Consider the following 72089-nt stretch of genomic DNA (forward strand, 5'->3'; position numbering starts at 1 on the left):
TCCGGAATGGTGTTCGGAGAATGAATTCCCTCTTTGGTGTCTAAACTGAACTCTCCTCTACACAGCCAAACTCTAACCAACTCCCCACAGTAGCCTAACCCAATCTCCTTCTTAGTGCCTAGCCCTCCTATCCCACAGCCTAACCCTGACCTGCCCTGGCATGCATTCAATTGGCATGCTGGCAGCAGGGATTCCAGTGTTGGCAATGAGATATATGCCGGCATTCTGATGCTGGTTTTATGGCTGCTTTTTGCTTCCGCCACCAGGATTCCAATTGACAGCATCCCTCAGATACATTGACCATTTGCACAAATATCAGCATTGCATGAGACTCTTTAAACACCCAGGACATAGCGCTACAGTATATATATTATCACTTATTTTATTTGATAATTATAGTTCCAATGGTAAACAGCAATTATTCTAATAAAATGTTTTTTTTTTTTTTCTCTCATAAACTCATTCCATATGGATAGAAGTTGGAAGAAAACAACTCTTGGGTTTCATGTATATTCAATTTTCTAAATATGAAATTGATCAACCAACTATTTACACACATCACTTTTAATTTATTCACCAGAACAAAGATAAACAAAGAAACTACAGTATGAAATGTATTAAAATTCAATTAATATAAATTATTTCCAAAACTTCTCTGGCTGCTTTGTTTACTCTCAAAAGCTGAATAATATCGGTTATAAGTATTAAAAGTGTAAATATATTTAGATTGCAATTTGAAAATTTCAAATACACATGATTAAAATTGGAATGCATATATTATCCCACTGGAATCAAGAACTGTGACCAGTTTGTGACACAGGGGAATAGTAAATTTTAGTTTTGATTACTATGTCTCTCCTAGTTTTATCTACCTATCTATCTATCTATCTATCTATCTATCTATCTATCTATCTTTTTACACTATTATGCACACCCCATGATGATTCGTTGAGGGAAGCTTCATCCCTTAACCAAAATGGCCGCCATAGATAGTACTGAGCATGCAAGGTGATATTTTTTAGCATGACATACTGACAGACAGATGTCTCCCCCTCCACACTAGAGAACTCCTGCATTACTGTATCTGTCTTTTAACATTGTTCCAGCACCTACACCACTATCTACACCTTGTATACAAACACAGGTTGATGAACGGCTAGCGGCCAGCACCATTCTGCCTTAACCAATGTAGCTACATAGAGTACAGCTGTACTTACTATCCTCAATAAAACACCCTACTGGTTAAACCACTGGATTGAGTCAATGTAATCCTTTTGTGTGTACCTACCTCTGTTGTGTCACCATATGTACATACATAACTCTATTATTATGGGCCCATAAAGTAGTCAGGCACCTGGACACTTTACAGGGTTTGAGATGCCAAAGCAGCACAGAGGAACCATCTTGGCTAAATGTAAAAACACAGACAACTCCATAAAATGGAGCCTAATTCAGACCCCATCAGGCTGGGCCAAAATCAGCCCTATTTCCGATGATGGGGGGGTGGGGGTCTGCGCATGTGCGTATATGCGCCTATGCAGACCCCTTGTGTGGATGCCTTCGGCGACTATAACAATCGGCGAGGCGTTCGCATGGGCAGGAGAGGGGGCGTCCCTGGGAAAATGCTGGGCATTCCCTTGGGGACGCCGGTGTGGTGCTGTCTGCTCAGGGCGGGCGGCTGACGTCAAGTGACATCAGCGGCTGCCCCGAGTTCGGAGATCAGTGGCTGAAATAAGTTTAGAATGACTAGCACAGAATGACTTTCTTTCCCTTTTGGCGGTACATGAGGGGATGTGTTCTCGTACACAGCACAGGTGCGGGCAGCACAGGTGGCGTGGGGGGGGGGGGGGGCTGACCTGTTTTCTAGGCTGTTCATTTTACATGTTGTCCAAGAGTGAGAAGACTGCAGCAACTGAGAAAAAAACAAACAATATTGTATTACTAGCCAAGGATTCCTGACAAATGCCACATTGTTAATAGCCAAGGATTCCTGACAAGGGTTGACAAATTTATTGTTGCACTGCAGAGCTGCAAACTCCAAATCAGCATATCTTTCACTAACAAATATTAAGAGACTGACCTATGGCAGTATTACCCCCTCTCCCTTTCTTCCTAATTGGTTAATACACCCCTGTAGTACATTTATGGGGTTCAACAAAAAGGCTGAGATGATGGCTAATACAACATTTTTTTTCTCCTGAAAATAGTCCACAAGCAGAGAGATCCTGGTCTTATACATGATATGATACATAAGCTTGCAATTATTTGAGTTGACAGTTATGAATAGTTACTCTTGTGCAAAATGCTGAATAAAATAAAACATGCTCCACAATTCTGACTGTTAAATTGTTGTTTTTTGTAAGGTACTGTGTTATTTCTGGTTAAAAATGTTTAGCAAATTAGTAATATATTAGTGCCAATATCTAAAAGAATGTTTAAGCACAAAAGAAAAGTAAACAATGCCCACAAAACAACAATATTATACAATTATTCAAATTAATGAAAGATAGGGCCCATGGATAAAATTCTATCACTCTCCCACCCACATTTATGTTATATATTAAGAGAATGCACAGTTTAACAAACCAAGCACTTCAGCAATAAAGACTACCATATATGTTGCTGAAGTTCTTGGTTTGATTTTGCCCCTATTTCCATCCTCATTCTCCCCCTCATCATCACACAATATTAGCTCATCCCCACTGGTAAACACCATTGTCCCCCAATATGTCAGTAAAGGAGACATTGGTCCATCCTCTCTCATTATGGAAGTTTAGTTAAAAGAGTTTTTTGTCAACTGTCAGGGGTCCAGTGATAAATAAGGATAGCTGTGTCTTTTCTGAAGCTAAATAAATAGTTGAGCTCATGGGACTAGTGGCGTATTTTTAATGGATGCAGTGGATGTATTTTTTTGGGGATGTATTTTTAAATACTAACCCTCCAGATTCCAGCATTGGAGACAGCAACCCTACAGAAATTGCCAAAAAAAACGACCGTTGTGCTATTTTACGGTGATCTGAACATGTGCAATGGAGTCGGGAGCTCTAGTACTAAGACTCCACACTGCTGCTGCTAGTGCGGAAATTGATGGAAAAATGCTTACCTCTCTGAAACAATCACTGGAAAATGGCCGCTTCATATCTGTATTCATGAGAATGGACCTATGGTTGGCGTCTTGGTCAATGACCATCGAATGATTTGGTCCCCACACCCAAGGCTGGAGAATGGATGTTTATGCAAAACATCCATTCGCAGCCGTGTGGGCAAATTCGGCAACCGAGGGGGGGGGGGGGGGGCAGCTGTAAGAGCGGCTGGCAGTTTTAAAATCACAGGCAGCACTGTGAACTTCACCCTGCTGCGTGTGAACCAGATTAAGGTCCTTTATTACTGCTGCAACCTGAATTAAACAGCCCGGTTACTGTATAAAGTGACGCTACAATATATTGTAAAAATATATATATATATTATTTTACTGTTGAATGATCTCTCCATAATTTGATATATCATGAAAATGAGCAAAGTAAAGATTATTTCCTATTTTTTAAACATAGTTTATTAGAATTACAATGAGGTACAAAAAAATCCGCACTTTACCCCGTTTCTGAGGGCAAATTTAGATTCGCCCCTTTTCAATTTCAAATAATTAGACACAGGTAAATAACACATGGATTGGTGATATTACCGGGATTTTCATCCGTTTCAGTCATTTTTCGCCCTTTTCTCACCTAAAAATAGGGATGGAAAGTCACGGGCAAGAAATTACTAAAAAAATAAAGAAAATACTTGCAATTGAATTCAAAAAATGGAAATTGAATAACCCCTTAATTGTTTAAGATTCACACACAAACACACACACACATATATACAGTATGATAATACACCAAAGTAATAACAGCAAAGCACTATAGTCAGTACTATTTTTCTGGAAAAATAGGTTCAGGAACTCCAGGTCTGGGGGTGGATCAATTAAATAAAAAAACATATATAATAGAGAAAGGGAGAGAGAGATAGATGTATATATTGTATTTAGAAACAAAGGCACTCACAGGTGACTTTAAAATAAAACTTATCTTATGGAAAGTACATTTTCAGTTCCTAATGATGTCATATTTAATTAGAGGTTCAGGAACTGAGTTCCTGCTGGTTCCTGCTGAAAAATAGCACTGACTATAGTCTTGTATAATGTAGTACATGTAACTTACCCGCACTGTCTGGAACCTGTGCAATAGAGGAGGGGGTAACCAGGAGTGAAAAAATACCCCGGCACTGGATTTCCTTGCCAGTGGCAGTTTCAAAGTTGACAGCTGCAGCACAGTCCAAAATTCAAATAGGGGAGCCACATCAACTGCCAGTGAGTCACAGCCAGCAATGTTTGACAGTGTTTGGGGCAGTGTACAGTATCTCCCTTGTTTGAATTTTGGACAGTTTGAATTTACTACTTCAGCAATTGCCACTGACAAGGAAGTCCACAAACAGAGCATTTTGTCCCACCTGGTGGCGCTGAGAGGCGCAGCCTCTCTCCCCAACCTAGCACATACTGCTCAGTGCTGTGTGCTGAGATTGGGAGAGAGGTACAGTAGCTGCAGCGGCATCCTGTCTTTGCCCGCACAAATGGGACATGACCACGCCCCCTCTCAGGGACCACACCCCTCCCAGTGGTTGCATCCCCCTTAGTTTACCCGGCTGAACTGTCGGCACCCCTGGGTATGGGAATGGGCCACCAGGCAGTGGGGCCCACCAAGGTTTTCCACTGTACGCCTGTGGGCCAGTTCGATACTGTCTGATAAATAAATATAGAAATGAATCTTGCTACAAATCTAATACAATTAAAACCGTCCATTTTTGTCTGTAAATTGCCAGTTTGTGGCATCAATGCTTCTGATTGCAGAGCGCAACAGAATTTGCTGTGCTATAAACGAAACTGCTAATAAATATATAAATGAATACAATAACCTTTTTTTAAAACATATATAAACAATTTAAAATGAAAATAGCCTGCTATAAAATCATCCCAACCGATAATCCTAGTGGTTGTATATATATTTAATGTCTGCCCTTGTGCATAATACATACTGTAAGTAGATTTCAGATTGCCCCGCTCTCCAGGGCCATTGGTATAACGTACCAATGGCGTCATACACCCAAGCACACATAATAACTAAACAGACCATCATTTGTATTTCGAATGCCATATACTATAATGACAAAATGACTGCCCAGACGGTCAACAATACTTAGAATGCTCAAGAGCATTACATTGTCCTACACATTAAATTAATTGTTGCATTTTATTAAACAATGGCAAACTATCTGATCTACAAAAAAAAAAAATAGGAAAAAACTTTAGTGGTTTTGTTCCATTAAACACAATAAAGAGATTTGTGTTCATTATATCGTTCAAAAAAACCCAAATTATAATTTACGCTCATTTCAAAGAGAATGATAAATAATGCATACATTCTGCTGGGGAATAAATAATTCTCGACAGCATGTAGATGGCCTCAAGTCATGCTCAATTATTTTATGATCAATCCGGAATATTTTCTGGAGCATGGAAATGGCCTGTTAGGAAACCAGCTTCCACAGAACACTTTATCATCATGATGGTGGAATTCAAAGGACAATCCAATGGACTGTTACATATGGGGCTGACAGCTAGACCAAATGCTATTTGCAAGATGCATTACCCTTCAACAGCGAACTTTACACATTTATGAATTTTACGATCAGTATGCAACAGGGCCCTGGAAGATTGTTATTTGAAAAACATTTTCATAATGAGGTGCAAAAAATGGCTGAACATCTGACATGGGTTTAATAATCTCAAAACTCCGCTACATATTATCTCGTAACCTTCATCGTTGTGACTAAGCCCAACGGGTGATTTTCCGGGTTGTGTTATTTTTCTTTTCATAACACAGTAGAATGAAGGATTTGGAAATGCGATTAAATGAAGTGTTACATTTTTAAATAGTCCTATTGTAATGTCACTAGAGTAGAAACTGATCCTTATCACAATCTGCCCTGTATATCGTCGCAATGTGTTTCACATTTAGTATTTATAAATACTGTGGGTCTGGGACATATCTGTCATTTGTTAAGTAATATAAAGACGGATTGCTTTTTGGGAGGTCTATATATTAATTGACCTATTGTTCGTGGAAGAAGGAATTCATCAGCGGTTCTCATATATATTGCAGATTTTGGGTTGTTTCTTAATTTTGAAGAGTGATTATTTATTTAGTTTTAATTTGAAACGGTTGTGCTGCAGGAATTGTGTTTGGGTTTTATACGCAGGGCCGGATTAAGGTATGTGGGGGCCCTGGACAAAAAAGGTCTGTAAACACCCCCCCCCCCCCCATCGGACTGAGGCATCCTCTCCCCCAGCCCCCCCCCCCCCCCCCCCCTCCCATGGAGGCATCCTCCACCCTCCCTGACAGAGGCATCCTCCCCGGTGGAAGCATAATCCCCCCCCTTAACTAGTTCCCATCCACCCAGGGACCCCACCGCTGAGCTCACATACGCAGCAGGGACCCCCTGCCCATTGGTGGGTGGCATGCAGCAGGGTCTGGCAGTGCAGGGTAGCATTGGCGGGCAGGGGATCCTTGCAGCATATGTGAAGTAAGTAGCGGGTCCCTGTGGCGGATGGGAACTAGTAGTTCCCATCCACCGCAGGGACCCCACCGCTGATCTCACATACACTGCAGGGACCCCCTGCCCGTCTGCGCTTGCTGACCCTGCACTGCTAGACCTCGCTGCATGCCACCCGCCAGCCACTGCAGCAGTGGGGTGGCGAGTGTGGGGGCCCAAAATGTGTGTGGCCCCGAGGCAAACGCCTCTGTCACCCCGTGGCTAATTCATCATCCTCCCACTCCCGTGTCCAAGACTTCTCTCGCGCTGCCCCCCTGCACTGGAACAACCTCCCGCCACCCATCAGGCTTTCTGATTCCCTTACCTCCTTCAAGCGCTCCCTCAAAACCCACTTTTTTTGACTAGCCTATCCCTCCTCCTAACCTCTTTTGATCCTCCTATCCTGCCTCCGTTCCCCTCCGTTCCTACTTATCCTGTTGTTTTTCGTTCGTCCACCCACCTATTTTTAGTATGTTAACTCTTATGAGTAGGGTCCTCCTTCCTCACATACTCACTCTACCTCTTTACCTCACCTGTACTCCTGTCCTGTTCTTCCCTTCCTCTACTTCATCTTCAGTCTCCTCGACAATTTTGACACCTACTTCTGAACTGATGCTGATTTTATTTCTACCAGCTATACCCCTATTTATACTGTATTTTTCAACACACCCTGTACGTTACCTTGTCATTTGTTTTTTGTTTGCTATGTATGGCGCTGCGGACACTTTGTGGCGCCTTATAAATAAACGTACTACTACTACTACTACTGCTATACCTTTTGCAAGGTTAAGAGGGGGGTATATGGAATGCGGTTGTGTGGTCAACAGTAAGAAAGTTTGACAGTCGGTAGGTCGATCACTATTGGTCGACATGCCAAAAAAAGGTTGACATGCATTAGGCCGACATAAGCAAAAGGCCAACATGGAAAAGTCTACATAAATTTTCACAATTTTTATTTTTTTTAAAGGACAGTGCCCGCTACCCTGCATCACTATGGGGTGAATTTACTAAGATGGGAGGTTGCCCATAGCAACCGATCGAGCTTGAGCAGGCGCCCAATGTTTTATGGACGTCCCCATAAAAAATGCTGGGGGTTGCCCTTTAGACGCAGGAGTGGCGATGCCTGCTTGGGTCAGACGGCTGATGTCACATGACCTCAGCACCCGCCACAAATTCGGAGGATGGCAGGTGCTAGAAAACCCAGTCCATGCTGACTTCTCTTAGCGCAGACAGCAGAAATCAGTCGATGGTAAGCGACCATCGATTGATTTCTTCTCCTTAAAGCCGCATGTGAGTGGATGTGTTAGAGAGGGCATTCGCACGGCGGGGGTGAACGGTCATCCTGGCCACTGCCGTCGTGTACCTGTTCGCTCGGCAGCTAATATACGCAGATATGTCTGAATCAGGTCCTATATCGGGAGCTGTGCTAAGCTTATTGGAATATGACAGGAGCTGATTGGTTTGTAGTCTATGGAGTATGGTGGGTATAGGTCGACCCAACTAAGGTTGACATATATTGGGTCGACTACTGAAGGTCAACAGGTCGACACCTTCTTTAGGTCAACAGGGTCATAGGGTCAACACATGCATTAGGCAGACAGTCAAAATGTCGACACAGGGTTTTCAATTATTTTGGGCCCAAATGTTGACACAGTCTATGTGGACACCAAAACTATACACGGCTGTGCTCATAGTGCTGCGCTCGGAACACTATTATATTCTCCCTCATGCCCTAGTGTATAGTAGGGCATGAAATACTGCCTGTCGGCATATGTCGGCTCAAAAAAAAGTGAAAAACCTATGTCGACCTTTTGACTGGGTAGAGTCCCTTACAACAAGCCATTATAGGGGGGTTGGGGGCAAGTTTGTTGTCCAGGGCCCCCACAAAGCTTAATCCGGCCCTGAGTACTTACTCTTTTGGCTATTTCACACGCTCCGGCTCCTGCTGGGCGGCAAAACCCCGCCAAGAAGCCATGCCTCACTCAGGAGTTTAGAATGGTGGCGATGGCCACAGACCGGCAGCCGTCCCTTCCAGTGGTGGGATCCGGCTGCCACCGGGCGGTCGGGCCATGGTCGTCCCATGTGAATGGACATATTTGTGTCCATTATTATCTACTGTGTACGGCACGGCTTTTGGTCATGCGGGGTTTCGCCGCCCGGCAGGAGCCGGAGCGTGTGAAATAGCCCTTTGGAGGTCTGTGAGTGTGTCCTTCCCCCTTGGGTGAACAGTGGACGTTTCTCTGCGGGAGCATCCATACTTTGCTATAGTAAAGGGTGGTGGGTCCTGCACAGCACAGGAAATGTAGTAGGGAGGCGGATTTAGTCCCCTCCTTTATTATGAGATCAAATTGACTGGATCTCATGTTAGTTGTGTCCTTCCTTGCCATCCTCTATAGTTTAAATCATCCAATTAATAAATGCTGTGATCTTTATTCCAAAGCAGCGGTGTCCGTGTTGTTATTTTAGTTGATTAGTTAGTTCAAGTTAGTATATCCTAAACGTTTATCACAATAAAGTAATGGACGCCTTATGTTATGCAATAAAAGTTCCATTACATTTTTATTATATATCCTATTTGTATGGAAGCCTTCAGCTAAATCTTTTGTCGGCTGGTATTCATGAAATATACATTCGATATTGATTAACTTATGAGATTGATGAAATAATTCTTAGTTCTCCGTTTCAAAGGTTTTTGACTTAATGATGGAGGATTGATTTATGAATTTTTAAAACAATCAGCAAATAGTTAAACAGCCTTTATTTCATCATTTGGAACAAATTATTATTTTTATGTCTGCAGATTCTAAAATATATCGATTTTTAAGTTTAATAAAGTAATGATTTTTTTTTTCAAGCTATTTTCTAGCTGCAATGAAATGTGGGTTTGTGTTTCCGCTTTTGGTAGTTATTTTGGGTGTGGACCGGTAATTAGGTCAACAGTATCTAGGTTGACCACAAAGGTGGACATGCACCGACATGGGAAAAAAGGTTGACACAAGCAAAATGATGACACGGAATTAGTCGACATGAACAGGTCGACATGAGGTTTTTTTTGTGTCAACTTGTACATTTCATCATGTGAACCCCCAACTACGTGCACATAGGAGTAGATGTGTGAAGCAGTGATAAGGGAGGAGAAGTGAGCCAGAGGAGAAGTGGCACATGGCAACCAACAAACCAATGGCAACCAATCAGCACTGAAGTAACATCTATAATTTGCATAATATAAAATTATACAGAGCATCTGATTGGTTGCCACGGGCCACTTCTCCTCTGACTCACTTCTCTTCCCTTATCACTGCTTCATACGGGATGCAGTCAAAATCTTGACGGTCAAAATACAGACAGCTATTGACAGATGGTCAAAATCCCAACATGGTCAAAATACTGACATTTAAAATCCCGACATTTGGGTAAAAAAACTGTGAAAAACCCATATCGACCTTGCGACCTCTTGACCGAAAGTCATGTTGACTTTTTCACCTGTCTACATTCTTAATGTCGGTATTTTGACCTTCTCTGGATTTTAAATGTCGGTATTTTGACCTTGTCGGGATTTTGACCATGTCAGGATTTTAAATGTCAGGATTTTGACCTTGTCGGGATTTTGACCATGTCAGGATTTTAAATGTCAGGATTTTGACCATGTCGGGATTTTGACCGTCTGAATTTTGACCTTCGGGATTTTGACCGTCGGGATTTCATACCGAATCCCTTCATACATCTACCCCTTAGTTCTAAGTTTACTATTCCAAGCAGTAGTCCACATGGTTGCAAAGTATGATCAATTTCAAAAAATGTAAAATAATTGTGAAAAACTCACATTGACCTTTTCATGTATCCATCATTACCTTGTCAAGCTTTTGCTTGTGTCAACCTACTGTCCATGTCAACCTACTGTCCATGTCAACCTAATGAATATTGACCAATACTGGTTGACCTACTGACTCTCCTGCCTTGACTCAAAGTCGGAATCCATTATTTTAATGAATAGTTTACTGTTCCAATGCTTACAGTGGTGCATTCCAATGGCCAGGGCCAGGTATATGAGTGACCAGCTGTAAACCCATCTATCCAATGAGCCACATATTGGAAAGCACCAAGTAAATGCAGATACTGTATATAGAAATGCAGACATGTCCGCATATGCCTATCCCCAAATGGCGTCAGTCAGCCCTGTTTGGCATAGTATGGACTTAGACCCGCCGTGCATCCCAATATATAGTTTTTTCACCAAATCAACGAGTTATGCTGACACTTCATGTGACGTGAACGCTCAAATATTCATTATTTATTTCTAAAAATGGCTTAGAAACAAATACAAACCGCATTACAGACATTCTGCGGTGCCCCCCAAAATAATCTAGAATCTTTAGTTTGCCAAAAAACATTCACTTGCTATAGTATTTAAACTGTTAAATAAAAAAGGTAAAAAAACATCTATTTGAAACCTTTTAAGAATACAGAATACTTACAGTACTTATGGCCGATAAAAATCTTAGTATAGCAGGGGGTGCAGCTGCTATAGGGCCCGGACAGATTCAAGGGCCCAATGCACCCACCTGCACACATGGGCTGCATCCAAGGCCCGCAGTGCCGCTTCACTCGCTGCCACCACCAACCAGGCAACATAAATATTGGAGCCCCATACACTAATATTTCGGGGGGGGGGGGGGGGGGCACCCCCACCCCCTCAAGCTCTAGTAGTGTTGTTGAGCTGGGAGGTAGAGTGGGAGTATCAGTAGCAAGAAGTCCCAAATAATGACTGCCCCGGTGCAGAAATCCTCCTCAGAACTGACAGCTGAAGCCAATTATTCTTTTCAATGGTTGTACCCCCTTCATTAAGACTCCTAGCTATTGAGAGCACCCCCTTCAACCCCACCCCATTACCTAGAGTGAGAGTACCACCTTCCTCACTACAAATCTGCCAACACTACAAATCTGCCAACACTACAAATCTACCATCCACCTTGACACATATTAAAAATAAGAACAGTACGTGCAAAAATGTTGGTATAGCCTACTACACATTAGACATTATACCACATGCCGTTATGCCAAGTAGACACTATACCACAAGCCATAATGCATATGAGACATTATGCCACACACCCTAATGCCCATTACATATTATACAGATGGAGTAGGCTCCATCCTTGCTGGCGGATCGCCAGAACGTCCCCGCTGGTGATCCGCCAGCAGCCTCGCCGTCCAACATACTGAGACGTGCATGTGTCTCACGCGCACACGCGTCTCAGTCTCCGTCGCCAGCGCAACGGAAACCCTGTCCGTCTCCGCCTCAGGGAGACGGACAGGGTTAGTGGAGGTATGGGGGGGGTGTGGGCAGGCGGCAGGGACCCCGGGTTACCGCCGACAAGCCGGCGGGACCCGGGGGAGCGGATGAAAGCGCCATCGGAAGGGGACGCGCTCGCCTCTCGTGCGCGCGCGTCCCCTTCTCGCCATCGATATGGTGCTGGCGGGGATGGCGGCTGGCGTCGCCAGCGCCATCCCCTGCCAGGATGGGAGATGCTCCATCTGTACCACACCCAATAATGCCTATTAGACAATACATCACAAGTCCTAATGCCCATTGGATATTATGCCACACACACCGTAATGCCCATTACATATTATACCACACCCCATAATGCCTATTAGACATTACACAACAAATCATAATGCCCATTGGATATTATGCCACACACACCGTAATGCCCATGGGGTATTACATGCTCATTGCCCAGGGGTGATTACATGCTTGCTGCCAGGGTGGGTTCACATGCTCATTGCCATAGTGAGTTTAAATGCTTGTTGCTCAGGGATTAATTGCTCATTGCCCAGGAGAATATATGATATTGGTTTACATTGGAACATGACCAATGGTTTAAATGCTCGTTGCCCAGGGGTATTATATGCTCCTTGCCATGGGGGATTACATGTTCATTGCCCAGAGGGAGTACAACAGCAATTGCTTGCTGGGCAGCTGACTGCAGATAGGAACATCTAGGCAGCTAAGCAGGTGCTTGATATCAGGCCCCTCAAATCGTTGGAGCCCATGACAGCTGTCCCCTATGACCCCCCTCATCCCAACGCCAGGCCTGCCACCTTCACCTGCATGTAGAACAGAGAAAAAATGCAGCTGAAGCTGAATCAGGCCCAATGTTTTAAAAATTGCTTGCCACACTTTCATGTTTCAGTTTATGTTTCATAATACAGTTTTGCCTAATAAATTTATCTTTTCCTATGAATTTATGGCACAAAGTAGAGTTCCCAGTCCTCATTTACAACACTTTATCAGTTTTACAGAGCCAATCAGACAAAATGAGTCAACACTTAGAAAATGTGTTCTTCTGTTCTTAAAGAATAATCATGATTTTTATATTCCTCCTATGCTAAGGGTTTTGTTATCGCTGTATCCCCGGTGTAGTGTTAATTGAGTTTCATTAATTCAAATTTAGAACTTCTTATTATACTACGTTAATGCACTGTATTATAATTGCATCAGTGGCCACATGGTGGTAAGTTGTATTTTAATCATTATACTTTTTGACATAAATAAAGAAAATGAGAACACAGTACAAGTTTTACTATCCGCTAATTGTGTGTTTTTTTGCAGAATGCTTTTGAAAGTTTCAAATTGATTGTGTGAAAGATAAATGCACTGGTATATACACCACAGGACTGGCTCTTTTTAATTAAGTTTTTGTTCTTGTTTGTTTCCAAATGAACATATTTTGATTTGAACACAATATAAAATATGACATTTACTTATTTATTCTCAGATCTCAAGTGCATACATATAATTTTAAGGAATAAGACAGCAATCAAGAAAGTGTAGGAGTGCAGAGTAGCTGTAAACTGTTACTAAGGATAAATGACAAATGAGCACCCCCGCAACCTCCGAGAAATATAATCCCCAGCAGTGGCGGATCCAGTGGGGGGAGGGGGGCTGCAGTACAGTACAACATTCAAATAGGGGAGCCACACCAACTGCCAGTGAGTCAGCTTGGTTTGGCGTGGCAGTGGGTGTGGCTGCCATATTTTAATTTTGAACTGTGTTGCAGCCCCTCCTTTGGAGCAGCGTATGATACCTGCGCAGGACCTTCGCTCGTGCACTCCTCACAGGGCCATTTGGAGTTCCCGCAGACACCCCCCCTTCCCCCCATTGGCAGCTCTGATTGCAGCACAGAATATACTTTAACTCAACTGTGTGTCACTGTGTGCTTCATCCTCCATTTACCATAGAAAAAGAGCAGGGATAGAGGCATCAAAGAGTAAAATGGCAAGGAGATATAGCAAATACCATACACTTAGAACTTTATTGTCAACTGAAGAGTGACTTGTGTACAAATCACCACAGCAATCTAGAGTACTACAGAAGTGTAACTTTACTAGCTGCAGTCAGGCGGAACAATGGCGACCGAAGCACTTCCTGTAAAACAAACACTTCCTGTATAAGGGGATGGCAACTTTCGCCATCCATACCCAGCATACAGTACCTTTCCTTGAACCACCCTTAGACTTCTATGATGCGATTCTCATCTCATTTCATGACAATAGCATATCTGGCAATATCACACAGTGTACAGCTTACCAAGCAGTAGCGCTCTGTGTATTTTGAAAGACCCCCTACTTGGAAAGTGAGTCTTACAGACTGTGGGCAAATCTACTTTAGTCGTACCCTTAATTTAGTCATTTCACTGCTCATTGACATTGATTGCTTTGTAATTATTCAAATAACAGCACGCGCAGGGATATTAGCATTGACTAATTGATTTTAATAAAGTCATTTTTCCTATGTAACCAATGATGTGATTTTGTTTTTATCACTGTGAATAACAAATAAAATATTAAGGCTCTACAGCAAATGGGTCTATTTATCCTTTCTCTGTCACAGCGCGCTGGATCCCTGGTGCTTACCGCACTGGTCTCTGGCAGCGCCAGTCAGGCAGTGGGCAAGAGGTCTCTCTTCGGCTTTGGCGCTAGTTTTATGATGAAGTGTACCGCTCCCCTAGGGGCAAACATGCCGGTCTTTGTATAAGAGACAGGTGTGCCAGATGTGATGTTATATTTGGCCCATGGGCCTGGTTCAGACCTGTTTGCTAGGGTGCATGTAAACACCCGTGCCCCCCCTCCCCCCCACCATACAACCACCGTGGCCCGAATCCGCTGACTAGCATGCCTGCAGTTGCGTGCGCTTACAAATCTGCTCGCAGTCGGCTGCACAGGAGAAAGATCATTTGAAGGTTGATGATTTCTTCCCTCTTCGCTAATAACAGTCAGTCTAAACTGACTTATTTTCTTTTCGGAGATGGGAGAATTCGTTGTGGGTTCTGACATCATGTGACCTCAGTTGCCTGCCCCAAGCAAGCATTGACAGGCGTGCATTCGCTGGGATACGACCAATGTTTCTATGGGCACACCCACCCCCTGCCCGCCCCCTTCCCTTCTATCCTAGAGTGAATGCTCCGGCAAGTGTGTTTGCTCCAGGGGGTTGCACATGCCTACATTCGAATACTCGGTCTGAATCGCCCCCCAAATTTTTAATATCAACTTAAACTAAAAGGGAGTCTCTGAGCACAAGGCATTGCCAGAATACAGACTGAGGGGCAAATGTACTAAGCCTGGTGAAGTGATAAAGTGGCTTGGTTTGAAAAATTCAGTTACAGATGTAGCACCGCTCATCCAGCACCGGGGCACGCCAGAACGCCCCCGCTGGCGAGTGGACGTTACATCCCACACGCACGCGCGTCCCAGTTTCCCATTGGTGAGGGACGGGTACCCTACCCATCTCCATTTCAGGGAGATGGTCAGGGTTAGGGGGTGAGAGGGGAGGTGGGGGAACATGGCGGGGACCGACGGCGGGGGGAGCTCCGTTGTAAGGGGACGCACGCGTGTATCGTGTGCGCGCGTCTCCTTGCCAAGTCTGGCAAGGGCTGGTGCGTGGCGAATCCACCACCAGCCCCTGAAAAGTTGAGTGGCGCTACAACTGTAGGTGCTGATTTGCTGATGCATTGTCGCTAGCCAGCAATCTGCCTTCCTAGTTATTTGCCCATGTGTCCTGTTCCTGGTTACTACCCTTCCTGTTCTCCATCCACCATGGTGTCCAGTGACATGACTATAACTTTTGCTCCCCCTGCCAAAAAAAGTCCCCCCCCCCAAAAAAAAATAATAATAATTGCCCCTTATGCATTATGCCACACACCATAATGCCACTTACACCGCACACTATAATGGCACTTACAATATATGTACACCACACACCATAATGCCGTATACACCATCCCCATTATACACCCCCAACACACAGTATACAACACCCCCATTATATACCCCTCACACAGTGAGATCTTCATTCCCCCCTTTCAGCAGACATATGTGCTGCGCTGGACAGGTTACACATGGGGACCCCTTGATAGGTGGTAAATAGAAGAACCCAAGGGCCATTAGAAGCTAGTCTGAGCCTAAGGTGTTGGGTGAGGTGGAGCAGGGCTGAGGGTGGAGAGTCCTGCTGTGCGTACTAGCGGCACTGACAGGCTGGCCAGCAATCCTATGTGCCTGGGCTGTCAGTGGCACGTCTCTGGCAGCTGTGGAGGGGGAAGAGGCACTTGGAAGTTGTGGAGGCTAACTGTGAAGTTAACAGTTGACAGTTGTGGAGGCTAACTGTCCCCTTGGCAGTGGTGGTGATCTGAAGGAGCGGCAGTGGTGATGGAGACACTCTCCCATCTCTTTGGGAAGTAATTGGGTGGCAGCCCCCATGGAAATAGGTCAGTGCTCAGTGCAGTTTGCAGCAAGGACAGAGGCTTCACTAGTGCAGCAGGCCATGGGAGAGGAGGAGCAATGGAGATGGTCCCAGCAGTGCTGACTGGGCACACAGCACTCAGCGGCAGGACCGTAAACCAGGCGCGGGCTTCAGTGGTGTAGGACTCATAGTCAGGTGGCAATACTCATGGACGCTGCACTTCCTGTGCTCCCACAGACTCTGCCGGTGCTGGGCAGCATTGATTGTGGCACTGCTGGAATGATACATTGATTGACATTGTGTTTTAAAAATGTAATTTAAAGTAGGAGCTGGTTGGTTGGTGCTTTACCTCTCCCCACTTTATCTCTTTTCAAGCTTTGAAAAACATCCCCCTTAGAAAAGATTAACCCATGATACAGTAAATGGCTGGTGACCCTTTGAGTGCCAACATCTGTGAGAGATGTACAAAATACAGTGGGCCAGATTCTCTAAGCTTCAGAAGTGATAGAATGGAGAGCCAGCCAATGAGCTTGTGCCTGACATTTTTCAAACACAGTCTGTGCCATGGCAGGTAGGAGCTAATTGGCTGGCTGTTTATCACTCTCCATTTTATCACTTTTGAAGCTTAGAGAATCTGGCCCAGTATCTGCTAAAAATACCAACGTCGCTCACATTTATTATATATATGACTTTTTTGACTGGGTGACTAAAGTAATAGATCAAGGTGGGGCTGTAGATGTAGCTTATCTAGACTTAAGTAAAGCTTTTGACACTGTCCCACATCGCAGACTGTTAAATAAACTTGAAAGCTTGGGATTGGATTCTAAGATAGTTGAATGGATAAGAGCGTGGTTGCAGGACAGAAAACAGAGAGTTGTAGTAAACGGAGTACAGTCAAAGGAGGGAAAGGTTACAAGTGGAGTACCCCAGGGATCTGTACTTGGGCCGGTGCTTTTTAATATCTTTATTGGTGATATTGCAAATGGAATTGAGGGTAAAATGTGCCTTTTTGCAGATGACACAAAGGTATGCAACAGGGTAGACACACCAGGAGGGGTAAAACAAATGATTGAGGATCTAGGCAGATTAGAGAAATGGTCAAGAGAATGGCAACTACAGTTTAATGCCAAAAAATGCAAAATCATGCACTTGGGTCTCAGAAATCCAAAGACTCAATATAGTATAAATGGCACTATAATGGAAACTACTGAGGAAGAGAGGGATCTAGGTGTCACTATTTCAGGGGACTTAAAAGCAGGTAGGCAATGTAACAAAGCAATGAAGAAGGCAAGTCAGATGCTTGGTTGCAAAGGGAGAGGTATCAGCAGTAGAAAGAAAGAAGTAATAATGCCCCTGTATAGGTCATTGGTACGACCTCACCTAGAGTATTGTGTTCAGTTCTGGAGGCCATATCTCCAGAAGGATATAAATACATTAGAGACTGTACAAAGAAGGGCAACTAAAATGGTGCATGGCCTACATCACAAAACGTTCCAGGAAAGACTAAAAGATCTTAATATGTATACTTTAGAGCAGAGAAGGGAAAGGGGGGACATGATAGAAACTTTCAAATATATCAAGGGTTTTAACAAGGTACAGGTGGGAGACATTCTTCACAGGAAGAGGAGCAGCAGAACACGAGGACATGCACTGACACTAGAGGGAGGAAGGTACAGGTGGGAGACATTCTTCACAGGAAGAGGAGCAGCAGAACACGAGGACATGCACTGACACTAGAGGGAGGAAGATTCAGGGGAAATGTGAGGAAGAATTACTTCACAGAAAGAGTAGTAGATAAGTGGAATAGCCTCCCATCAGAGGTGGTAGACGCAGTAGTACAATGTAAACATGCTTGGGATAAGCATATTGATATCCTTACAAAAAAATAAGGATCAAATATGGTTTGAGGTAACATGTTTAAAAAAAGGGGCAGACTAGATGGGCCAAGTGGTTCTTATCTGCCGTCAAATTCTATGTTTCTATGTTTCTAATACAAAAATGTTGTGTGTAAAAAAAGGTTATATTTCCTATATAAGGTAACATTACAGGTCATTATGATGAATAAAAATGCCCGCCTGCCAATTTTCACATCAATTGCAACAAATTCACTTGCCACTCAAAGGGTTAATCAATATGTTTCCCTTGTTCCCTTTAAACTACAGTATTAAAGAGAGATCTTGTCATACTGTATCACCTTTTTAGATATAGACTTACTACATATAATTATAAAATATAAATAAAAGTAATAATAATAATAATAATAATTTATATTGATTCTTTTACCAATATACAATGGTTTAAACCAGTGGTGCCACACTCATGGCCCGTCAGCTGTTGTGGAACTACACGTCCCAGCATGCACTGCCACAGTTTTAGCAATCCATTATATAAAATCTGTGGCAGGGCATTCTGGGATGTGTAGTTCCACAACAGCTGGAGGGCCATGAGTTTGACACCCCTGGTTTAAACTGTGCTGCATTGGTGGTAAGAAGATGTCTTAACTTGGAATGTCCAATATATAGTATTAGTGATCATGTATGTGCCATTGTCATCCTCTGGGACTCGTACATGTATCCGCTAACCATCTGGAATTGGTGCTTTCCTAAAAGGCTGACTTTAGAATTCCTATTTATTGTATCCATCTGCATGCTGTCTGAAAATTACCATATTGGATTGTTTTTACTGCGGTATTTTTTTAATTAAAATATATATCTGTAATTAAGTTAACCCATCTGATACTAATATAAAGTATGCACGTTCAATGATGGTGTGTGGAAAATAAAAATCATGAGTCTCCGTAGCTGTCTTGGCTCATGTAACTATGGATCTGATTCAGAATGGATGACAAAAGCACAGTCTTTCTCAAATGGGCAAAACCATGCTGGTGAGGCAGATGTAACATGTGCAGAGGGGTGTGTTCAAACTGAAATCTAAATTGCAATGTAGGAATAAAGCAGCCAGTATTTACCCTGCACAGAAACAAATTAACTCACTCAAATCTAACTCTCTCTGCAAGTTTTACATCTGCCCCACCTGCAGTGCGGCATGGTTTTGCCAATTTGAGAAAGATTAAACTCTTAATCAGGCCCTATGCTTTATCCTCAACCAGTAATCACTGCATGATAAGTTCGAATAGGAACAAATGCTAGAGGGATGGCTGCTGGGTACGTATACATTTTGTTTAAACTTAATTTTGATACACTGTTGGACACAGTGCGTTATATAAATTAAACTTACTTACTGACTAATATGTGCAGCATTGTAAGAGGTTCAGGGGGACAGGTACCATCTCCTCGTGTAGATGTTAAGATGCAGCAGCCGAGAGGTCACAAACCAGTCCAACACTCTGATGCAACTGGCCTCTACCAGTTTTCTTAGTGAATCAACCAAGAACAGAAACAAAGGGGGAAATTTACCAATATGAAAAACCTAGTTTTTCGTATTGGTATTTCCCCTACGGTTGCATACGACTGTTTAAGTCGTATGCAAAGTCGTGTTCCGGAGGGGAAATTACAAAGCAGTCAGATACGACTGCTTTGTAACCCTCCGATGGTGTAACCATTCGTATTAGCGGCACATTTATACGGTTTGTTTTTTTGCCAAGACCCTTACCTGGACTACGTCGCGCTGGGACAGGTGAGTATGGTTTCCTTCCACAGCTTCCTCCATGGATTTCGTCGGACCCGGACACCGGACGCCATCGCCGACAGGGACGTCGACTTCAAGAAGGACGTCGACATGAAGAGGAACGCCGACACAGGACCGGAGGACATCAGGACCAGGGCTACCTACGGGAAGAAGATAGGTAAGTATTAGTATGTGTGTAATGTGTGTATTAAAGTTTTATTTTAAAAGTGTGTCAGTGTGTTTTGTGCACTATTTTTTTAACTGTGGAACTACAAGTGCCAGCGGGCCCTTTAATGCCCGGCAGGCTGGGACTTGTGGTTCTCCAAGTCCCAGCTTGCTGGGGAGGCTTGCTGGCACTTGTAGTGCCACAGTAAAAAACAATAGATTCATCTTTTTTTTACACCGCTATCAGCTCGATGCCCACTGCCCAGGGGCATCGAGGACAGCACCAGGCTTCAGCCTGGTCAGGTAAGTCCTGGAGGGGGGGACCCCTTCATTGGGGGGGTCCCCACTCCCCCAGGGCCCCTGGCCAGGCTGACTGGTCGGTAGGGTTAATGTTTTGGCCGCGGGACCTTATATTATAAGTGTCCCCCGGCTGTGACATTACCCTGCTGGCTGGTTTTGCCTGGGGCTGGTTCTTAAAATACGGGGGACCCCTAGTCATTTTGTCTCCCGTATTTTGGGAACCAGCCCCGGACCTGGAGCCTGGGGCTGGTTGTTAAAAATCGGGGAACCCCTATTTGTCGGGTTCCCTGATTTTTAATTACCGGCCCCGGCTCCGTCAGCCTGGTGCTGGTTACAGCTGTGGGGGGGACCCCACGCCATTTTTTTTTTAATATTTATTTTTTTTTCTATTTTTTTACACCGCAGCCTGCACGGATCTGACTGATCCGTGCAGGCTTAAAGCAAATAGAACAGGAAAATGGTGTTCTATTTTCCTGTCGTATTTGCATGCCTGTTTTACACCACTAAGCAGCCGTATTATCAGTACGGCTGCTTAGTAAATCAGAAACCACCATTCTTTTGAATGGTGATTTCTGTCGTATTCTATCGATGGTGTAGGACATTCGTATTTGTAACTACAAATACGAATGTTCCATCTTTAGGACTACGAATTGTTGTATTTTTGGGATTGTAAATCCCGAAAATACAAATTCGTAAAAAAAAGGTGTATTTCTCCCTACGAATACACCTTTTTTCTACGAATCCATTTTGGTAAATGTCCCCCAAAACGTCAAAATAAATCCTTGCCACTAGCTCTAACTAAACACAGAATAATCTCCAAACTCATTAGAAATCAATTGCAGAAGTATACCAGTCAGCGTTAGTCATTTCTAGAGGTAGCAGGTTGTCTCCCACATAGAGGATGTCTTCTTTCCACAGAGACCTCTAACTCCCGGTCTGGCAGGCTTGTCACAGAACCTCCACAGCTGGAGGTAGCGCCTTCTGTGAGGCAAACAGAGCAAAGGCCCAAACTGGTCCTAATGGATGGTGAACCCTCTCTCTTTTCAACCATCCAACCCCAGGACCCTATATTGGTTCGTATAAAGAGCCCAATGGCTCGCAACGGAACCAGAAGATCTACTGGGTTTTTGAAACACATATATCAGAAATCTGGGGAAATACACCTGCCTTCCATCACACCAGTGACCCATTCACAGTATGTTCATTTTTGTTTCCCAGTTATCTTTTTATTTTCAGGCGATTATGGCTTTGGCTGTCGCTTTTGGCTTCTAATGCCATTTTCATTTTTGTAGACACATAAATCCATTACATTGGTGATAACAGAGGTGGAGCTACCATTGGTGCAGCGGGTGCAGTGCACCAGGGCCCCTGAGTACTAAGGACCCACTGGTTTTCCCTGGGTGGGTTGGGGGGAAGGTGATGCGGTCACCATGGTCACTCCACTGAGGGAGTGGTGGCTTGGGTTGCCGTGTGCGATGCAGCCGCTGCTGCATCGCTCCAGGGCGGGGTTGGGGTGGTCGGCGGGGGTGATGCGGTGGCAGCCGCCGAGGTTGTTGGGGGGGGGGTGATAGCAGCCACTCACCTCCATCCAGGGGGGCCCCTGCTCCCGACTACCGCCATCCAGTGGCTGGCACCCTAGGCAAATGTCTAATGCTGCCTAGTGGTGGCGCTGGCCCTGCACCCACTGTGTGTTGCATATTGTGAACTTGGGCTGGGGTGGAGGACAGGGGCACAAATATATTTTTGCATTTGAGTCAACCACTCAAAAGTTATGCCACTGCTTGATAGAACACACTTTTGGGCTATTAAAAATAGGTCCAGATTTCTTGACATGTATGGGGGTGTATTTAAAAAAAAAGCTATGTAAAGGGTCTGATATTGTTGCTATTGTATGATCTGGCATTATGTCAGACTCACGGATTATGCAGTAGAACTCAGCAGGAAGCAGTTTGTTACCAACAAGTGACAGCACAGAAAGTAGGAGGCAGAGGTCAGACAGATTCTGATAAACAACCGTTCCACTTGTATACTCCACACCAAGAGGGATGCTGGAGAAACCTTAAGTGCCTAAAGCAGTGGTTCCCAAACAGTGCCCTGAGACACTTCCAGGGGTGCCTCATGGTGGTGGTCCAAGAGTAATTTAAATTCAAATTGATCAGTACAGTAAGTAAAACTATTGTTTGGGGCTTCAGACTATAAAATACATGTACAAACAAAAGCCAATCCTATCCCTTACCACATAATTTATCCTAAGGATGGCATTTAAACACAACTTACTTAAATTAATATATTTTTTCCAAATTTCTCAATATGAAACTTTTGCACTAGGGGTGGCGTGAATTAAATTCTCATACTCTGGGGTGCCATGATTCAAAAAAGTTTGGGAACCACTGGCCTAAAGTATTTGTTTATAAAAAATGTAAATAAGGTTTCTTATGTACAGGTGTGCGAATACTTACTGTTCTGAATAATTATAGTATATGAGTTTAAAATAATTTACACTCTTTATATGCAGTAGGTGTTGCTCCAATGCAGTTATGTTTCACAGCCTTAGCATAATCCATAGCAATGCAAATGTAGAAAGAGGTGCATACCGCCCCCTGCCTGCATAACACCTCCTGCCTACATTTGTGATTGTAGTTCTAGAGGAACATCAAGACCATCATTTGTGATGTCATAGAGGGCCTTGCGGGCCAATGAAACTGCATTTTCAGTGCAGTCTTTGGCCTCAACATGTCTGGGAAACGGGGGCAACACACCCCTGTTCTCCTGAACGGGATGCAGTTAAGATCCCGGCGGTCGGGATCCCGGCGTTCAGAATCCCGACGCCGGAATCCCGACCGCCGAAATGCCGACACTTTCTCCCTCCTGGGGTGTCCACGACACCCCTGGAGGGAGAATAAAATAGCGTGCCGAGCGTAGCGAGGCACCGGGCCCGCTGCGTGGCGAGCGCAGCGAGCCCGCAAGGGGGGGGCGATCCACGTCCCCCCCTTGTCGGCATTTCGGCTGTCGGGATTCCGGCGTCGGGATTCTGAACGCCGGGATCCCGACCGCCGGGATTCAATACTGAATCCTCCTGAACAATACCCAACCCCCACTGTGAAGGCATAATTGTAATTTTCTTTATAGTAGAGCAATCGCATGACCCATGTTGGACATGTGTAGAATGGGTCCTGAATGTGCACAGATTCCAAAATATCAGGAAACTGCACAGGGGATCACGTAAAAAATCAAAAAAATAGAAGTAAATAGCAATGAAGCTTAATACTGTATCATTTTTTCTTCTAATAAAAAATGTGCAATGCAATGCAAAAAAAAAAAAAAAACACATGTTTTGTGTTGTTGAAGGGGTCTTCCGGGGCTTCTCGATGCATAATCACCCTGAGAGAAGAGACCATGATGGGGCGGAGTTGACCGGGCAGAGCCGGTTTGTGCTCTGCTGCTTGAAGATGCTTAATGTGGCTCAGGTATGTGTGCAATATATTGGGCTCCTAATAACCACAGATTAGTATTAAAACCCCTAAAAGTATAGTTTTGGGATAGTGACATCCTATGGTTTGCATCATGCATATTTGATTTTTTTTTTTTACTGCTTTGTGTATTAAAATACATGATAGCGCACAAATAGTTTGTCATTTTTAGAAAATTACACGGCTACCCAAAAAGTTATATGGTTGATTAATAATAATAATAATAATAATAATAATAATAATAATAATACAACTTAGTCTTGATTTTGGAAATAAAAAAAATAAAAAAAAAACAAGTAAGCCCTGTGCTGGTTTCTTAAATACAGACGGACCCCAACACAAAGAGCCTGGGGCTGGTTATGCACGTGTGGGTTGGGGGGGACCTCATGCTCTTTTTTTCTTTCAACTTTTACGGAAAAACCACACACTCCCGTTACTAAAAAAATTCACGCTTCCATTACAACAAAATCACTAAAAATCACTTTTCTAAAAAATTGCACCCTATTACCTGTGCGATTTTCTTTACATGTGACGTGTGTTATGGTGGAATTTTTTTTTGTTGTCTAAAAATATTGCACCCTATTGCAGTTCCTCTCCCCCAAAGCATCTTCAAAGAAAATATAAATTGCTAAGAAATTATTCAAATACATAAGAAGGTACTTATACATGTTGGCCCGCATTCTGGTTGAATCGCACTTGCACTTTCGCACAGGGGAGCGAGGCTTGTGCACATGCGAATACAAATCTATGAGCATGTGCAGCCTCTATGTGCCAACAGGCACAGCAAATTGAGTATGCGTCGGCCCATTCGTGCACAGCAATGCAGACGGGGGACGTGGGGCAGTGGACATGGGTTGCGCCCATTCATGGGCATTCCCAAGAAAACACTGGGCATTCCCATGGTAAATAGTACACAAACTTTATTTCATACACAAGTAAAATATATTTGTGTGTATTTCATTTGGTGTGTATATACAACATAGATGCAATATACCTCGAAATTCCTCATAGAAATAAATATATTCCGAAATACGGAATAATCCATTATCCAAACTTCTTCTGGTCCCGAGCATTTTGGATACGGGATACTCAACCTGTACTGCAATTAAGAATTGACCAGGGATACCCTCTCTCAAATCTCTCTGATCATGGTTTTGCCAAAGTATAGTTACGCCTTTTCTATTGCTTTATTCCCAAATCTGAATCAGCCACATAAAGGCCCTTATTCTGATTGACGCGGACTTTACCGCATACTTTCGGATCGCGTCTTTACGGCGTCTGCGCATGCGTGGAGAACGCAACGCGCATGTGCCACGCCTTGACTCGGTACCAGTTCGGCCAAATCCCGTCCAAAACTGTTCACCGCTATCAGTCGGGAAATAGGGGCGTATTATGGGCGTCATGCGGAATGACACATGGGCGTAGTTTCAAAGTGGGCAAAACGGGGCGGAAACATGGGCGGACACGGGGGAGTACACTTATGTTGGGGGGCGTACATTCGGAAACCACTCCGAATGCACGCGATCAAAAAGGGCAGAAATGTGCGGTGTCCACAAGTGTACTATTGCTTTGCGGACACCACTCGTTCATGCGGTAGGCGAACGTACGCCTAATGACTACAACCATTAACACCTGAACCCAATAGAATCTACGCCTTTACTCATTACTCACTAATAGGCCGCTTGTCAGTGCTTTAATTGAAACCATTGCTGCTTCAAGGAAACCTTAGTAATCCCCCACATATGCTGTACTTGTCCCACACTTAAAAACTGCTAACAATGGACATGACTGAATCTTAATACTATCAATACACATGTGTATTCGACATGTACTCATGAAACCACACATTTTGGGTAAAGTAAACACATTTATTTATATTCATGTCACAGTCAATGCCACTGTGATGCAATGACCATAAAATAATACATCCAAACAATAAACAAGATGGCAGGAATGCAGCAAAATAAATAATAATACAAAACAAATATAATTGCACACAGATGGACTCCAGCACCTCCTATGTGCCACTGCACATGCAGCCAGTGGGAAATGAGGAGGCTGCTGGCCCTTCTACAGCAGGGCAAGCTGCACCTGACCATTCAACAGCAGGGCACCCTACACCTGGCCCTTCTGCAGCAGGCCAACCTGCAGCTGGCTCATATGCACCATCAGCAGAATCATTTGGAACACAACCGGGGACTTCACAAGATAGTACCATGGCCATCACTTCAAGTACAGCTGACAGTAATGGCAGGCAAAAGAGGGCAACAGGGGAACCACAAAGGACATATGAAGCAAGGGCTCATCTGGTTACCCTCAGCACGTGATTGGACACAAGAAGCTGACACACACAGCACAATGGAAGATTTGGGAACACATAACGGTGGAGATTAATGCAGCCACAAGTTCATTTCCGACCACGTTTGGCCTTGGTAGGCTCCTTGGCCTGTGCAGCAGCTCTTCGGGGACGGCCAGATGCTGGGGCAGGTGGAGCAGATGATGTGGAGGGGTTGGCTGGTCTACCCCTCCTGCCAGCAGGGAGTGTTGCGGGTGGTAATGCACCAAAAACGGATGACATTAGGACCCTGTTGCTGGTAACCAGCTCCACCATAAGCTCATTATGGTGGAGGAGGAGATCATTTTGGCGGGTGGCTTGCTCGGCCAGCACCTGAGCACTTGCAGCCATGGCCTGATGTGACTCAGCCATGGCCTGCATGCTCGCAGCCATGGACTGCTGGGTGCTGACCAAGCTCGCCAGGATCTCCTCGGTCCTACGCACCCGTTCTGATGCCAAGTCTCCCTGCTGGTTGATGTCCCCAAGCATCTGGGCCAAGGCGGCCAAATCGGCTTGGGCCGATGCCTGCTGCTGCACAGGCCTACCTCTGGGGCCAGGTGGCACGGACTCCTCCACCTCCTGAGCAGAGTCGTCACCAAGCGGTGGGGTGTCTGTGGGAAAAGATATACACAATTAGGAGACATTCTACGATAATTACTTGCACAAGTTTATGGCATGACCAATATTTACCTTCCAGAAAAGACGCAAACACTTCAGCTGGGGCCTCGCTATCCATCGTGCTCACCCCCCTGATCTCCTCAACTGATATACAGCTCTCGGCCATCACCTCCAGGGGGGTGAGCTCTAGCCCTGATGGCATGGGCCCGGCCCCAGATGTCTGGCTGTGTTCCCACCGCTTGGTCATCTTCCTCTTCAGGTTGGTTTTGAAGTCCTGCCACCTGCAATGTAAGTTGACATATTAATACATGTCACTCCCAATGTTAGCTGTTGCAGCCATTGCTCTGTGCTACATATTACAACATGTGATTAATGTCCCATATATAATATTACATGCAACTATGATATCAACCGTTACAATACACATTCACAATCACCCTACTCTAACTCTCAACGAAATAACATGGCAATAATGTATGTGTATCGTAACAACCTCACGGGCCATTTGCAAAATGCATCTAAGCATCAATTCAATCATTACTTGGCTATTACTGGCCACATGTATCACAAAACAACTTGCCTCTTCTTCACATGGTCCGTCTCACGAACTTGTGGCGCTACTTCATTAATCTCTGCCGTTATCTGTTCCCAAATCTTCCATCTGCGTGTGTGTGTCAGCTTCTCGGATGGACACTCTATCCAATCACGTGCTCGGGGAACCAGGATGGCCAGCTCCTGTGCTTCATATGCCTTATTTTTTTTGGATGGTTCCGCTGTTGCACTGGCTCGCCCCTTGCCACGTCCCTGGCCACGCCCCCTGGCACCAGTCGCTGCACTTGAAGTGCTGGCCATGGTACTACCTTGTGAAGTCCCCTGTTGTGTTCCAACCAATTCTGCTGATGGTGCATATGAGCCAGCTGCAGGTTGGCCTGCTGCAGAAGGGCCAGGTGTAGGTTGCCCTGCTGTAGAATGGTCAGGTGCAGCTTGCCCTGCTGTCGAAGGGCCAGCAGCCTCCTCATTACCCACTGCCTGCATGTGCAGTGGCACATAGGTGGTGCTGGAGTCCAGCTGGTGAAAAAGTTGCTGCAGCTCTGGGTCCAGCTCTGGTTGGGATCCAGACATGTTTGCAACAACATTGTCACCTTCTAATACACCTTTATATACTGTTTGTGTATCCTGTTTGGCGGACATCAGCGGCAGCTGCGTTCCGTGCGTGAGCGTACGTCGCTGTTTTTTCGCGCCGCATACGGTGGCTGAAATTCCATTGTGTAAAACCTGGCGAAAGTTCGACATGAAATACTGGTCACCAATGCTAACATTGCATAGAATCTTCTGATACACCTGTGACTATTGCACAATACACATGCTATTTTCTAGCATGACATGACATTTGATTCATGACTACTGTGGTATTGTGGCGTTTAATTGCAAGCTAAAAGTAGCCCAATCCCTTAGATAATCCAGGCCACAAGTCATGCAATACTCATCTCTACTGTTATAGACCACACATGTGAGAGCCCTATAAATAGTGACTTGCTGCTAGAATCATTTGTCTCCAGATCTGGACTTGTCAGGGTCTAAGGTAAGCTCTTCCATGCTCCTTGTAGATATGATATCCATGAACAATGTAAGTGTATGAATGTATGCACCATTGCCTCACTGACTACAGATTGTTGGGCCAGCAAAGTGCGTGTATCATTATTGCAACATGTCACATGTTCACTATTTCACTCACAGGTCTTAAACCTGTGTGGGTTCATCTATTGCAGGACAACATGTCCCAGCAATAGATGAAATGTCTCATAGTACATGATGTCGGCAAAAAATGCTGACACCTTTATCTGTGTGTTTTTGACGGTGTGTATTGAGTTCATATTATTGTGTCATCATTAGAGAGTCAAATGGATCTGCGGGATTTCACGGGGCGGCCATCTATTGTACGTATTGAAGGCTACAAATCTATTTGTAGTGGGATATGGCCATTATGTGCATAGGTGCATCAGTATTTATGTTCATTTCTTTATAGGTTGCTGAAGCAATGATGCGCTACATGGAGAGGAGGCTAAGGGCACTTGCGGCTCTCCCCACTCGTCGCCCAAGGAGGCCAGGACGTGCTAGAATCTATCGCACACGGGTGACTCTGTTTGCTATGCCCGATGATGAGGTACTTACTAGGTACCGGTTACCGCCACATGTCATTCTGGATCTGCTCACCTTAATTCAGAGCGATCTGGAACCTCTACACGGGATCACGACAGCAATTCCGCCTCACACACAGCTGCTGGCGGTGTTGCATTTCTGCGCCTCAGGATCATTCCAACAAGTAGTGGCAGTACTTGCTGGAATATCTCAGCCGGCCTTCTGCCGAATCCTGAGGCGTGTGACGTCGGCCATGTTCAGGCGCAAGGGGCACTTCATGGCCATGACATTTGCCACCGAGACCCTGCGCAGAAGCCAGCAGGCCTTCCATCAAATTGCTGGCTTCCCTAATGTGATAGGGGCTGTGGATGGCACCCATGTACCATTTGTGCCTCCATCTCGAAGTGAGAAGATATATAGGAACCGCAAATTGTTCCACTCACTGAACGTGATGGTGGTATGTGGCCCATCCATGGAGATTCTCGCCTTCAACTCGAAGTTTCCCGGAAGTGCCCATGACTCTCATGTCATCCGACAAACCGGGATATGGCAAAGACTACAAGAGCTGGAAGGCCGTGATGCGTGGGTTCTGGGTGACTCCGGTTACCCATGTACGCCCTGGCTACTTACGCCGTACAGCTACCCAGCACCGGGCCCACAGGAGGCATTCAATCGGGCGCATGTTGCCACCAGGCAAGTGGTGGAGCGCTCAATTGGCCTTTTAAAAGGTCGATTTAGAGTGCTCCACCGCACTGGTGGTGACTTACAATATGCGCCTGAAATGGTGTCGAGGATCGTGGGCCTGTGTATATTTTTCCACAACATTGCTGTGCGGCGTGAGATACCCTTTGATGAGTGGGAGGTACCATCTGAGCCGCAAGATCCGCCCATGCGCCCATCCCGCGCCCCTGAATGCCGGAGGGGATACCAGCTGCGGGACTCTGTGGCGCAAAGATACTTCAGGTACATGTTATCGAGTTGACAGAACACACCAATTATTGTAAAAATCACCCCTTCAAATAAGTACAGTGTGTTAGTTGTCAGTGTTACAACACGAAAATTAGCCAGCCTGCCCTCCTAATGGCAAAGAAATAGTAGATATTTATCATATGTGCTTAGTTTTGGGGGAAGTTAAATATAGGTGCTAATTATTATACCTTGTTCAAGGGATCTTATGTGTTTGTTATACTGTATCTTCATTATTGTAGTTGATACTATCCCTGATGACTGGTGAGTACATTGATTTATTCTGTAATGTGTTGGGGATTTTTTCATGTGTTGATGTCTGATTTGTTTGCAGATATATATATATATATATATATATATATATATATATATATATATATATATATATCTATATATATGATATTTGAATTTATTCACATGTTTCAACATTTCAAGGAGCAGGCAGCCAGGCAGGCAGGCAGGCAGGCAGGCAGGGCTGGTGTATAATGCTGGTCTCAGGATACCTGCAAGTGTGTGTATGTGTCTTTTACACATAAATGTACGCATACACATAGATGCATAGAGTAAGTAATGCTAACTACAGCTATGCGTTGCTAAGCTATAGCACGCGTTGCTTGGCGGAGCGAGGCGTCATTGGATTTGCTAAGTGCATACACACTGTGTTTTATATATATCAGATTTGTTCATTGCCATACATCAACACTACTGTTTTGAAGGCATGCGAATTTGTCACCATTTGTGTTGGCGCAGAGACGCTGTTCATGTAAAGATGAACAATAAAGTTATTAACACAAATAACTGTGATCAACCAATGCCACCACCTGATTGGTTGATAGATGCCATTGTCAACATGGCGGAGACACGAAGGGCAGAACCCTTCACACATGCGGAGCTGAGGGTTCTTGTCTCCGTCATGGAGACAAGGCTGGGCCGTGCGGGGCCCTTCATCACAAACCGCCATAAGCGGAGGGCGTATGCTGCGGCAGGGCGCCGTATTTACGCCCGCACTCGGGTGCGGAGGTCCCTCGGGCAGCTGGAGAGGCGGTGGTCGGACCTCCGCAGGCGCCAGCCCCAGCTGCTCCATCAAATCAGGGGCGAAATTGCTGAGTGTGAGTATTTTAGCTATGAAATTTCGCACTTACAACATAGCATCTAGAAACAATAAAATGTGTCTCATGATAAGTGGGTGTCCATGGGTTTAAAAGTCCATAGACTGTTATGTGTGCTTCTTCCTGGTTAACATGCAGTCATGTGGCTTTTATATGTAATGCCATAGCATTGAGGATTCTGATGCATACAATGTGCCAGATCTAATATGTGTTACACATTGATAAATGCCTGGGTTGTAATGTGTGAACAAATTACTAACAATCACATAATAATTTAAATGTCACAATTTGGAATCCATTAACAGTAAGGAGCTACTTTCCTGCATCGTTTGCCATCATTATCACCCTTCCATGTATGTCTTGTTATGGATTAATACATGTGCCCCAATGACCCGACATTGACCATGATGTTTTTTTCTACCACACAGCACGAGCCCGAGCCCGACAGGCCCGTGAAGACGCGGAGGCAGCCCTGGGCCAGGAGGAGGCCCAAGACCCGGAGGAGGAGGTGGCGGCAAGGGTGGAGGAGGAGGAAGTGGAGGAGGAGCAAATGTTGGAGGAGATGGTGGAGGAGGTGGTGGAGGAGGAGGAGGAGGTGCGTGAGGAGGTGGTGGAGGAGGATGTGGAAGCGGAGTTGGTGGCGGAGGAGGAGGTGTTGGTGGCGGAGGAGGAGGTGGAGGAGGAGGTGGTGGTGGTGGTGGAGGAGGAGGAGGAGGAGGAGGTGGAGGAGGAGGTGGAGGAGGAGGTGGAGGAGGAGTTGGAGGAGGAGGTTCTTGTGGCAGAGGAGCTGGCGGAGGAGGGGGCTGAGGAGGCCACGGTTGCCCCGGAGAATTCGGATGACGAGGGGGAGGAGGCGTGCCAGGCCCCGGAGTACCAGCAGATCGGTATGTTAACATAATGCATCATTCATGAAGTAGTTGTACTGGTATTTCTTATGTAGCACTGGTGATAATAAATTTTGGGCCCATCCTATTCATATAGACCCCAAAGTGGGTAGCTACAGATACAGGTACGGGTTAGATGGGGTGTCCAAGGCATCCCTTTCATCCAGGACACCTCTCAATTACACAGGTTTGTGGGATGGGTTGGAGGTCCATTTTGACTGCCACATAACCGTTGTAGTTAAACAGGATCCAGGAGTAAAGGGATGAGTGGATCATTTGTGGATTAAAATCACCTGCTGCAAGCGTAGATTATGACCCATCAAATAGTGGAATCTATATGGTTGCTGAATGTTATTTATAAACTCTAGGATGTATGCTATAAATGGAGTAGGGGCCGGCCTACCTTGGAATGGAGTCACAAGTTGCCAGTGTCCCAGGAGCCTCCTCTACCTAAACACCCCCTGTAGTTCAGATTGTTTTTTTGACCTCACAGAATTGTAGGTTGGTTTAGACAGAATTAAGATTTTGAGGATGTGTACTGTGCATTCCTGACATTTGCATAACTCCCATGCCACGAACCATCACTGAACTTAGACTGAGCAGATTGTGACAAGTTCTTATTGACGGAGGCCATGACATGCTTGTCATTGGTTAGTCATGGGTGGGTTGTGACTGAGAAGAAACACTATGACTGTTATGTCTTCTGCAGAGTAAAGGGTAGAGGCCAAAAAAGACAGTATGTAGTAAATAAGTTTGCATGTATGTATATATGTATGTGTCATATCTATTTATCTATGTGTGTCTCTATCTCTCTACATAGATAGATATATATATATATATATATATATATATATATATATATATATATAGGTTACAGATGGGAGACGCACACTAGCTTAGGATGATGGGGAGTGCCAGGTCATAAATTCAAAACAGTCACTCTCCAATTGCACTGACAGTGCAAAAGATAGGACCAGCACATCCAAAAAATAGTCAAAAAGCAGTATTTAATAGAACATGAAGAAGGTACTCATCTGTACAACAGGCATAAGCAGCTCATTCCATATTGAAGCAGCATGACAGTACAGCCAAAGAGCCAAGCATGTACCCTGACGGGCCGTTTCGGCGCACACGCGCCTTTATCAAAGGGTAACCAGATTGCGAGGGTCTGAATAGTACATATAAGCAGGGGGACCATACCATTACTCACCTATAGCAGGTACAACACCGCGCTCTCCCGCTCCATGCTGCCGTCCGTCTCCCGCCGCCATTCCCATCAAGCGCGTCATCCTCCTCCCTCCGGAACAAAAGAACCGGAAGTGGAACTAATGACGCGGTCGCAGGATGTGGGGGACCATGAAGACTGGCGCACGGACCGGAAAGCATCAGCGGCGCGTCACCATTGCTATGGTAACCCGGTATTTCACCAATGTTCAACACAAAAAGAAATATGCATAAGTATATCGCACAAAATGGAACTACATAAACCATACATATATAAAGCAGTGCTCATCATCTTCTGAGATAAACTATCATTCAATTATTTGCACGCTATGATATAACTGAGTTCCATCATGATTGCGACAGAGAAAAATTATAATGAAACTTAGCATAAAGAACAAAGGAAACTTATAAAAAACATCTATAGGCACACCAGAAAAAACAGGATAAATAAGGACTGTTTAGATTTAGGCCCAGGATCATATCATGATCCAACGGGCTCCACCATGTCTTCACCCAATATGTCTATATAAATATTGACATATTAATTTCCTCGTTCAGTCCTTGCGGAGCCAATGAACGAAGATTATATATCCACTGGCTCAGCCAGTGGATATATAATCTTCGTTCATTGGCTCCGCAAGGACTGAACGAGGAAATTAATATGTCAATATTTATATAGACATATTGGGTGAAGACATGGTGGAGCCCGTTGGATCATGATATGATCCTGGGCCTAAATCTAAACAGTCCTTATTTATCCTGTTTTTTCTGGTGTGCCTATAGATGTTTTTTATAAGTTTCCTTTGTTCTTTATGCTAAGTTTCATTATAATTTTTCTCTGTCGCAATCATGATGGAACTCAGTTATATCATAGCGTGCAAATAATTGAATGATAGTTTATCTCAGAAGATGATGAGCACTGCTTTATATATGTATGGTTTATGTAGTTCCATTTTGTGCGATATACTTATGCATATTTCTTTTTGTGTTGAACATTGGTGAAATACCGGGTTACCATAGCAATGGTGACGCGCCGCTGATGCTTTCCGGTCCGTGCGCCAGTCTTCATGGTCCCCCACATCCTGCGACCGCGTCATTAGTTCCACTTCCGGTTCTTTTGTTCCGGAGGGAGGAGGATGACGCGCTTGATGGGAATGGCGGCGGGAGACGGACGGCAGCATGGAGCGGGAGAGCGTGGTGTTGTACCTGCTATAGGTGAGTAATGGTATGGTCCCCCTGCTTATATGTACTATTCAGACCCTCGCAATCTGGTTACCCTTTGATAAAGGCGCGTGTGCGCCGAAACGGCCCGTCAGGGTACATGCTTGGCTCTTTGGCTGTACTGTCATGCTGCTTCAATATGGAATGAGCTGCTTATGCCTGTTGTACAGATGAGTACCTTCTTCATGTTCTATTAAATACTGCTTTTTGACTATTTTTTGGATGTGCTGGTCCTATCTTTTGCACTGTCAGTGCAATTGGAGAGTGACTATATATATATATATATATACACATGTCACCTAGCATTTGTGCCATTTATGTCGCAGTATGTGAAATGTATGCATGAATAACATGACTAATTTTTGCCCCTTTGACATGCCCACAGATGACACCACACCAGCAGATGAGGGGGTGCGTGGGGCCGTCCTGCGAGCGGAGCACCACTTGCGGCTCCTTCTAGCAGACCTGCAGGACATCCGCGATCTGCTGCTTTAATTTATTATTTTATATATTTTTTTTTCTATGTTAATGCTGTTTTTTAATAAATTCTTTATGCAAGTTCACAGTTGTTGGTTTTATTTGCACTTGAAACAGTATATGTGTAGATTGTTTATAATCTTTTACACAGGGTGTAATACAAACCATTGCACTTACATTGCTGTAAGGGTTAATGTGTGCAATGCATGTGTTAGGCATGCTTGTAAGGATATATTGGCATCTAATTGATTCCAATTCCAAATAAGCTGTTTTTTATGAGGATAGGTAATTGAATAAGTGGGTCATGTTATGTATTGCAGAAGATACTTCATAGTGGGTTGTTTGGCGTAAATACTCCGCTTACGGGCGGTAGCACCGCTTGCCTCCCGGTCGGATGCGGTATTTCCGAGCATACTCTGTAATACTCTGTAATACCGTGCAGAATCGGAGTGTTTCTCCCGCACACGCATGGTTTGTATGTCGTCCGTAAACACGCCCTGTTCTTAAAGAGTGAGTCCGTCCGAATACGGAGGACACGTGGGCGTTTCTACGGACGATGGCCGCATGCGGCAAAACACCGTGGCGTGCGGACCGCTCCGTAAGAATGCGGGAATATCCGCACCGATCAGAATAAGGGCCAAAGTTTCATGATAGAAGTATATATGGTGGACAGTATATACATATGTAAACATTTGTAGCTTAAAGCTTTTGATATTATTGTACTTTACCTGCACTTTTTAGGTATACACCTGAGAGTTTAATGCCCCTTTAGCATGTTAAAGTACATACATTATTTAGGGGTTAATTTAGCGTACTTGGTGGCTAGAGGAGATAGTTGTTCCATCAATAGATAGTGAAAGAAGGGTGGGAAGATGATCAGCGCAGTTTTAGAAATGTTTCATTTAAGAAAGTGCTGGGACATCCAAGAGAAGATGGCAGAGAGACAGTTAGGGTGCATACACACTGTACAATTTTTTTGACCAATTTGGTTGAAAGACATTTCCATTGAATCCAGTGTCCTGGACTAAAGATGTTGACAAAAGATATTGTCAACAAACAAACGATGAATGATGATGCGCATACCCGCCAGTTGTTCATCAAGATTGTTCGTCAACTGGGCATGCAGCTCAATTTGAATATCTTTCAAAAAGAGCCTATAAACTGTAGCTAGATCTTTCTTCTTTCGTCTGTCATCAATATCTTTCGTCAACATCTTTAGTCCAGGACACTGGGTTCAATGGAAATGTCTTTCAACCAAATTGGTCAAAAAAATTGTACAGTGTTAGAAATACGAGTGAGGAGAGGAGAATTTTAGTCATCCCCTCAGATGGCCTCACCGAGCAGTGATTGGGGCAATGGATGACCCCGCAGCATTGGATTCTGACACTAGGCTAGCTACAGATCAATTAAATTTGCACTCTCTTAATTTATTATTGCTTTAGCTACAGACCAGTCATTACTGTTCTTAAATAGATTAACAAAAAACATTTACACTTATCCACAATTTAAAGGTCCCAATAATAAAGCCGGTCACCGCTATAAAAGAGGGACCTATAAGCAAACTGGTGTCATCCTCCTATGAGCAATTGACCCAGCTGTGTTCTGAGCGGTACACAATAAATAACTTATTAATGATATAATATTTTTTTATCCATTTTTTCTTTCTAATAAATATGCAACTAGTTTTCTATTGACTTATTTATTATGAATAATATATACACATTTTAATATAACTGCATAATATATTGCATCCTTTATGCCAAACAATTCTATTTAAGGATTATATTGATCAATTACAATGTTATGTTTGATGATGGTGTTAAAGATATTTTTGCTGTATTTATTAGATAGACGGGCTTCTATATTAGGTCTCTGAGGAGTTGGATAAACACCTACTGGGAAGCCAATTAAAAAGTGCTTAAAAAAAGTATACAAATCCTTCCACTTTTTGTTTTCTAATTAAGCTCTTGATGAAGTCCCTGCTGTGAGAAGAAACATACAAACTAAAGGAGATTGGAGGAAGCTCCGTAGCTTCCCAATCCCTGTGATGTCACCCCAACCAACAGCTAGAAGAAGGCCTGCTGTGTCAGACATTTAACAACATCACTCAGAGACAAGTCTGGTAGAGGTTCCCCCGCACAAGTCCTCAGCTTACATCTGTTCTCCGCCAGGAAGAAGGAAATAACAGCTCACGCTTACCAGGAGGGAAGTGCATCATGCAGATGAGTCAAGAAGATGGTGACTGTGACTGAGAGTGGGTATAGGGGATGACTCCCATACCAGCTGTTTGGGTTCCCTTTATCCGTGCTGAGCATGTTTTGTCAATTCGTGATGTTTGCTGTATAACAGTTTGATGGTAGTAAGTTCAGGGTAATCACAGTAGTAATTGTTAGCATTACTGTCTTCCTGTAATTATTTGGGTTCTCTCTGGGTGCCCCGGTTTCCTCCCACGCTCAAAAAACACACCGGTAGGTTTATAGGATTCTAAGAACATTAATACTAGTGCACATATTGTTGAAAGAAGAGTGTGCTACTGTACAAACTCCAGTCTTCCTGTTCTCCAGTGAGACTTCATGCCCTATCCCAAGATGGCCGCTAATATCATTACTGAGCATGTGCATTGGCCATCTTGTCTTTCCTCTGTAAAGTGACACTGAGGATAACTGAAGTCTCCTGATTAGCTCCTATGAGACATCTGGTTAATACTTGCTATAAAGCTGTTCCAGAATCCATGCACTGCTACACGTGGGGGGAATTTTCTAAAGCTTCTTAAAATGAAAAAGAGGTGATGTTGTCCAACCAATCAGATTCTGTCTATCATTTCTCTATTGCATCCTAGAAAACGATAGACAGAATGTGATTGGTTGCTATGGGCAACACCAACTATTGTCATTTTTAGAAATTTTAGTAAATTTACCCCTGAATGTCTATTGAGTTTGACAAAACTCCACTCACATTTCACTTTATCCCCAGGGTACATGTAACAGTGAGTACAGCTGTACATATGATCTACCAATAAACCAACACCACTGGCTAAGTAATTGGGCTGTTCATACTAGTGTGAGTCATCCACTGGTGTGTGCCTATATAACTGCAATATCAACACCTGCACACACATTCTCACTGGGTGGGTAATTTCAATGGGTCCACTATGTTGTAACCCAGTTAGAGTCCAGAATTGCCAATTTCACTTTCTGGTGATCTTTTTGGTCTGTGGAAACATGGCACTGACACAAAGGCTCTTATCAACTTCAAGAAGAACATATCATTAGTTTTGGTCCAGGAGAGGTTCCAATGGTCACACTTGTTATATCCCTCTGTTTTCAGCAACATTGCCTGACAATGATTTATAAAAAAAAATATCTGGGTAAAGTGAATCGTATATATTATTTTTAGAAGGTGATTTTTGGGGACGATCCCATTTTCTCCCTTCATACTTAACCAAAATCGATAAGTGAGGGACCATTTAAAAGATTAAGATCTCCGCTTCTGATAAATTGTTCGTTGTATTGTTTGTTTAAAAATGTGTTAAAATTGACTTTTGTCCCTAGAGTTCTTCCCCTGGATGAGTTGATACAGATAAGTTTTGCTCGGCTATTCAAAATGGCTACAAATGAACCGGTTCTTCTTTCCTCCTACTCTACAAACCACCAACCTCGTCATAAAATGAATCGTATTTTATTCCCCTGCGAAATATTCGCACGGGCCACTTAGTTTTTTTTATATAATTCTTTGTGCACTTTAAATAAAAATGTATGTAAAATATCACTTAACAGAGCTTATGTTATGCCATATTATTTGTCGGTAATAAGGGTTATTTTAGGTCACAGAACCCATCCTTGCTTTGAACATTTTGTTTGTATATTAATCAGTTTTCTAAATTAACAAAGTACAAATAATAACTTAAAGACTGAGCAATTTCACAATTAAAAAACACAGCGTACAGAACCTTATGTTTCCATTACCATATGGTAATTGCAGCATGCTAAATGGATAGCACCAGGAAAAAATATACCCGCTTTCATTTTTTCCAGTCCTGCAAGTATTTTATTTACAGTTTAGTCTACACTTTATCTTCGAGCAAAGTCAACATTAGATGAAACAAACCTGCGCTGCGTTTTGAAGTTCTGATAGCATAATGTGTGTAATAGTTGCGGGGAAACTGTACATGTGTAATGTTATGTTAATGCGCTTGACACTCACATCTATCGGCGACACGCCGCAACTACCAAAATAAACAAATATATTTCATAGTTGTAACAGCAAAAATGGCTTTTTATGATAAATTCCCAGCTTGAGACAAATGCAATATGTTCTGTAATTGCATTGTAATTAGGTGTGTGTTAGAATACAGTTCCGGGCATATTGTTTATGAAGATCTTCATGTGCAATGTAAATATTAAAGTGAAAAATCTGGATAAGCGCGTTGTTTGTTTATGTTTGCTGTTTGCGGGAAACGTGTTATTGTTCTAGAATAAGAAAAAGAGCCTCAAAAGAGGGAAGAACGACATTATGGCTTATTTAAACAACCTAAAAAATGCCTTTTTGTGTGTGTGGGGGAACCCAGTATATATTCGGGTGACTAAATGGATCCAGATCATCCCGATTGACAAATACAGATCAAGAATCAAGGGGTAATTCTCTACCGCTCCCTAATTGAATCAGCCCCCAATATGCTGAGCATTTAATTCTAGCAAAACATCCTAATGGGTTTGCATTACACTACCCGTTTTCTCCGTGCGCAAGAGCAGTTGTCCTCATTTTCATTGGCCCTTACACCTATCCCTCTACAGGATATGATCATTGAGTCACAGATATGTATGGGTGGTCCAGACCACTCGTACATATGAACGAAGAGATGCAGTGATATGGCCGAGCAGCTGACATCCGGTTATGTCAACTGCCTGCCATAAAATGTTGGGGTATGCATATGTTAATGCCCCTTGCCATCACCCCAAGCCCCTCTCTGCCCCCCGCCAGGAAGGCAGGGAGCATGCAATTGGCGAACAGATAAAGCACCCAGTTCGCATACTCCCAGTGTATGCACATGCACAGAAATGGTGCTGCACATGCGCTTACGGAAAACATCGGTCCCCGTGTGAACAAGCGGCCACAGTGAAGGAACCAAAATAAGGGCCATAGTCTAAGAGAGGAAAGGTGCACATGAGGGGAGAGGGCCCTGCTTGTGGGATTGATTGGTTCATTTGACTGCTAAAAAAGTATATTTACATACAATGGATTAAAAAAGGTTTGAAGACAACAGAAAGAGGCCTACTCCAAATAACTTCCATGTTTGGTTACAATGTTATTGCATCTGTGAGGTGGGAGATTTAGGAAGATTTTAATTTAATCTGAAACAACTGGAAATTATTCTAGATGAAATAATGAATTTATTAATCAGTCTGGTTTAATTGAAAGAAAAAGATGATGATGCATGGAAATATGATGTTGGCTATGATAATGTAGATATTCATTTGGGGGTGAGATCAAAAACCCTGAGGGGGAAATTTACTAAAGGAAATTTGTAAAAAATAATAGGTGTATTTGTATTTAGAAATACACTTATTTTTGACATTTACTATCCCGAAAATACGGCAATTCGTATTTGTATTGATGTGCTATCAATACGAATAAGAATTGCCGTATTTTCAGGATAGTAAATGTCAAAAATAAGTGTATTTCTAAATACAAATACACCTATTTTTTACAAATTTCCTTTAGTAAATTTCCCCCTGAGTGTTAATCAAAACAATAAAAAATAACGCTGAGGGTTAAAAAAAAAGGAAGGTAAAGATTGAACTATTGTTTGTGTCTGGTAACAAACAAGCCCTGGTTAATGTGGGAAAAAGCTGACAGTTTTTTTGGGGGCAATCCATACAACACTCGGTTGACACCCTGTCAATGCCTTCCACCATTCAATAGACTGTGGTTGCATTTTATTAACAATGAAACCAAATTTTAGGGCTGCACACATACACAAATCTGCAAAAAAATTGTGATCAGCTGCTGCATGAGGGCCATAGTTGCCAAAACGTAGTGATCCAATAGCAAGATGTTGACCACCCTTCGTACCTAGCAAACCAAATAAAAAAAAAAATGATCTACAAGTCCAACATATTTAGCACAATCACTTTATTTACTCTTCTCTTTCGGTGTCTCTAGCTGTTTTCCAGTAGTTTAATTAATAGACTCATCCAATGCAACCTGTCAGTGTCTCACTTAATTGGTTACTACTTCAAAAGGTTTCAGTCGATTGCATAAAATGTAAAGTATTCTCCACTATGCTGGACTAAGATACATTTCCAATTCTCTTAATATGTCATGACTTGTTGTGTAGGCTTGGATGGATTGTTGCCGTTCCTCCATTTGATGATGCATATAAAGTATGGAATTCCACCTTGTTAATACCTGTTGCTTCATTTTCTTGCAGCTGATGCAATCCTGTACATACGGTTGTTGAATGGCGAAAATATCCTGACATTTTTTGGCCAACAGGCAACATCTCTTGTACACCCCTGTTATATTTTTATAAAAATTCTGCACCACTAAGTTAATTGTGTGTGCAAAACATTGGACAAGTTCAAATTCACTCAGTTTTAATGATCTAACAAGATTACTTGCATTATCGGAAATGACAAGTCCCAAGGAAAGTCCTAGCGGAGCAAGCCATTTTGCTATGACATCCCTGAGTTTTTCTAACAGGTTTAAAATTGATATGCCTTCGTGAAGCCTGAGAGAGCAACCTGCCTGTGAGCTGGTGTTGTATTGTGTAATAGATACTACTGCTGATTCTGCTAAAGGTTATACACCTACACAGTAGTTGTCTCAGTGATGCTATCTTGTAATCATGACTAGTACCACTTGTCCATATATCTACAGTTAAGTGTATAGTGGCTAAAATGGCATTTTCTAGGTCAAGAAGAACGGTTGACCTCCCAGTACAGGTGGGGAATTGCTGTTCTTGTAAAATTGAAGGGAGATGAAATTTGGCAGCAGGAACACAAATGTCTAAAACCAGATGCATTGATTGCAGATTGGACTCAGGTACTGTTTACATTTATACATTGGTGCTTCAAAGTTTGTGAATCCTTCACAATTTTATATTTCCTGCGGGAATTTTTCCTAAAATAAATCAAACAAATTAGATGTGCTTTGTTTTTTTTATTGAGGAAAATTACACAATATCACATATCGCTTGCACCTCTTGTAATCTGTCTGTCTCCCCTTCCTACTAGATTGTAAGCTCCTCCGAGTAGGGCCCTCTTCCCTCCTGTTGTCAAAGCCCACTTCTCTTCACATGTCACTCACAGCTCTCCTTTACCCAACACTCAGTGACCATCTTCATACTCATCTCCATCATTGGCCTCAAGCCTCTAGTTGTATGTTGATTGGGTCCTCACTACTTACATTTAAGCTGTAATGTGTATTGAACTGTGGTGCTCTTTTATTTGTACTGTATTTTTGTTATTTATTCAATGTTATGCCAAGTTTTGTCTCCCTGTATTGTTCCTTTGTACGGCGCTGCGAAACACTTGTGGCGCCTTATAAATAAAATTATAATAATAATAATAATAATAATAATAATAATAATAATATCTGTGGGTGGCAAAATTATGTGAACCTTTAGGCTTACAAGCAGGGCCAGTGCAAGGCACCTCAGTGCCCTGGGGGGGGGGGGGATGCCACCGCCGCTCACCCAAACCATGGGGAGGGGGGCTGTCATGCTGCCGCCGCTGACTTGCTTTGGCGCACGGCCCACGAGATGGGGGTGCGGGCACCAGAGCAAGTCAGCAGTGGAAGCACAACCACCTCCCGTGGTGCATGGTGAGTGGTGGGGCTCAACTGGCTTTTGGGTGGGTTGGGTGGGGCGCCACTCACCTTGTCACCTTGCTCCACGGGAGGGTATTGTGCAGCCTCTGCTGACCTACTCCCAAGTGCTGCCCTCCAGTGGCCGGTACCCCCAGGCAAATGCCTAAAGCTGCCTAGTGGTGGCGCCGGCCCTTCTTACAAGATATTTTAAAGGTGAAAATAGGTCCAGGTATTTTCAATCTATGGGATGACAATCAGGTGTGAGTGGACAACCTGACTTTTTAAAAGACTAAGGATCTACCAAATTCTGCTGTTGCCATGAATAAAGGAGATATTTGTGGACCTCAGAAGAAGAGTTGTTAAGCTCATCAGGCAGGAAAAGTTTACAAAACCATCTCTAAAGAGTTTGGACTCCACCAATCAACAGCCAGACAGATTGTAAACAAATTGAGGAAATTCCAGACCATTATTACCCTTCCCAGGAGTGGTTGACCAACAAAGATCATGCTAAGAGCATGCACAAGATCACAAAGGAACCTATGGCAAAATCTAAGCAACTAAAGGCTTCGCAAGCTTTCAGATTCCATGGAAACTGAACAACACATCTCAAGACAAAACTGTAAGTATTTCCCCAAATGTAGCAGTTGCAGTGTCAATTGTTCATGTCAGTAGTAGTTCAAGACACAAGTCAGTAGAGGTATTGATGTGATTGTAGGAGAAATGTGTCAGGGGCTTCTGGATTACTCTTATGGGGCCTAAACACGTGAGATTTCAGGGCATTTTCTAAGCGATCTCACTAGAATGCTTATAAAATTGCCACTACATTGCTCCATGTGAAGGGACGCGTTTGTATTGCCCAGCGATAAATATTCAGCATGCTGAATATACTGTATCTAGTGGATTGCAATGTGCTCCCTAGGGTGCACGGACAGGCGCTACCATGGGTGCTGAACCAAGAGCTGCCACTTGTTGATGAGGTAGTCATCCCCAAAAAGACCAAGCAAAAAAGAAAAGGAAGTGGCGCTGGTTTTGATGAAATAATCATACAAATATTTAATATCAATTATAAAAACATAACATAAATCTGTTATAGCCTGGACCGGACTAGCTGATCACCATTGGACCTCCACCACTTGGACTTTCCAGTGCTCTGAGCTGCCCACCCTTAACCCTGAGAGATATCAATTTATCCATCAACTCCGAACTTGCGGTTCATTATTTCTGTTACCACGTGGGTTCATCTTCATGCAGGAATCAAGGTTGGTCACGACAAATTTAAACCATTGACCAGTTGGTCCCACAATCTACCAACCCTGAGGACACCTGCCACCATATGCCATCCCTGATATTGGAGCCTCTAGCGATGTGAGATAACTGTGGCTGAAACAGCTCCCAGCCCCATCACATCATTCGGGTCCCCAACCAACTGTGGCCCCACTCTCGCATATATTTGAGGACTACTCCGCAATTCAGCCTTCGGGATTGGACCAAATTGCTACCAGTGGTAACTATCAGCCCACCGGGCAACCTGAATTATTTCAGACAATAGCCATATCTTCATTTGCCAAGACTAACCATTCATGGGTCCCACTTTATTCAGCCTCCGGTCCAGATTTCTATTCACCATTTTATCTGATTGTTGTATTAATCTATTTATGTTATGTTTTTTTAATTGATATTAAATATTTGTATGATTATTTCATCAAAACCAGCGCTGCTTCCTTTTCTTTTTTGCTGAATATATCTAGTTAATAGCCAGTCAGGGCCAGTGTTCACTCAAGAACATTGGCCCTGACAGATCGCTCAGCTTTGTAGCGCTGTGTTTTGGGCGAACAGCTTCGGCGAGTTTCTCACTCTCTAAACCAATTGCTCCAGACAGGGAGGTCCGGGGGCTGGCAGGGTGCAGCAGCAGGGGAATGTGGCTGCCCGGCCATTCTCCGCCCCCCTGCCCGATGTATGTACTGGCAAACAGTATGTTCACCATGGATGCACGCACCCTGCGTCTGTTCATGCGCAGAAATGCGATCTGCGCATGCACAGGCGCACACCATTGGACTGAATGGATTAGAAGAAGGTCCTAAGTATAAACTTACTTTTAACCCCAATTGGAGGAGAAATCACTTGAATTGTTTTTCGTCCCGGTGGCCGCATGCGAGGGGATTCGTGTGGCGGGGGGGCAATCATCTGGCTAGCGGGCAGGCGACGTTTACCAGTTCTGTAGGCTGCAAACATATGCAGCCTAGTGACTGAATCAGACCCTTTGTGTCCACTGAACCATCAGAAAGAAAGTTAAGGTGTTGCACTAAAAAAAGTTGTTGGATTTTGGAATATTTTAGGTTTTCATAAATGTGAAACTCGACTTCCTGTTTCTAAATTAAGTTGGGGCAAAACTTGAATATGTCTCTGTTCCGATTGAACGTTGTTTGTATAGGGTTCTTGATGTTTACGAATTTCTCAGTGGTTTCGGTTTAAACTATTCTCTTTTATTCTATTTTACTTATTAAAAAATAAACCTGCTTATGTTTATTCCCCACTTCACAATGAAGGCTCCTCTGTCAGATATGGAAGAGATAAGGGTCTATGCTCAATGAAATATTCATCCACATGAATCCATTTAATAAACCACTGTGGGGCAGAGGCTCACACCGCTAAGCTGGAGAGTGAATAATTGTTTTGCTTGTTACCAATGTAACTTAAATGCGTTGTGATGCTTGGAGGGATATTTACTAAGATGGGATGTTGCTATGGGCAACCAATCAGATACTATTATCTTCTAGAAGGTGCTAAATGAATAATGATTCTGATTGGTTCCCCATAGCAACATCCCATGTGAAATAGAACTCAGTTTCAATATACTGTATTTAATCTTTTGTTGTTGTTGTTGTTGCTGCCTTTCGTAGCAGTGTTCATGATCTTGTTTTATTTATATTCAGGGGAGGATCCAGAGGGGTTGCAGAACAATTCAAAATTCAACCCACACCCACTGCCACCAACTGCCATTCCAAACTGACACCATGGCTGTTGGTGTGGTTTTCCTATTTGTTTCCCCCAGAGGGTACACAATGCATTGGGCCCTTCCGGGAACAGACAGAGTAGAGGCAGCCTGGAGAGAGGACAGTGCGCATTACTGTGAAGACAGCGAGCGTCACCGTTGCCACGCTCCTACGCGTTTTGTGGTAACACTTCATCAGAGGGCTTCGCCTTCTGAGGGTGTCACCCTCTGATGAAGTGTTACCACGAAACGCGTAGGGGCGTGGCAACGGTGATGCTCGCTGTCCTCTCTCCAGGTTGCCTCTCCTCTGTCTGTTCCTGGAAGGGCCTGGCACGTTGTGTACCCTCTGGGGGAAACAACAAGGGCCACGTAATTCCTGACGGTGCCCCGGACTGGTGTGTAGCTGTTTCAGCATGGTAACATATATAAAAAACTTTGTGGTATCCAGCCCACTGCAGATGTATTAAATGGTACGAGCTGCACTTGGCTTGTATTTTAAGCTGTATTTTTACTGCATTAAAACGGTATTTTATGCACTATGGAGCGCCCGTCTCCTATTCTATTTGCTACAGATTATATATATATATATATATATATATATATATATATACATACCGTATACACACACATACACACATCTTTTACCATGACTGTGGTGTATTTTGTCCAGTGCATTGCTGTTACTAACCTGGTACATCATCATGCATGCACTAGCAGTATATACAGGGCCTGTCTAGAAAGTAATGAGACAGAACAGGCGCATGGTGGCGCTGTAGGTTGGGATGGGTGGAGGGGTGTGTCAGCTACACATTTCTATCAGCATTTTCCTGGGAGCTTTTACAGTGTACGGATCAAGCTGTAAACGAAGTGTCCTTTTTAACCTTGGTCAAGTTTCAAGGTGGAGCATACCATCAAGCAATGATATGCAATCATGTTTTGTGTTAACCTCAGGAAATCGGTTACCGAGACACTTTCCATGCATCAAATAGCCTCCGGGGAGGAATCCTTGTACAAGGCGCAAGTTTTGCCACTGGTCTTCCAGGAGGGCAGAGAATACGTCAAGAACGAACCATGCTCTGGGCAATGTTTTGAACATGGACCGTCGTTTGAATGTTAGAATAGTAGCAGAAAGGTTGGAACTTCCAAGAACTACAGTGCAAAAGATTGTGACAAACGAATTTGTGACGCAAAAAGGTTTGTGCCTGATTGGTTCCCAAGATGTTGACTCATGATCAAAAAAGACAAACGTGTGGCCATTTTCCGTGAACTTTTGGAGTGTGTACAAAGTGAGCCTAATTTTTTGACAGAGTCATAACAGGTAACGAAACTTGAATCTTTAAGTATGACCCGGAGACCAAAAAGCAAAGGGCAGTGTGGCACACACCATCATCGCCTCGCCCCAAATGGGGCCGAATGAGCAAATCAAACATGAAATCCATGCTCATTGTCTTTTTTGACTTGAAGGGTGTGGTCCATAAAGAAATTCTACCCACTGTCAAAACTGTCATATTACACGGGAGTGAACAATCGCTTGAGACCTCCGCATCCGCAAGGAGCAGTGGCGTAACTATAGCACCGCAGCCCCGGCGGTCGCGCGGGGGGGGGGCGCTGTGCATATGGGGGCGCTGGGGGGCTGCGGTGCTATAGTAATCCCCCCGCCCCCCATCCCCCGCATGCTTACCTTCCACGCATCCCGCAGCCCCATAAAGCGTCTGCATAAAATTTATTGAAGCCAGGAGGGGAGCCGGGACGCGCGGACAGGTAAGCATGCGGCAATGGGGGAGGGGGCACAGGGGGCATGGGGGGCAGGCACGGGGGGCGTACGGACGGGCGGGGGGGGTGCCCCCCCATTAACGGCGGGGGGGCACCCCAAACAAAGCTACGCCGCTGGCAAGGAGATTGCCACTACCTGGGTCCTCCGTCATGACAATGCACCAAGTCACACATTGCTGCAAGTGAGGGAGTTTTTGGCCACATAGGCAAGTATGCCCTAAGCAGGGGCCCCTACCACTGTATTTCATGCCCAGTCACACCATGCAGATGTATATTTTGCATTAAAGTAAGTTGATTTAGCTGTATTTAACAATTCAGCAGTCCGAGTGATCAGAGTGATTTGTGCAAAATGTCTTCCATTTGTTTGTTTATGTTAATTATTCATAATTATACACAGTATACTTATACTAGTAAGGAGGAATTAGATTGCCTAGATATTTTATTTTTGTTTCCTTCAATGTTGTTTTTTTCCGACTCGTTATGCAGTACAGTTTTTGGCTTATCTTCCACATTGATGTTTTTAGATAACAAAACAAAATTGATAACCATAGCAACAAAACAGTTGTGCTTATTGCTGAATGTTTTATAAAGTGTGTAACTCATTTTCAAGTCATTTGGAGAAGGATGATTCATCGGGTTAAGAGATATTATCGGTAGCTAGGAGATGTCACTTAGGTCTGCTCCTACTGCACGGTCCATGCTAGCTTAATGTTTAATGCATTTTGTTTATAAAAGCTGAGTCAGTTGATGCAAATCCATTCATTCTGCAATCCCCCGAGATGAATCACAGCAGCATTTATCACTGATCAGCAGTGGGAGTGACATTGGGCCTTATTCACAGGGCTGCCCAGAGGGGGGGGGGGGGGGACAGGTACTAATTACCCAGGCCCAGGCTTGCTGGAGGGGCCCCGTTTTTTTCCCCCACTCCCTCTAAACATTTTTGGGGGGTGGCCTAATCGTGGTAAGGTGACCATGACTCCACAATTAGGCCACACCCCTAAAATTTTACTCAGGCCCGGCATTCCTCTCGGCTGCCCTGGTTATTCAGCCAGGCTGCAAATCTTGCAGATGGACAAAACCATGCTGCACTGCAGGTGGGGCAGATGTAACATGTGTAGAAATAGTTAGATTTGGGGAGTTTTTTTTTTTGTGCAGGGTAAATACTGTCTGCTTTATTCTTACACTGTAATGTAGATTTCAGTTTGAACACATGTTACATTTGCCCCAACTGCACCAGCAGTAAATGTATGCATTATTTATAGGCTGAGGCTGAGCATTAGGATTAGGGGTGCAGTTAGGTTTAGGGTTAGTTTTAGGGTGGAAGTTTTTGGATGAAATATTCAACAACTATTCAATATTGTATATTGACATTTTGTTGTCAACGTGGTAAATGGCAACATATGACTTATCAACCTAATGTCCCTGAGCATCATTTGTGCTTATGACAGCTGGTGCAGAACTTGCAGAAAAGGGGTGTGCCTTTGGGGTGTGGTCTAACAGCAGGGAATGGCCTTGAGGCCTGAACCTCAGTTTTTCATCAAACTGGGTGTTGGGGAGATTTGTTTTGCCCCCGGGGAGTTGTCTGATTTACCCACTACATCTGCCCCTTCACCAGCAATGATTGCAGATACTAAGGTGTCCTGCTGGGGAGCCAGGGGTGGGTCCCCACATACTGTATGTCCAGGCCCAGGACTCCAGTCCTGGCAGTTTCCCCCTTGGGTCTACCCTGTCAGGAACAAGCCCTAACCCCTGCAGATAATCAAGGCAGTGGGGATCATTAGGTTGACAGTGTCCAGGTCTACAATCAATAGGTCCACCACTATTAGTCGACAGGCAGAAGGTCGACACAGAATAAAGGTCAACATTCTTTAGGACTACCCAGTTTGTTTTATCACTGTATACTATTGTAAAGCGCAACGGAATCTGCTGCGCTATATAAATAAACATGGTCAAAAGGTCAACACACGCAAAATTTTGTCAGGAAAAATGTTGGCACAGGAAAAAAGTCGACACAAGTTTTTCAGTTTTCTTGTGTCTATTTTGACATATGTCGACATGGACACAGTATGAGTGTACCCCCTCCCCTCGCATTGTTCGCTAGGCTTGGTACATTCTCCCTCTATGCCCAATTGGATACTACGGTATGAAAATATTGGTTTCAACCCCCCCAAAAAATGAAAAACTCATGCAGACATCTTTCAATGTTGACTATTTACATGTCAACATTTTGCTTGTGTCGTCCTTGTGGCTTGTGTCATTGACCATGTAGACCTAAAGCATGTCGACTTTCTCACGTGTTGACCCATTATGTGTCGACCAATAGTGGTCGACCTATTGACTGTCAAAAGAGAGGATAAATAATTCAGCAAGTAAGTGTGCTGTTTTCTGCTGAAAAAAATATATAAAAGAGGTAAAAATATAATAAAGTTTTGTTAAGACTATTAGTTAAAAAATATTTACAATTTAAAAAAAAATAATTTAGCATATACCCGGCCATCTGACATAAAAACTAAAAAACTAAAAAAATTGATTCAATCTGGGATTACGACTGTTGGAACATCCCGACATACGGAATCCCGGAACGTTTTCGTTTCCTACGACTGTAACTCGACAGATGGAATTCAATGTTCCGACTGTCCAGTGTCGGAAAAGACAGAGTCTCTGTGAAACCCACCGCGGATTGTCGGAAAACGGCCGTGAATTCAACAATCCGCGCCCGTTTCCGGAAAAACACCCTTCAATGCTGTCGTTAACGAGAGCATTGAATAAGTGAGTTCTGATATTTCCCCTGTCAGGAAATATCATCACAGATTGAATATTGGGTACTTCTGTAGTTTCACGGCGCCACCGCGCGCACAGTCTGTAACAGAAACTTGGCAGCCTGCCAGAGGCTCTGTTTCACTGTGCACGTGTCGCTCTAGCTCTGTCTGACTGAGCTTGTGCCGATCTAGCTGTACGTAAACAGCGTAGCGGCCGGCCAGCAGCAGCAGCGGCGCTGCCCAGGCGCTAACAAGTCAATGTCACTGTGGCACTTGTAGTTCCACAGTGAAATAGGCAGCGCCTGGGCACCACTGACCACGGGGGTATGTTAAAGTGGACACCCCGGCACAGCGATGCCGGGGCTTCTAAACTGTACGCGAGATTCAGACGCAACTGCGTCTGAATCTCGAGTCACACAGATAGCCGCAAAGGTGTTGGGGCTTGTAAACCCTGACGCAAATGCGTCTGGATTTACTTAGGTGAAGGGGTACATCTAAATTTAGATGCAAAAGCATCTAAATTTAGGTGGCCCTAGGGGAACACTATTGAAACCCACCCTCAGTGCCACTAGTGGACGCCACAGCTGTGGACCGTGTAAATCCCACTGTCCACGCCCACCCGAAGCGTGGCGAGCGCAGTGGTATGCGTCCTACGACCTTTTCATACCCCCACTATCTACGTCGGCGTGGAGGTGAAAATAGATTAGTGTGGCGAGCGCACCAAGCCACCGAGCCCGAAGCGTGGCGAGCGCAGCGAGCCCCGCGAGGGGACGCGGATACCTTCACAGCTATCCGCGTCCCCTCGCGGGCTTCACAGGTGTCAGCGTCCGCTCGTCACGCTTCGGGCTCGGTGCGTGGCGAGCGGACGCTGACACCTGTGAAGCCTGCGAGGGGACGCGGATAGCTGTGAAGGTATCCGCGTCCCCTCGCGGGGCTCGCTGCGCTCGCCACGCTTCGGGCTCGGTGGCTCGCTACACTCGCCACACTAATCTATTCACCAACTCCACGCCGACGTGGATAGTGGGGGTATGAAAAGGTCGTAGGACGCGTACCGCCGCCGCTCGCCACGCTTCGGGTGGGCGTGGATAGTGAGGCTGATTCAGGAACACATTCACCGCAGTGTCTCATACAGGGCTACTGCTGATTGACTGACTGACTACGCAAACTGCGTAGCTCCCTGATTGACTACGTAACACTGTCCGCGCGCGTCTAAGCCGAAGTCCCGGGAGTGTGAATTGAGACGCTAAATAAGTTAGCGTCTACATTGGGAACACCAGCGGTGTGCCAGGGTGTGCGATGTGCCTCTGCACTTCCGGCGCCATGAAACTACAGAAGTACCGAATATTGCCCTTAGTCTTTCCAGGTCTTGGAGTATGCTTCTTCGAGCCCTTGGGGCTGGCCAAAGCTGTTCGATGATTGACCTTTAAGGCTTGTGTATGAGAAGATGAAAATTGTCACAATAATGGATATGTGACATACTCTAAAGCCCCATACACACTATGTGTGACCCCATGTCAATATCAGAGGTGGCAGAGACCCAGCAGGGGGTGCTGGCATTGGAAACCGATGCCGGCTCCAAAATGAGTGATGGCTGGGGGGGGTGGGGGGGGGGTTCGGCGGGGGATAGACAGCCGTGCTGCTTCTGCAGAGCAAGGACAGAGTAACTACAGTGTATCCGGAAAGTATTCACATCGCTTCACTTTTTCAACATTTTGTTGTTACAGCCTTATTACAAAAAGGGAATAAATTCATTTTTTATTTTTTATTTTATTTTTTTTAAATTAGCAAAAATCTCCCAAAAACTTTTTCGCATTGTTATTACGGGGTACTGTGTGTAGAACTTTGACGGAAAAAAGTTAACTTATTCCATTTTAGAATAAGGCTGTAACATAACAAAATGTGCAAAAAATGACACGCTGTGAATACTTTCTGAATGCAATGTGTATAAGATTCTGTACTTAATACTTTTTCTGGTACTTGTTTCCTATCTGGGCGCCCAGGTTTTCTACGTACGGCACCGTAATGAAATCTGATCGCATCGCATCGTACACATACACGATATTGAACGATGCAATGCGATGCGATCCGATTCGATTTCCCATAGGAAACAATGTGAAATGGCTCAATTTAGCCAAATTATCATAGGAACAATAGTAAATGGGCCAAAAACACCCCTGAACATTGAAATGTCCCCCCAAAAGTAGTTGACGCCACCCCGCCATCAACGTGAACCCGAAGCGTGGCGAGCGCAGCGAGCCCGCGAGGGGCGGCGGTACGCGTCCTCCGACCTTTTCATGCCCTACTATCCACTAGGGCGTGGAGTGAGAATAGAATAGTGTGGCGAGCACAGCGAGCCACCGAGCCCGAAGCGTGGCGAGCGCAGCGAGCCCCGCGAGGGGACGCGGATACCTTCACAGTTATACGCGTCCCCTCGCGGGCTTCCCAGGTGTCCATGGCGACGCGGACACCTGGGAAGCCCGCAAAGGGACGCGTTTACCTGTGAAGGTATCCACGTCCCCTCGCGGGGCACGCTGCGCTCGCCACGCTTCGGGCTCGGTGGCTCGCTGCGCTCGCCACACTATTCTATTCTCACTCCACGCCCTAGTGGATAGTAGGGCATGAAAAGGTCGGAGGACGCGTACCGCCGCCCCTCGCGGGCTCGCTACGCTCGCCACGCTTCGGGTTCACGTTGATGGCGGGGTGGCATCAACTACTTTTGGGGGGACATTCCACTGCTCTGTGGGTTTTTTTGGGGTTTCTGGCCCATTTACCATTCTTCCCTATGCTGATTTGGGTAAATTGATCCATTTAACATTGTTTCCTATGGGAAATCGAATCGGATCGCATCGCATCGCATCGTTCAATATCGTGTATGTGTACGATGCGATGCGATCAGATTTCTCTACGGAGAATAGCATGGTGCGCAATTAACTTAACGGGCGCCCAGATAGGAAACAAGTACCCTTTTTCTTTAACATACTGCAAAGTTCCGAGCTGATCACCGTGGACGTGGGTCCCTAGACACACCTGAAAACGGTTATGAACAAGTTAAAAAACAGTTGTGTATTTTTGCTCCTATTACTATGTTTCACCTCTACATTTATGGGTACATGAGGAAGCTGAAAGATTCAGGAGTTCTGAACGACATTGGGATCAGTAACAATACAGAATGTTATGCATCAGCTGTAATATAAATTTATAATGCTTTTAAAAACACGTTAGAACCAAGAGAAGACACATACATTTTTCACACCGCAGATTTTTTTTTTCCACTACATAAATCAAATATAAAATTTCCTCTACAACGGGGGAAAAACTTTGTTTACAATTTGAGAAAAAGTAATCACAAAACCACAACAAAGAAAAGAACAGATGCACAGTAATAATAAGTAACACATTTGGCATATTAGATTTTGTTTTTTGAAAAGGACACGCCAGTAATTCCAACCTTTAATAAAAGACTGCATTCTGGGATATTCTTAAATTATTATAAAGTTCTGAGCTTAACATCAGAGCTATGTTAACAAATAGAACACATTTGACGGGCTGGGCTTCTGCCAATTTTAAGGCTGGAGTCCAGGTTGAAGAGGTTCTAAGACCTAAGGGGCTTCAGATCTGAACACAGGGCTGCCAATTCACAGCCCTGACGATTATCGAAACTGAAATTCATATGTGCGGACCTTGCCAGCGATGGATTCCCGTTGCTGGACATTCGCAACGTGATTGACAGATAGGGCAGCATTCTAGGTTTGTGGAAGTGCCGTGGAAAACGTAGGTGGCTTCTGGCAGTTGGGAGGGAATGACACTGACGTCAGCAGTGGTCCCAATATCTCCACGGCCTTTGCAGTGCTGAATAAGTCTAGATTTACTATACTTGCTGGCTGCACGTCATGCTGCTCTATAGTTGCCTTGAGAACTAGAGTTGACCACAGGTGGGTTATCTATCAATGGTCACCACCGATGATACCATCGATGAATAACCCAGATGGTGGGAAACCATCTAGAAGTAAATTAGCTATAGTTGCACCCACTGATGGTCACTCCCCCCCTACTTTAGAGTTCAGTGAACTGCAGAGCAATAAGAGCGGTGGGGTGAGGCTTTGCAGATGTTTTGGTGGATCTAGGCTCCACGTCCTGACACCTTGAGCCCAAAAAAAATGAAGAAATATCGGAAGCTCTGTATCAACGATGGTGGGAAACCATATGTTAAAAGTCTCACTTCTAAAAACTGACACTTTAGTAAATTTACCCCTAAGCGGAGATATTTCACTTTCATGTGAAATGTGATGTTCAAGAGTTCAAAATGACTCTTGCTGGTTGTTACAAGTAGGGTCTTACTCTTGACACAGTTACGACTGTAACTCAAAAGATGGAATTCAATGTCCAGTGTTGGAAAGACCAAAGATCGGTGAAAACGCCCATGACTTGTCAGAAAACGGCTGTGAATTGAACAATCCGCGGGCGTTTCAAGATGTTCAAGAGTTCAAAGTAACTCCGTCATAGACAGAAAACACTGGCACTTTATTAAATGTCCACAGCAGCACAGTAATGCTTCAGCAGTAAAGTAACAGTCTTTTAGAAATAGGCATGCGCAGCTCAATACATTAGGGTGTGTACCTCCAGAAAAACACATCTAGCTTTGCCTGGGGTCGTCTAGAACCAGACAGGGTGTGATTCTACATTATCTTAATGTTTAATCCACTTCTTATAATTTAACACAAATAGTAATGCCTGGCCTAATAATAAGCCTTACTGTGTGAAAGGGGTGGTGGTGTGGGGTGTATAGGGGGCTGACTGTGATTGGCAAAACAGCCCAGGACTGAAAAAAAAAAACAGGGAAAGTGCACACTGAATGTGTGTATCCAAAACTTGGGGCATGGCTTTGTGGGAAGGGGCATGGTCACATACTGTAAGTACCATTTTTATATACCCACAGTAGTGTCCCTTATTCACATTACACCACACAATAGTGCCACTTATACACATGGCACCAGCTAGATCTCCTTATGCACACTGCGCCAGGTAGAGCCCCTTGGACACACCGTGCTAGTATTATGCACACCGAAATGCCAATTACACATTATGCCACACACTGTACTTCCCATCACACATTATGCTACACACTGTTATGTCCATCACACATGATCCCACACATGGTACTGCCCATCACACAATATGCACACACTGTAATGCCCATCACACATCATGCCACACACTGTAATGTCCATCACACATTATACCACACATCGTAATGCTCATTACATATTATTCCACACACCGTAATGCCCAGCACACATTATGCCATACACTGTAATGTCCATCGCACATTATGCTACACACCATAATGCCCATCACACAATATGCCACACACTGTAATGCTAATGGCCATCACACGTTATGCCATACACTGTAATGTCCATCACACATTATACCACACATCATAATGCCCATTACATATTATACCACACACCGTAATGTATATTACATATTATGCCACATAAATGCTGCTTACTTAAAAGATCCTTGTCAGGGGATTCTTGCTTGATGCCAGGGGTTATATGCTTGTTGCTAAGGGGTCACATGCTTGTTGCCAGGGGTTGATGCTTGTTTCCAGGGGGTGCCATGCTCCTTGCCAGGGGTTTCATGCTTGTTGCCATGGGGGGTGTTACATGCTCATTACCATGGGGGATTACATGCTTGTTGCCATGGGGGAGTTTCATGCTCATTGCCTGGGGGGGTCACATGATTATAGCCAGGGGGAGTTACTTGCTCATTGCTAGGGGGGATACATGCTCCTTGCCTGAGGGGATTACCCTTCTGCTCCTCCTATGGAATGCTGCTTCCTCAATGGCATTGGCAGAGCAGGCGGGTGTCCAAGCGGGTGTCGAGGGGCTCCTGTCCTAAAGCATGGGCACTGTAGTAGCCACCAGGGCCGCAGAACCCGATGAAAAACACAGTCTCTGTGATCAATCTAGTGGACGTGCAGGCGACAGGCAGGAGGCTCTCAGGTAACCCATAACTGGCTGCACCGCAAATGAACTGCAGGGCAGTGCTGGACAATAAGGTGCGCCTGTGCACACCCGGTATACCCTGTGCATAAACCTATGCTTATAGCAACAAATAGTTGTGACACACCCATATTGTTGTCAGCATTTTATCATTAGTACTGTATCATAATAGTCACATTGAGGCTCCTTATCTTCTGATGAAACCGCTGTAAAAGCCCATAGCGGGAAAATGCGTCAAGTGGTCTGGGCTTTCTCTCCTTCCTGTGGGAACCTTATCCTGACCCTAACAGAGGTTATCGGCACCTGTGCGCTAAATTCAATACCACAATTACCCTCTTGCTACACCAATCCTTTTGGCGAGTCCACACTGAAGGCGGCTGTGCGCTGCACAGATCAAAAACGGACAGCACGCTCCCTGCACTGAGCGGAGACGGACAGCTCGCTCCCTGCCAGAATACCAACTACGGCGTGTCATTTGGCGGCAGCAGCCAGCAGTTGAGCTAGAGCTCCTCTCGCATAACAACTATTGCCTGTCCGGATCAATAGCTCCATAGGTATGACCACGATCTATAAAAGTCTTGATAACACTGCCTGAGCTTTGCCTACAATACGCCTGTTGACCTAAAGGTCTGAGTGGATTTACAATTGCCATCTCTATTTGGATCGGAATTTATTGTGGGACATTGCATATAATAATGCCCTTTCAGACCGCACTTTGTAAACGGTATATTGCCGTTTTTTTACCGTTTTAAAACGGTAATCTGTGCGGTCTGAAAGGTGCAGGACCACTTAACCGGTTAGAAAATACAGTTTTTTCTAACCGGTTTAAATGCAGGGTCCTACCCGTTTCAGAACCGGTATTTTAGGCTAAAAATCGGGTCTGAAACGGTATTTAGGACCCAGTCAATGAGCTGGGTCCTAAATTCAGCGCAGTGAATATTTAATGAGCGCTCATTAAATATTCACAGCACTGGAGCCGCCCCGCGCCCCCGGGCACGTGTCGACACCCCCCGCGCGTGTCGACGCCCCCCCGTGTCGACCTACCCCCGTGCAGCCGGTACCTCCGTTGTGGATCCCGGCACTGCAGTTCAGTATGGTCGGAAGCACTTATAAAAAAAAGTGTCTTTCAGAAAATGGCTGCCCCATAGGAAAACCTGTTTAAAAAAACTGTCTTTCGTATGGGGGCAGCCATTTTCCAAAAGTCACTTTTCTTATAAGAAAAGTGACTTTTGGAAAATGGCTGCCCCCATACGAAAGACAGTTTTTTTAAACAGGTTTTCCTATTGGGCAGCCATTTTCTGAAAGACACTTTTTTTCATAAGTGCTTCCGACCATACTGAACTGCAGTGCCGGGATCCACAACGGAGGTACCGGCTGCACGGGGGGTAGGTCGACACGGGGGGGGGCGTCGACATGCGCGGGAGGGGAGGGGTGTCGACACGCGCGGGGTCGACACGCGCGGGTGGGTGGGGTGAGCTGCACGGAGGGGAGGGCTGAAGGCTGCACTGGCTTTGACCCTGTATTTGGAAAGTTTCCAAAAACGGGTCTGCCAGTGTCAAAAAATCGGCACTTAAACGGTTAATATACCGTTTAAGAGCTGCGGTGTGAAAGGGGTTTTATCTGGCAGAAACGTTTTCAAATACAGGGTCAAAGCCAGTTATGCGGTCTGAAAGCAGCATTAGTGGCTTCTTATAGTCACAATCAAACCAAGCACTGGACACTTTATAATATCCAGATAACAGGTTAAGGTTCATAATTAACACATGGAGAGTGAAAGTGTATATATGTTTTAATGATGTACCTTTTTTTTATTATTAACTGGGTAATAAATGTGTAATTTAAATATTTAATTACTAAGGAATAAAAACCTTTTACTGTATCCAATCGAGTGGCGCTCTCTTACAAACAATATTTATGTGTAATTATATATACACATAGATATTCATTGTCTATACATTGAGTCTCCTACTTTTTGAATCCATCATGTTACATAGTTACATAGTAGGTAAGGCTGAAAAAAGACTTGCGTCCATCTAGTTCAACCTGGTATAGATATCCATTGCTGATTTGGTAGGTTCTGGTATTTTACAGACAAATTATATTTCTTATTTGTACCCATGGATGTTTTTCTCCAGTAAATGTTTGTCCAACTTTGCCTTGAACGCATTTAATGAGCCAGCCGTTACCACCTCTCTGGGAAGAGAGTTCCAGAGTTTGACTGTTCTGACCGTAAAGAAATTCTTTCTACTAGCTGAATGAAATCTTTTTTCTTCTAATCTATACTCATGCCCTCGCGTCCTAGATTCCTTTCTAGTAGAAAATAGGGTGTGTGACAGTTCCTTATATTGGCCCTTGATATACTTGTACATGTTGAGCATGTCCCCCCTTAAACGTCTCTTTTCTAATGTAAATAGTCCCAAATTGCTTAATCTCTCCCCGTAGCTTAAATTCTCCATTCCCCTAATAAGCTTTGTTGCTCGCCTTTGGACTTTTTCTAATTCTATGATGTCCTTTTTATAGTGTGGGGCCCAGAACTGTACTCCGTACTCTAGGTGAGGTCTCACCAATGCTTTATACAGTGGCATAATTACCCTTGAGTCCCTAGTTTCCATTCCCCTCTTAATACATGCCAGAATTTTGTTGGCCTTTTTTGTAGCTACATTACAATGGGCACTACATCCTAGATTGCTGTCTATTTGGACTCCTAGATCCTTTTCAAGTATGGAATTACCCAGTTCCTCTCCGCTAAGGTTGTAACTTGCACACTGGTTGTGTCTCCCAAGGTGCATAACCTTACATTTATCTACATTGAACCTCATCTTCCATTTTTTTGCCCACTCATCTAGAGTTGCAAGATCATTTTGAAGCATGGTGACATCTTCTGGTGATTTGATGACTTTGCTAAGTTTTGTATCGTCCGCAAAGATGGATACATTGCTGAGTAACCCTATCCCAATATCGTTAATAAAAATGTTAAACAAAATGGGCCCCAAAACCGAACCCTGGGGCACTCCACTTAGTACCGGTATCATATCTGATACGGCACCATTCACAACCACTCTTTGTTCTCTATTACATAGCCAATTCCCTACCCATCTGCAGATATTTTCACCCAATCCTAGGTTCTCCATTTTATTAATCAATCTCTTGTGTGGGACAGTATCAAATGCTTTAGCGAAATCTAGGAAAATCACATCTACAGCATTTCCATTATCGAGGTTTTTGCTAACCTCTTCATAGAACCCTAGTAGATTAGTTTGGCATGAACGATTTTTCACGAACCCATGTTGGTTAGTACTGAGTAGACGGCGATGATCTAAATATTCCTGGATACCATCCCTTAAAAATCCTTCAAATAGTTTACCCACAATTGATGTTAAACTAACGGGTCTGTAATTAGCGGGATCTTCCTTTTTTCCTTTTTTTTAATATTGTCACTACCTCTGCTATTCTCCAATCTTTTGGTACTATACCTGATGATAGTGACTTGCTAAAGATATAATGTAGGGGGGTAGCTAGTTCATCCCTTAATTCCATTAATACCCTCGGATGAATCCCATCTGGCCCTGGTGACTTATTTGTTTTGAGTTTGCTTAGCCTCAGTATTATTTCCTTCGGCGTGAAATCCACAATGAGATCTGGCTTATTTGTCCCGTTTGTGGTAAATGTTCGTTCCACAGTCTGCTCTCCCTTAGTAAATACTGATGAGAAGAACTCATTTAACAGTTTTGCTTTTCCCTTGTCCTCAGTAACACTTTTTCCACTAGTATCAGTTAGTGGGCCTATGTTTTCCTTAATTAAACGTTTACTATTTATGTATTTAAAAAACTTCTTTGGGTTGGTTTTGCTTTCAGTGGCTATGCACTCTTCATATAATATTTTAGCTGTTTTGATTACCCCTTTACAAGTTTTGTTTGATTCTTTGTATTTTGCGAACGCCTTCTCATTCAAGTTATTTTTATAGAATTTAAAGGCTCTGGTTTTATTGTTGATAGCTGACCTTACTTCTTTGTCCAACCATGGTGGCTTTTTTTTGTTGAATTTACCTTTAGTTACTTTAGGAATGTATTCAATAGTTAGTGAATCAAGCACCTTTTTTAGAGTATCCCACATTTCCTCTGCATTTTTTCCCTCCATAACCGTTTCCCACCCAATTCCTGTTAGGGCTTCCCTGAATAATTCAAAGTTCGCTTTTCTGAAGTTTAGTATTTTTGCAGATCCTTTTTGATGTAATTTACTGAAGTTGATTTCCAGTGAAACCATATTGTGATCACTATTCCCTAATTGTTCAATTACTTTTGTGTTTGAAACTAAGTCTGTGTTATTTGTTAATACTAAGTCCAAGAGCGCCTCATCCCGAGTTGGAGTTTCTACCGTTTGTGTAATAAACTGGTCTTTAAGTAAGCTTAAGAACCCATTGCTTCTTGCTGATTTACCTGTTTCGTTTTCCCAATCAATGTCGGGTAAATTAAAATCCCCCATAATTAATACCTGACCCTGATTTGATGCTTGTTTGATTTGGTTTAATGTGACATAACAATTACTGGTCGATTGGCTGACTATCACTCTACACCAGGCATTCCCAACCACGGTCCTCAAGGCACACCAACAGTGCAGGTTTTAGTGATATCCAGGCTTCAACACAGATGGTTTAATCAGAATCACTCAGGTACTAATTAAGTCACCTGTGCTCAAGCCTGGATATCTACAAAACCAGCACTGTTGGTGTGCCTTGAGGACCGTGGTTGGGAAAGCCTGCTCTATACTTTATCACTTTTTGAAGATTGATACATCTGGCCCAGGCAGAGGTCAATCCTCCATCATAGTCATACTGCACATTACTCAATTCTCAGGCCTTAATTGGTTCATGAATTAACCAAAATAATCTACTTTTCTAAAGTAATTGCTTTTTAACCTTATATCGTCCCCAAGACCTAATTCAACCCAGACTTTAAACATAGATCGAAGATGATTAAAAGACCTAAAATGTATCTGAATTATCTTCAAATAGACATCTTTATTGAGCATTTTGCCACAAGTTAAATTCTCTATGTGTTTTGGGGAATTGGAGGTTTGCTAAAGATGGTTACAAGATACAGCCTACTGCTAATGGTTGATAGAGAACATCAGCGCAGATTTTTGTATATAGGTTTTACTTTAATCTAGAATACCTATATCTTATTACACTGTAGTCTACACCTTGTGGAGGGTGGTAGTGCCAGGTTTTGGTCTGTCAGAGAGTAATGATCATTGGGTACTTGTTTCCTAGCACGGCCACACCGATTTCCATCGGGGTGGTCGTGTCGGAAAAATCACGTCGATCGCATCGCATGCGATTTGGTCGCATGCGATGCGACAGACGCGACCGACCCGATTTTTTAATTGAATCAAATATGAATAGGGTCCCTGGGACCCGATTTTACATTGGATTCAATGTAAAATATTCCATAGACCCCCAAATTTATATGTTCTCAACTCCACGCCGACATGGATAGTAGGGGAATGAAAAGGTCGGAGGACGTGCACCGCTGCCCCTCACGGGCTCGCTGCACTCGCCACGCTTCGGTTTGCGTCTATCGTGGGGTGACGACGGGGCCATATAGAATGTGAAATGGGTCATATTGGCCCATTTCACATTTTTCACATTTTTTACTATGTGAGATGCACTTAATCATCTTGTGCCATTATAATGGCACAAGACCGACGCGATGCTCCCGATTTCAATGTTAAAAAATATTTTAACATTGATGCTTATGGCAAAATCGGGGGCATCGCGTCGGTCGCGTCGGGGCCAATGTTAATGGTCCCGACCGACGCGATGCCCGCGATTTTTCCTTTGCCGGCAAAATGGACCTGATTTCAAAGGAAATCGGGTCCATCGCGGGCATCGTGTACCTTAACTTAAAGGTACACGATCCCAAAGATTGTGGCCGTGCTAGGAAACAAGTACCGATCATTGTAGCGTTGATGTGAGAATTCTACCCCTGGTGGAAGGTGGTAGTGCCAGGTTTTGGTATGTCAGGGAGCAATGATCGGTATAATGTTGAGGTGAGAAGTCTACATCTGGTAGAGGGTGGTAGTGCCAGGTTTTGATCTGTCAGGGAGCAATGATCGGAGTAACGTTGAGGTGAGAAGTCTACATCAGGTAGAGGGTGGTAGTGCAAGGTTTTGGTCTGTCAGGGAGCAATGATCGGAGTAACATTGAGGTGAGAATTCTACGTCTGGTAGAGGGTGGTAGTGCCAGGTTTTGGTCTTTCGAGGAGCAATGATCTGTATAATGTTGAGGCGAGAAAACTACATCTGGTAGAGGGTGGTAGTGCTAGGTTTTGGTCTGTCAGGGAGCAATAGTCGGTGTAATGTTGAGGTGAGAAGTCTACGTGTGGTGTTGGAGAGTAATGACAGCTCTGGATCTGTCAGGGGAGCAGTTATGGGTGTAGGGTTGAGATGAGCGTTTTGTGTCCAGAAAGGGGAGTGATACAGTAAGTGCTGTGGTAATTTTAGGTTGCGTTGAGACTAATGGGGAGTTTGAAGTGAGTGGTCTGTGTCCAAGGAGAGGACATATTGGGTTGAAGTGAATTGTGCATCCCCAAAAATGTGGCTTTGGTTTAAATCCTGTTCTTAATTAAACATTTCAGTTAATACAGTATACTGATTATTAATAGACTAGGTTTATAGAACAATTTGAGTTCTATTGAATGATTCATCCAGAAAAGAAAAGATGATACAGAATAAACTGTTATAATAGAACTGATTTGGCATCTACGGAGAATTGGACAAATTGAGATGTTCCGGTAGAACATTGCAACATGAATTTACTACATGAACTCATGCCATTCTGAGCATGTCTTCAGAAACAGAACCTACGCCTCGACTTGTGTGACATCACAGAGGAACCTTTTAGATAGACATGTGAATGTGTGATTATTAAGACTTGCCATCTTTTGTGCTGCAGGGTTCTGGATCATTGCGGGCGTGTTAAATAAAACAATGATGCCGTTTATATATTATTCCATTGTGTAAACGGGAATGATGGCGAAAACCGAAAGCAGTATTCCATTTTGCTGAAGGAATATTCTGACAGTTTATCAAACCTTCCATATCAATTGTGTGATAATTCTCCCCGCAGACGCCGCACAGTGTGATTAATGTGCGGACAAGCAAAGTCCAATTTACTTTAATGCAACTCCGTCAGTGATTCTAGATAAAATAAATCTGTCAATAATGAAAATCACTATCCCTAACCCATCTCTGATGCCTCTAAACAGCATTACCCCGTAACAGTAGGAATGAGCCAGAGCCTTTAATCGCTGATTTATTTATCATTCCCACACTAAATATTAAGGGAACAATGTGGTTACTGTGTGAATAACCTAGAATCAGTCTATTAATACATCAGTAACAAACAGCTTATACCAGTTGTTCTCATTTTGTAGATTTATAAGATTAACTGTATTTGAAAAAAATATTAGACATGTTTTTATTTCAAAAAATTACATTTAGGGGAATATTTATCAAAGCTTTGAGAGTTAAAGTGGAGACCATTCCAACATAATCAGCTTCTAATCAATGGCATCACAGCAGGGGTGGGGGGTGGAATCTGGATGGCGGATCGATAATGTTTAGATTGGTCAGCCACTAGTAGTTGAAGGCATCTAGTTAAATGCCGAAACTTGGTCTATTGAGTCTAGTTAGACAGTGACAGGAGATCAACTCCTGTCAATGGTCGACGGGAACGTGTTCGACAGTACCAAGGTCATTTATGGTGCAGATCCACTTCATTCATATTTTACTATCCAAATTGACATAGAGTTACAGTATAGTAGTGTGCTGACACTGTGCACATATACAGTCTATGGCAGGCATGTCCAAAGTCAGGCCCTGCAGCTGCAATTGTATATCACCCTACTCCACAATCACAGTGACAGCAGTGTTTGGGGAGGGGGGCAGCAAGGGGGAAGCTTTCTCCCGTAACATTCAGAGCGGAGGAGGGCAGCAGCGAGAGCCCAAGCATCTCCTGTCCTTGCAGTGCCTACGTTGCCTCTCCTTCCTCTGGCTCACAAAAGGGGCTGGGAAACATACAGAAAAGGGAGGAGGCATAGTGGTGAGTGTCATACAGTGAAGGAGGGTCAGGCTGGGGGACATACAGTGAATGGAGGAAGTGATGGCCATTCAGAGAAGGGGGAGCAGGGGCAGGCTACATAGTGAATGGGGGTCATACAGTGAAGGAGGGTCAGGCTTGGGGACATACAATGAATAGAGGCACTGATGGACATTAAGAGAAGGGGGCAGGCTGGGGGACAGAGTGAATGGGTGCAGAGTGGGGAACATACAGTGAATGGGGGACATACAGTGAAGGAGGGGCAGGCTGGGGGACATACAGTGAATGGGGGCAGAGAAGGGGGACCATTCTGATGTGATTAATGATTCAAAGAATGTCAGGCTGAATGGTCGGCCCCCACACATTTACACTTCACCAAATCTGGCCCTCGTCGCAAAAACTTTGGACACCCCAGGTCTATGGGGACAGCTGTGACATTCGGCACAAAGAAAACATGAAAAACTTGTGTCGAACTTGCTACTGTCGAACACTTTGCCATCGACCATTAACATGTGCCGATCACCCGTCACTGTCTAACTACATGCGGTCAACCAAGGTTAAGCTTCTAACTAGACGCCTTTGTCCACTAGTGGTCGATCATTGTTTTGTTGACCTACGAGCCATCCTCATCTAGCCCTTTAATAGGATTAAGTTAGTAATAGGATTACTCTGCTAATCCCCTACTCTATTGTTCTATGTATTGTGTTGCAGCTGAGAACAATAGGCCTTGGCTCACCATGGCTCAACATGACTATCCAGAGGAGAATAGTTGAGAGGGGCTCCATCTGTAAACATGGTTGATTCGATATACCATAACCGTGGGTGGTGTAGGCCGTACCCTAGTGTTGTGAAAGTGCCACCTCCTCTTCAGCAACAGGATCCAGATGCTACAATGTAACATTACATGCACCACCATCTCTGGGACCTTGTGGGGGATGAGCTGTGAGGCCATTTTTTTATAACATGTGTCCAACTCTACATCAGATTCAAAGGGGTATAGTAACTAAATAATGGGCTTTGAAAACCGCTGGCAACAGCAATTTTTGATTTACAGTATTACAATTGCATTTTCATTTTACTGGCCAAAGCCACCGCGAATCGCGCCATTTAGAAAAGCTTCACCATTATGGATAGACACTGCGGGCTAAATTTACTAAATGGGAGTAATATTAAAGATTGGATGTTACTTATAGCAACCAATCAGAGTCTATATTTTACCTTCTAGAAGGTGCTACAAAAAATAAGAATCCTCTATATACATTATATATTTCTAACATCCGTTTGTGTGTCTCCAAAACACTGCCATCTGTTGGCAGCGAGTGAAACTACACCTTTCTCTCACACATGCACAAACACAAAGGCAATCACAAGGTAGCAGACTAGCCTTCAAAGCATTTGCTTCATGTGGGCTTACTTATTGTAACATATTCTTCCTCTGTTATACAGTATCTGTATTATAGTGCCCGCCCTTTGTTGGCGATCTGAGGTTGCTGGTAAGTGACTATGGGGTTGATGTACTAAACAGTGTTGTCAGTGGAGACGTTGCCCACAGCATCCACCTGTCATTTTATGGACTGTACTTAACTCGTTTATTTGTTACTATTGTCAAATTCTTCATAGGCCCCTTTCTCTACTAACTTCAATGCTTGATACATCATCATCATCATCTGAAAATGTGCCCGAATGGAGCATGTTATTCAATTAGTGAGTGGTGTTTATGGACCCAGGCACAGATCTCTGAGAGTTGCAGATCTTGATTTACAATGATCTGCGCATGGGCGCAACCACAATTGCAGTTTAAGTTCAGATGGGGGTGTTGACGTAAGTGTTGATGTAAGTTAGGTGGTGACTGACATTTTTTTGGAGCGGCCTCAAAAATTCAAAAATGATGAGTTTTCAGCTTTAAAAACCTGCGGTGCAAATAAAAATAAAATAAGGGGAGTAGTGTATAGGAGGAGAGGGGACTACTGGGAGGCTGCTGGAAGGGGAGGTGGCTGATGGCAGAGGTAGCTCATCCTTCTGCTACCTCCAATGAGGCGGAGGGGGTCACCCACACACACACACCCACACACAACACATACATACATACATATGTATGTATGTAAGACACTTCAAAAGGTGAGTAATTACTGACTAATTAAGCTCATCGAAAACTCCAAATTGCTTAATTAGTCCTTGGGGGGGGGGGGGGGGGGGTGCCAGAGAAAGTTCTGGTAATTTCACCTAAAAATATGAACTTTATGAAATAAACCAGACTTGCTCTGGTGCTGCATGAAAAAAAAGATCCAGTGATTTCTATAGAGATCACCGGATCTTATTTTCTCTCCTTCAATTGAATAGCAGAACACTTTTGTTTTTGGAGATCCACAGCAGGCACACTGCTCCCTGCTGCGATTACACAATCTGGCAACGAGGCCAATGATCTCAGAGGGCGGAGCCAGGGACTGCTGGCGGCTACTGCAGTGAAAATCGCTCTGACCCAGGAAAGTAGCCAGGGAATGTGGTATTACAGTAAGTGAAAAAGAGATTTAACTGAGGGATGATAAGGGAGTAGGTGGGATATGTTGACTGTATAGTTACATCTAAGTATAATAAAAATATAATTTCTCACAGTTTTTATCACTTGATAATGGCATTTTGTATTATCTGTTGGATATTTCTTTAAGACTTTGACAAAACCATTTATATTGCTATAATTATTATTTTTTTTTATTTCAGTTCTTCAACAAAAATGATAGAAGACATTTGTACCTGGCAGTTTACCGAGTGTGTACGGCGGCTCTTTTCATATATTATGCATTGAAAAGATATTTGGCATTTTAATCTCTTAAATAATCCATTGAAATAATCATATTCAAGGATGAGTCTGATCATTCAATGTTATCTTCAAGCATTATTAAATTAACATTCCCTTTCTTCCTCAAGTGACTGAAAGGAAATTGTCTTCCTTGGGCCACATCTAATAATGCCACAAATGTAAAGTACAGTAATGCTCTAAAGTCAGGACTTCTCCCCAAATACGCTTGGTTCTACTTTAGCTTTCCATTTCGTATTGAAAAGATCGAATAAGATGCTTAAGGGTGTATCTACTGTAGGTTCAGGGGTACAGATGCTATGGGGCCTAGAGCTGAGAGGGGCCACCTCCCCTGTCACAGTTACATGTGTTATATACAGGGGTGTAGCTACCATAGGTGCAGGGAGTGCAGCTGCTATGGGGCCAGAGCTGAGAAGGGCCACCTCCCCGGTCACAGTTACATGTGTTATATACAGGGTGTAGCTACCATAGGTGCAGGGAGTGCTGCTGCTATGGGGCCTAGAGCTGAGAGGGGCCACCTTCCCTGTCACAGTTACATGTGTTATATACAGGGGATTCAGTATTGAATCCCGGCGGTCGGGATCCCGGCGTTCAGAATCCCGACGCCGGAATCCCGAAATTTCCGGCGTCGAAATGCCGACAAGGGGGGGACGTGGATCGCCCCCCCTTGCGGGCTCGTTGCGCTCGCCACGCAGCAGGCCCGGTGCCTCGCTACGCTCGGCACACTAATTTATTCTCCCTCCAGGGGTGTCGTGGACACCCACGGAGGGAGAAAGTGTCGGCATTTCGGCGGTCGGGATTACGGCGTCGGGATTCTGAACGCCGGGATCCCGACCGCCGGGATCGTAACTGCATCCCATATACAGGGTGTAGTTACCATAGGTGCAGGGAGTGCAGCAGCTATGGGGCCCAGAGCTGAGAGGGGCCACCTTCCCTGTCACAGTTACATGTGTTATATACAGGGGTGTAGCTACCATAGGTGCAGGGGGTGCAGCTGCTATGGGGCCCAGAGCTGAGAGGGGCCACCTTCCCTGTCACAGTTACATGTGTTATATACAGGGTGTAGCTACCATAGGTGCAGGGCGTGCAGCTGCTATGGGGCCCAGGGCTGAGAGGAGCCACCTTACCTGTCACAGTTACATGTGTTATATACAGGGTATAGCTACCATAGGTGCAGGGAGTGCAGCTGCTATGGGCCCAGAGCTGAGAGGAGCAACCCTCCCTGTCACAGTTATATGTGTTATATACAGGGGTGTAGCTACTATAGGTGCTTGGGGTGCAGCTGTTATGGGGCCCAGAGCTGAGAGGGGCCACCTCCCCTGTCACAGTTACATGTGTTATATACAGGGTGTAGCTACCATAGGTGCAGGGGGTGCAGCTGATATGGGGCCCAGAGCTGAGAGGGGCCACCTTCCCTGTCACAGTTACATGTGTTATATACAGGGTGTAGCTACTATAGGTGCTTGGGGTGCAGCTGTTATGGGGCCCAGAGCTGAGAGGGGCCACCTTCCCTGTCACAGTTACATGTGTTATATACAGGGTGTAACTACCATAGGTGCAGGGAGTGCAGTGGCTATGGGCCCAAAACTGAGAGGGGCCACCTTCCCCGTCACAGTTACATGTGTTATATACAGGGATGTAACTACCATAGGTGCAGGAGTGCAGCTGCTATGGGGCCCAGAGCTGAGAGGGGCCACCTTCCCTGTCACAGTTACATGTGTTATATACAGGGGTGTAGCTACCATAGGTGCAGGGGGTGCAGCTGCTATGGGGCCCAGAGCTGAGAGGGGCCACTTTCCCTGTCACAGTTACATGTGTTATATACAGGGTGTAGCTACCATAGGTGCAGGGAGTGCAGCTGCTATGGGGCCCAGAGCTGAGAGCTGAGAGGGACCACCTTCCCCAGTTACATGTGTTATATACAGGGGTGTAGCCAATCCTCCCAACTTTCTATCTATTGCATATATTATATCTAATATTCATCTATATATCTGTAATATCTAAGTCATTATAATCTATACGTTTGGTAATATATATATATATATATATATATATATATATATATATATATATATTTTATATATATACAGATATGTCTTGATAAAGGGCCAGGAGCCCGAAACATTGACCTACTAAACTTGTGTCCTCAACTCATTTACTTCTAATACCTGCCGCCGTGCAGAGTGAAAAATCTTACGAGTGCCCACCTGCTTCTTCATATAGATATATCTGTATATATAAAATATCATGACAAGATTTGCTTCAGAGTAATAATAATAATAATAATAATAATAATAATAATAATCATTTTGATTTTTCAATTACTATAGGATGTCGTCATGAAATATATTTATAGATTCTGTCCAAGAGATAAATCATTTTGTACCTGTTCTTATTCTAACAGGAACCTTTGGCCACATGATGAATCAGTGTGACCTGTGTGTACAGCAGTAATAGGACAGTGACGCATGTGTACGCCTTTCTCATGGTGCTTACTTCCAGGAATCATTCGGCCTGATTCAGACCTGCTCGCTGAGCTGCAAGTGTTCGGAGCCCAGCGGGCAGGTAACCACCACCCCTCAGAGTTCCCACCACACAGGGGGGAAATAACTTACCATCTAATGATTTCCCCTGCTCACAGTGCCGAGTACGTCTAGACTCACTCAGCGCTGCGATGGCCAAGGGAGAAGGAGGCTGCTGATGACGACGGACGCGGAACGCCTCCGTTTTCTGGGGCATTCTGCGAGCAACCAGTGAAGGATGTGTTCTGATGGACAGATCACACATGCGCACTGCGTACCGATATTTGCAAACAGGGTGAAAATCATTCGATGATCGGTGACCAAGGAATGATTTTGCCCCTGTACGCTACCTACAAATGGATGTTTATGCAAAACATCCAGTCGCAAAGCGGCGGGGATGTGCGGACTGCGTACGCGTGGGTGGGGGGGCATTCGCATGCCCGCAGGTGGCGTTAGATGGCTTTCTAAACAGCGATTTTTTTTTCCAGGTCAACCGGAATCACCCCCAATGTTTGATCTATTGCCTTTTCTGGATGGAGAAAGTTTGCATCTGGCACGTTTAATTGCTCTAATGCCCCGTACACCACACGGGGCGACGGCAGTAATGAGCTGAGTTAAGTTAAGCACAGATCGCTCGGCACAGATCGCTCGGCACAGATCGTCCTGCACAGAACGCTCAGCACAGATCGCTCGGCACAGATTAATCAGCGTCATTCGATGGTCACTCGCCATCAAATTATATTTCCTCTCTTCGGTATGAAAATTAAGTCTAGACTTACTTTTCATATGGCCACTTTCCGACGAATTGGGGGCGGGTGCTGAAGTCATGTGATGTTAATGCACAACCCGAGTAGGCACGGGCAGGCCTGTGTTTGCAGCACTAGCGCATGCAGGGGGGGTTTCTGAGTACCCAGAAACCTCCCCCCCCCCCAGACTAGTTATTTTTTTAAGCTAAGAAAAATGCTGCCGCGGACCGCGATTTAAACCCCTCCCCCTCCGGCATTAGGCCCCGCCCCTTTAAAGGCCTGTGAATGGTGGGATTCACGTGCACTGTCGCGGGAGGGGGGTTTCCGGGGGGGGGGGGGGGTGCCACTGCATTAATACAATACATAATTCAATAATTACATTTTAAAATGTGATGACAAATGTAAATGGAAGTAATAAAGCATCATAAAGGACTATTTCATTACAAATATTTCATTTTAGGAGATATTTTTTATTAGAAGCAGCTCTAGCACCTATATAAATGATAAAAAAAAAAATTGTGACTGTTCCGCTGTTCCACCCGAGGGCAGCAGTGTCCCGCTGTGTGTGTATGTGGGGGGGATTCAAATGCAGTGCCTCTCCGCCAGCTGGCAATCGTTGGCGGAGAGACGCTCCATCTGCCAGGGACGCGCAAGCGTCTCACAGGCACGTGTGTCAACACGGCGGCGGGAAGTGCTTTTCCTGCCCAGTTCCGCTTCAGGGAGATGGGCATATTCTATGTATGTTTATATATTTTAGGCTGCGGTGGGTGACAGCGCCTTGTTGTACACAACAACCACCAAGCATTGATTTATCTTATGTAGGACAAGACGTACTAATGGCAAAATGCAGCATGAATGCATTTCTCATATGTATCCCATCTCTAGATGCCATTGCCTATGGAAGACTGTGGCTTCTGTAAGTGTAATTCTCAGATAGGGCTTTAATAGGATCCTCGCAGTGTCCCCTGTGGACACCCCCCCCCTCCCTCGATGATACAACTAAAGGGGCATGGCTTTTCGGAAAGCTCCCCATTACCTCACTATGAGGACAGACGCAATTTGGAATCAAACTAAATTTACCATAATAATCTTCCAAAGCAATCTAACAAGTTTCATGGTGTTGCGGGTAAATGGTGAAGCATTCATGTTTTATCCCTTCCACATGCGTGCGCCATCCTAGCGCAATGGAGGATACACTTGTCTTAGTCCACAGTCACAGTACATCTGAACAGACGTAAGCCCCGTACACACGGGGCGACAGGGGATCCTTTGCTGAGCGGCACCTCAATGGGCTTCTGGGTCTATGATGATCCCATTGTACAGACACTGCCTGGTGCCTGCATGTACATTGATTATCTCCTGGAAATGAGATTCATAAAGCGGAACAATTTGTCTTCATCTTAATAGGTATCATATGCTCGTCTTTATTCTCTGAGCTGGGTGAGCGGAGCTTCAGTACAGTGCAGACAATAATAGTTCTCTTTGCATAATGAAATAGAACTGTTGGTTTCTTGACCGAAACGACCAGACCTTGGAAGACGAGGGCCACCGGCCTCTTGCATCTTGTGTCAATGAGAGCACACGACTCTGTGTGGGGACAATGAATTAAATTTTTTCCAATCTGAATATAAGATGTGTTCATTAGCTGCGACCTATTCTA

At 44.2% G+C, this 72089-nt stretch overlaps 1 long non-coding RNA gene across 1 annotated transcript; it reads left to right on the forward strand.

The window, feature by feature from the left end:
- The first annotated feature begins 16290 nt into the window (after positions 1 to 16290).
- On the forward strand, positions 16291 to 37295 carry LOC146079384 (uncharacterized). Its single transcript, XR_014474505.1, has 3 exons — positions 16291 to 16397; positions 23813 to 23931; positions 36872 to 37295. It is a non-coding gene; the product is annotated as an uncharacterized LOC146079384 (long non-coding RNA).
- Positions 37296 to 72089: the final 34794 nt, after the last annotated feature.

This window comes from Crinia signifera, chromosome 5 (assembly GCF_055691185.1).
Source record: "Crinia signifera chromosome 5, ASM5569118v1, whole genome shotgun sequence".
In the NCBI taxonomy this organism is placed as follows: domain Eukaryota; kingdom Metazoa; phylum Chordata; class Amphibia; order Anura; family Myobatrachidae; genus Crinia; species Crinia signifera.